The 60,948-nt window shown below is 46.4% G+C and overlaps 1 protein-coding gene across 2 annotated transcripts; it reads right to left on the bottom strand.

Annotated features, from left to right (window-relative positions):
- Nucleotides 1-5,596: 5,596 nt before the first annotated feature.
- On the bottom strand, nucleotides 5,597-28,684 carry SPARC (secreted protein acidic and cysteine rich). Of its 2 annotated transcripts, none has more exons than XM_004428629.3 (10): nucleotides 28,596-28,684; nucleotides 18,388-18,457; nucleotides 16,902-16,964; nucleotides 16,203-16,290; nucleotides 14,626-14,747; nucleotides 12,641-12,761; nucleotides 10,395-10,528; nucleotides 9,560-9,708; nucleotides 7,277-7,425; nucleotides 5,597-6,800 (listed from the first exon to the last, which is right to left on the bottom strand). In XM_004428629.3, exons 2-10 carry the CDS (start codon nucleotides 18,442-18,444, stop codon nucleotides 6,772-6,774), a joined length of 912 nt encoding a protein of 303 aa, XP_004428686.1. In that variant the 5' UTR covers nucleotides 18,445-18,457; nucleotides 28,596-28,684; the 3' UTR covers nucleotides 5,597-6,771. The 2 variants fall into 2 exon arrangements, with proteins under 2 accessions (XP_004428686.1, XP_087285652.1); XM_087429526.1 differs by having other exon boundaries at nucleotides 16,902-16,961.
- Between the last annotated feature and the right edge of the window lie 32,264 nt (nucleotides 28,685-60,948).

The raw sequence follows: 60,948 nt of genomic DNA, 5'->3' as shown, positions 1-60,948 counted from the left end.
TTCTCCCATTCTGTAGGTTGCCCTTTTATTTTGCTGTGCAGAAGCTTTTTAGTGTGATGTAGTCCTACTTGTTCATTTTTGCTTTTGTTGCTTGCACTTTTGATGTCATATCTAAAAAACCTGGGGCTGGCCCCATGGCCTAGTGGTTAAGTTTGGCGTGCTCTGCCTTGGCGGCCCAGGTTTGGTTCCCAGGCGTGGACCTACACTACTCACCAGCGGCCTGGCTGAGGCAACGACTCCCATACAAAATAGAGGAAAATTGGCACAGATGTTAGCTCAGGGCGAATCTTCCTCAGCACACAGACACACAAAAATTAATTAATTAAAAAAAAAAACTCTTTGCCAGACTAACGTCAAGGAGATTTTTCCCTATGTTTTCTCAAACCCCAATGTCCACTTGCCCTTTTCCTTCATTCCAGGTCTTTCCCTACTCTGACCTTGCCCTACTTCTCACTAATTAATTCTCTTAACAAATATTGACTGAGAACTTAATATGTTCCAAGAAATGTGCTCAGGGCTAGGGGCATAGCAGTGAGCAGAAGAGATCAGGTCCCTGTTTTCATGGTGGGAGTGGGGAGTGTCAGGCCTCAAAAGTGAATAAATAAGATAATAATTACAGATTATGATCATTGATATGAAGGAGAGAAAATGGAAGTAAGAGGGGTAGACAGCAGAGGCCTCTGAGAAGGTGACATTTGGACTGAGACCTGAGAGTGATAAAGAGGCAGGCACTAATGAAAAGCTGGGGGCAGAGTGTAGTTCCAACAGAGGGGACAGCAAGTGCAAAGGGCCTGAGGCAGGGAAGACCTTGACATGTTTCAGGGGCACAAAGGAGGCCATTGTGGCTGGACTGTAGTGACTGAGGGGGTAGTGATAGGAGATAGGGATAGAGAGGTCATTTACTGGGCACCAGCTGTGACCAAGACACAACCCCAGTCTCCTGGCACTTACTCTCCCATTTGCTCAGACTGCTTGCTGTCAGACTGTGATACTTCCCTCTACTTCTCTGAATCTTCCCCACCCTTCAAGACCAGGTCCTGCCCATCTCCGCCCAGAAACTTCCTGACTCTCCCAGCTCTTAGCCATGGGGGCACCCAGTGTGTATATGGAAGGGGGCAGTTCTGTCCACTCTCCTGCCTCCTAAGTCAGTGTTTCTCAGGGTATGGTCTTCAGACTGCCTGCATCACAGTCCCCTAAAATGCTCCTAAGGTTTACATGTATTTTTAGTGAAATAATTAAGTTATGCTAAGTTGCAGAAAGTTTAAAAACTTTACCATTCATCCACACATGCTTCAGTTCTGTTTTTGATTTTTAAGAAATAAAACAGATTACAAATACAGGAGAAGCCTGAGCGGTTGTGGGAAGTGCAGATTCCAGGGCCCTAGCTTGGATCTACTAAACCAGAACCTCTGGAAGTAGAACCTGGAATGTGCTTTTTTAACAATCCATCCTCCCTCAGCCACCCCGATTCCTCTGCATGGTGAAGATTGACAGTTACTGATATATACCAGTTAGAATCTGCCCCATCCAAGCAGTTTCCTGTTCTTCCTCCCCAAAGACTGAGGGTCTCAATCTTTGCTGTGCTGAGAATCACCTGGGGAACTTTTAGAAATGCAGATGCCCAGGCTCCTCCCCAACCCTGTACATCAGGCGGGGGCAGGGATGTCAGACAACTCTATTACCAAAAGCTCGGGCGTGGGTCTTTGATGGTATCAGGGGCTGGGGGTGGGGGGAGTGGGGAGGACCCATCTTCCGTCTTCCGTTTGAAACACTCCTGGAATCATCAAAGTCAGGATTCAGACACTCTTCCACTTGCTGTCTCCCGGAACACTGTCAACAAGCATTTCCCCTGCCCCTGCTGAGTGCTGGGCAGAGCCGCTAGCAAAAGACGTTGGTCAGGTGTGATGAGGCCCCCACCCACGCACGTCTGGGCTGCAGCCCGAGCTCAGATGTTAACTCAGTGGGTGGACTTGGAGGTGGAGTTGCCAGGTTTAGCAAAGAAAAAGACAGGACACCTGGTCAAACTTGAATTTCAGATACCTAATGAATAATTTCCCAACAGAATTATGTCCTAAACGTTGCATGGGACATCCTTATACTAAAAAAAAAAATCATTTGTTGTTTATCTGAAATTCAGATTTGACCGGGAGTCCTGTGTTTTGTCTGGCAACTCTACCTGAGGGAGTATCTTCCACTCCTGTGAAGGTCAGTTTCCCCATTTAGAAAAGGAGAGGACTGGACGGGATGACTTCCGTGGGTCCTTACGGCTAGGATGTTTCAGCAGCGGGTTCAGACACATCTCACAGCTCTGGGAGCCTTTCCCCACAGCCCCACCAGGGGGCGCCCTGACCCTCCTCAGCGGCCTCGCCAGCCTATGGCTCAGGGAGGAGGCAACTCTGGTCCCTCTGGCTCTGGGGGGCCATCTGGAAACCAGGTTGTGAATCCTCAGTGGCCCCAGGTCCTTACTCATCCCACTACAGCCTATTCAGAAGGAGAAAAGCAGAGATCTCATGGAATCTGAAAATAGGACAATCTCATCCAGCTCCCCTCTACCGTTCTTTAGAAGGGGAGACAGGACCCCTACAGCGGAAGGCACTTGTCCAGGCTCACACTGTGGGCCTGGAAACTGGACTCCTGCCTCCCTCTCCAGGGCCCCTTTACCTCCTTACCATGCCCTTGTTTCTGTGTTTCCTGCTGGACACATTTAACCCTTGCAGTCCTGTAGCCAAAACCAATGCAGACACCAGGCAGCCCGGCACAGCCTAACAGCTGAGACACGCCTGAGCGCCTTCCAAAGGCAATGTAGCCTTGAAGCAGGAAACCTTACAAATGAGAGAGGACAAGGGATAAAGGACCAGTCTAGGCAGTGGGGAAAGGGCAGGCCCCTCACAGTTAAGTTGGGAGTATTATTATTATTATTATTATTGTAATTATTATTATTTTTTTAATTAATGACTTGTGAGGCAGGGACGACTATCATCAGGATTTTACAGATGAGAAAACAAGCTCAGTGTTTGGTCATTGGACTAAGTGGGACTCAATCCAGTTCTGCAGCAGAGGGAGGGAGGCTTCTGTAACCAGGGACCTAGATAATCTCCAAAGGACTCAGACCCCCTTCATGGTAAAGAGGAATTACCCAAAGGGAGGGATACCCACCACTTCAGCACAGGAGTTGATTTTAGGAGAGTTACAGATTTGGCATGAATTGACAGTGAGTTAAGTGTAATTCGATTCTCTTTTGGACCCTCTGGTTATCAAAGAGAAAGTCTCCTAGATTTCTTCTTTTAACAAGAAACAGAGCATCCTTCAAGCGCAGGGCACGTTCATAATTGAATAACATTGCTTTTTCACTGTATTTATATTTTTTACTATATTTACTTATCTTTAAGGCTTATCTCTATTTATGGTAAATGATACTGATTTTCCACCCAACATAATGAGATAATTTTCTTTAAATGTTAAGTTGTTGGGTTTTTTTAAGTGATTTGATTTAAAGGCAAGGAAAGCACAGACAGAAGGAGGATATGGAAACACTGCCTTTAAGGACTCTGGATTCTGAGGGCCCCTGTTAGCTCAGCGGATCGGTTTTGCCGCAGCCAGCAGGGCGTGCAGCCCTTCCTTGTCCTCCAGGGCCCTGGGCTGGTTCATGCTTTGTGCCTCTTGCTGATGCTGCCTTTCCCTTGAAAACTCTGAGGAGCTCCTTATAGGGAGGCATCCAGATATGGGGGAGAAAGCTCTGGGTTCTACCTCCTTCCTTATTTCATTGCCTCATCACATGACCAGGTCACTCAACCTCTCTGAACATCAGTTTCTACATCTGTAAGTTTGTGGCAGAGCTGTTGTGATAGTGAGTTTGTGCATTACACCGATGATAGGCCCCTGGCTGACCAGGGTGCAAGGATCACATCCTACAGTCCTCGGGGCAGATGCCCCATCTCCCTCCCTCCCCGAAGGAACACCCCATCCAAGCCATGTTCCATCAGAGCTCTCTGCTCTGTTTCCCTTACAGCACGTGATTCTTCCTGAAATGGTATTAACTTGTACATTGTCTGCCCAGCCAGAATGAAGGCTCCAGGGCAGAGGGACCATGCCTGCCTTCCTCATGAGAACATGGGACATGCCTAGCATACTGTGGGCACCTGGTAAACATTGTGGATGAACGAACGAGCCAATATTGAAATTTACCCTATCAATCTCTCTGCCCAGATTCCTGGAGATAATGAGACTAGGGCCGGGCTTGCATTACTCAAATGGCCAGGACCAAACTGGCCAATCTCTCCCTCCTGTTGTGTAGAAAAGAGAACAGCAGAATACAGTTTGATTTTTTTATGAGTTTGTATTATTTTAGTAATTTGAAAACAATTTAAAATAAGAAGGGAAAAAAACCAACTCTGGGCTTGGCACCTCTGGGCTTGGCAGCACACTAGCATGATGAACATGCATGAGATTTAAAGAGTGGTCTGTGGACTTATGATGCCATTATCTTTCCAGAACCAGAATGTTCTTTTTAAAGCAAATCCAATCCTGTCTCTCTCTCTCTCTCTCTCTGGTTTAAAACCCTCCAATGACTTCCCATTGCACAAAACATAAAATCCAAACTCCTTACCATGGCCTACCAGGCTGCATGGTCTGGCCTCTGCCCACCTCTTCAGCCTCATCCAGTGTGACCTGCCCTTCATTTGGTACACCAGCCATCCTGGCTTGGAACTCATCATGCTCCCCATTTACCTCGACTTTTGCACATGCTTTTCCCTCTGTCTGAAATGCTCTTTCCCTGTCCTCTCCCCTCTCCCCAACACGCTCTTAATTCCTTCTTTTCCTTTGTGACTCAGCTCAAATTTTCTCAAGGAAGCCCTGGAACAGCCCTGTCCACTAGAATGTTCTGCAATGCTGAAAATATTCTAGATCTGCCCTGTTCAGTAGGGTAACCACTAGCCACATGTGGTTATGGAAAACTTGACAAGTGTCTAGTGTGACTGAGGAACTGAATTTTCAATTATAATTAATTTAAATTTAAATCTAAATAGCCATGCATGGGTAGCGGCTACCATATGGGACAATACGATTCTAGAATAATGTTGTGTGCTCCTACTACGCACATTTATGGTTTTTTATACTCTTCCTTCATTGCACCTATCACATCTTGTAATTTCTATTTAGTTGTGCAATTGTTTAATCTATTCCTCGCCAGACTATAAGTCCCAGAAGAACAAATGCTTTGTCTGCATTGCCACAATTGTCTCCAGCACCTGGCATGGGATCTGGTACATAGTAGGTACATCATATACATTTATTGAATAAATGGAGGAATGAATGAATGATTAGTGAAAGGAGATAGTCGTTTAGCCTGGTGCTTCTGATAATGAAGTGCAATAATGAAAAAGTGTTAGCCCGCAGGTCACAAAATTAAAAGCAAGTTAAATTTGTGCTTATAGGAACCCTACACTCCCTGTTTATAAATAAGCCTGTGTGTGTACAAAAGCATAACAGCGTGTTTGCATTTGTGCAGTCATGTGGAGACACATATGTCCACGTGTCTGTGTGTCAGGGTAATGAGGTGACTAAGGCCAAGACACATGCAAAATCACTCAGGAAGGCAGTTTCTAAGTCATTACTTTTTATTTCGAAAGATTTGTCAAACTCTTCACAACATGGCGAGAGTTTGCATGATTAATAAGAAGCAGCTTTTCCATGAAATGCTTGGAGGTGAACGAGTTCTCAGCCTGTGAGATCCGACCATCCCATTGACATTGAAGTTTCTCTTGGTTAATAGAAGAAAAAGGGGGAGAGGGAGAAAAGGAGGAACATGCTAGAAACTTTGGGAAAGACCCCTCATGACAGGCACCAAATGTGAAACAAAAAAAAACAAAAAACAAAACCAATTCACCAACTCTACTTTTTCTGTTTTACAACTTTCTACGCCTTGCTCTTGATTTTGGCCTTCCTGGCTGAAACAGCCTCCCAGTCCTGCATCTCCCACAGGCAGTTAGGAGGGGAGAAGCCCTGTAGGATGTGGTGATCCACGCCCCCATGGGCCAGGAGGAGCCTAGAGAACTGTGGTCCACAGCTCCCAAAAGTTTGAACCAACAGCCTAATGTGGAAAGAAATGGCACTGGAAGGTGGGGGGTGGAAACGGTGAGGAACTGGGTTTATGTACGAGTTTACGTATTTTCATAACACGGCCTCGGGTTCTTTCGGTCACAGCCCCAGGCAAACAGACTTGTTATCTGTGCTTCTGGTTGATGGATCTGCAGGGATTTCTCCACCACAGTCCTCTGGTCCCAGAAACATCCTTGCCAACGTCACGTGTCTATTACTTCCCTTTGCCGACCTTCAAGCCACATGAGGAAGGCCTCCCCCGGCCGCCAATACCCTAAATAAAATTAACACAAAGTCTGACTTGGTGAGTATTAGTTTCAAAAGACAAATAGAGAGAAAATCTGAAGACACACTATGTGCTGAAGGCAGACTTGAGCAGGTCAGTTTCCACCCACATGCCACTAAGACAATGGGCAGTGCTGCGAATGGCAAGAGAAAAATGGGACCGTTAGTGGGTGAGCAAGAGGCCTTGACAGCCGAGCTACAACTAAGAGTGTCATGACTTGGGTTAAAATTTCCATATTTAGCACCGTTAGTGTATTCATTTAAATCTATATTAGCACCTTGTCCCCAGGCAGAACAACAAACCATCCAAACATTTTAAACATTGGGGGAATCAGGAAGGGAAATGTCAGAGAGAGAGACTCCGGTCCTGCGGAAGGAGGCAGGAGTTTAGATCACCAGATCCTTGTCGATATCCTCTGCAAAGGAAGAAGAGAGAGCGGAGTTAGAAATGAGGCCCTGTGCCTGTGAAGACGTGCTTCCCGAGGAGTCGGTGGGTCCCATCCATCCCCAGGAGCAGGGGCCAGGTGACCAGGCCAAGGTCACCCAGGAAGTCAGTGACTGAGAACTTTGGTTCCCTGTCTGGTGTCCTTGCCACACACGCTGCCAAGTTACACTTCCTGTTTCCTCTTTAAGTGCCTGCCGGTTCCCAAAATAGTGCCAGACACAGAGTGAGTGCTAACGCTTGAGGAAGGGAAAGAGAAAGAGACAGCCGGATGGACAGAGAAAGATCAGGAAGCTGCTGGAGAGAGCAAGGACCACTCAGACAGGGAGAGCAGACAGGAGTTAACTAGGCACAGAGAGCAGAGCCAGGCAGAGAGGACAGACACACAGACGACAGAAAGAGCAGAGAGGAGGGAGGGAAAGGACACGGCCCCTTTGCTCAGACACTCACGCTCCTTGATGCCAAAGCAGCCGGCCCACTCATCCAGGGCGATGTACTTGTCGTGGTCCAGGTCACAGGTCTCGAAAAAGCGGGTGGTGCAGTGCTCCATGGGGATGAGGGGCGCACGCAGTGGGGCCAGCTCGGTGTGAGACAGGTACCTGTCGGGAGGAGGCAGGAGGGTGTGAGGCATGGAAAAGCCCGGCACCCCAGCACCAGGAGAAGTGGGGAGTGAGCCTGCCCCACAGGGCAGAAGAAAAGGACATTCAGTGCAGGACTGCAGGACAGGATCCTGGGTCTACCCCCAGCTCAGCCATTGATCTGCTGTGGGACTTAGAGCTGAGCACTCCCCCACTCTAGCTTCAGTTTCCTGCTCCATTAAAGGGGGAGGAGTTGGCCATAATGTCTAAGGGCCCTTCCAGTTCTGAGGTCCCATGGGTTCGTAACAAAGGTCTCTTGGTGCATTAAATTGTTTCCTAATAGGCTGAGACTTGGGGGCACAGAAGCTTAAAATGAAAATATTCGGCACTTCTACTATTGGTAGATCAAAATCTGGTATGAAACAACAATGCATGTCTTCTACGGACACACATTTCTGCAGTTGCAAATGTGGAGAAAAGAGTCTAAAAAGAGACACATCAAAAGGATGGCAGTGCTGACTTCTGGGGAGGAGTGTGGGAAGGGACAGGATGGACAGGGAGGGTCAAGGGAAGTCTAACCTTCAAAGAGCTTTAATTTTTCGTACACCATGTAGCATGTGAGAGGAGCCTTCTGATTTCCCTCCCACTGTCCTCCATTCCTACTCTTCAGCTGGCCTTGACTCCAGAGCTCATGGAAGATTTTTTCCCTTGTTCCCCAGAGCCCTCAACTAGTTGTTCTCAAAACGCTCTTCCCCAAGAGACTGCAATGTGACTCCAATTTTCTCTCTGACCCCCAGACCTCCCTCCCTGCCCCACCCAACTCATGGGAGGAATCACATATGTTTGAACTGGAAGGAACACCCTCCTCCCCTTTCCTTGTACACCGGTGGGAAAACTGAGGCCCACAGAGGGGCAGAGACTCAGGCAAGGTCACCACACAGCTCTGGGACAGACGAGGGGGAGGATGGATCCCCTGGCCCAGGCTGGAGAGCTTTCCCAGATGCACAGTCCTTGCAGCCCCGTCTGGGAGCCTCCCTCCTGGCCCCTTTGTGGGATCCAGCTGCTCAGCCTGCGCTCCAGATGGCCCCCTGACTTCTCCCTCCCCCCACAGTGAGCGACTCAGTTGGATCCCAGCCATGGAAGGAGCCTGGGAGAGCAGCAGCAGGGAGTTTCCCAGAGCTCAGGAGACCCCAGCCACCCAGGATCGCTGACAGGGTGGGCAGGCTCCAGGCGCATGGGCGGGACCAAGAGCGGGAGGTGAGCCTCCCAGAGAGGAGTGTCCCTGGGTGCAGCGTGCTCCCCCAGGCATGTGAGCAGGTGGCCCTCCCTTGCATGCCCCTCCAGGAACACACAGCAAGAGAAGGCCAGAAGGTGGTGGTGAGGGGAACAAGCCCTGCTCAGCTGCAGCGAGCCACTACCTGCAACTTCTGGGAGTCTTTTTCACTTTTTCCTTCAAAAAAGTAAAAGTGAGCAGCAATCATCACCTGTGAGCATGAGCTCCATGGGGACAAGGACCGCATCAGTTCTGATGACTGTTCAATCCCCTGCCTGGAATGGTGCTGGGCACTTCATAGACAGGAAGTGTCTGCTCCCTGGCCAGAGGCCTGCCTATTCTGCAGGGCACTCACACAGCACTTCGTAACTCATCTGGACAAGAGGCAGGAGCTATCAAACCAAGGGCTTGTGATGTGGATGGGAGTGGCTCTGTGAATTTTTAAAGAACTCCCAGGGCCAGTTTGCCCTGTTGGGGCTGGGTCTCAGGGTCTTGCTGAGGGACCGAGAGCATGCAAGTGCCCCACCTCGGCCCCTGCCGCCCCATGGAGTCTGACACTCTTTCCTAGCTCACTCTCGCTCAACTAATGGATACACAAGGCCCGCACTCACAGGGTTAAGGAAGGATTTTCAGTGCCCACTGACTTCCACCTCTTCTGGCATGAGAGTGTCTTCCTCCCAGTTCTGCATCCTTTCTCCGGATGCCTGCTCCTTCCTGCCCCAGCCCCTGGGCAAACTGTGGGCTCTAGGGCTTGGAGCAGCAGAGGCTGCGGAGAGGTTTTCTGGCCATATCCAGTGCACCTACCAGCCCTGATCATGGCTCTGTCCACTCCAGGGCCAAGCCAGAGCAGCCCCCCGAGATCCTGAGGGCTTGGGGTCTTACCCATCAATGGGGTGCTGGTCCAGCTGGCCAAACTGCCAGTGCACAGGGAAGATGTACATGTTGTAGTTCTTCTCGAAGTCCCGGGCCAGCAGCTCCACAGGGTGGTCTCCAGCCTCCAGGCGCTTCTCATTCTCGTGGATCTTCTTCACCTGTGGGAGCAGAGATGCTGTGTGACAAAGGGTCCAGGGAGACTGTCTGGGCCAGTCAGAGCCCCTCTCACCTCTGATGGGAGGCCAGACAGGCAGAGACCAGCCAAGACCAAGGTTCAAAGTGAAGGAAGGAAGCGGCCTAGACAGGTACCAGTATCTCATCCACACAAGTGGAGGCCTGGGGTGATCTCAAAGGGTTTTCCATAGAGCTGCCACATCAAAATGACCCAGGGAGTGTGTTAAAATGCAGCTTCCTGGGCCTTGCTTCCCAGAAGCACTAATTCAGTAGGCCTGAGGTGGGGCCCAGGAAGCTGCATTTTACCAGCACTCCAAGTTCTTAATATGTCCACTAAAGTTTAAGATCCACAGACTCAAAAGGAAAAAGGAATAGGGTTGTTTGTGTCTCTAAACAAAGTGTGCTAAACAAAGTGAGCAGGTCTCTTCATTACAGGACTTCTCAGAGCCTTTAAGATGTGAATGTGCACTATGAGCCTCCAAAGGCAGCGAGGAGAAGTCTGCGTCCTGGCGCCCAGGACAAAGGCACTCCGCAGAGCAGGCATTTAGGCTTACACTTGAGGGCCTAGTTCTGGGAACAAGACTGTGGATCCCAGCCAGCCTGGGGCCGGGAGCTACCCAGCTCAGGGCCAGGCAGGCACCCTGGGACAGGCTGGAAAGAGGCCACTTACTCGCAGCTTCTGCTTCTCGGTCAGAAGGTTGTTGTTCTCATCCCTTTCGTACAGAGTGACCAGGACGTTCTTGAGCCAGTCCCGCATGCGCAGGGGGAATTCGGTCAGCTCAGAGTCCAGGCAGGGGGGGATGTCTAGGTCCAAAACACAACGGTGGTCAGCACAGACCCCGACTCTCCCTGCCCAAGGCCGACATGCTGGCTGGGCCGCCCTCCCCACCCCATGCCCTCCTCCTACAGCCACTTCAATCAGTGACCTTGGCAGTGACCTTCAACCTCTCAGGGCCACAGTTTCTTCACACCACACGAGCAAAGGAGATTATGTGTGGGGAAGAACGCTCTGCACATGGAAAAGTGCAAAGGCGTGTCGGGTGCTCCCTTGGCCTTGATCTGGTCTGCTGAGGGAAATGATTTACTATAATGGCTCCTGCACCTTTCTGGGTGATGGGCCCCATAAGCGGAGGCCCAGGACCCATGCTGATGATGTCAACCGCTGGGAGGTGTTTGAAGCTGGGAGGCTGAGGGATAACATTTACCCACAGGCCCAGCTCAGCGGGGGTGGGGGTGGGATCAGGAACACTCAACCACCAGAACATTCTTTTTTTATTATTATTATTTTTTGTGTGTGTGAGGAAGATCAGCCCTGAGCTAACATCCATGCCAGCCCTCCTCTTTTTTCGCTGAGGAAGACTGGCCCTGAGCTAACATCTTTTGCCAATCCTCCTCCTCTTTTTCCCTTTTTCTCCCCAAGGCCCCAGTAGATAGTTGTATGTCATAGTTGCACATCCTTCTACTTGCTGTATGTGGGACGCAGCCTCAGCATGGCCGGACAAGCAGTGCGTCGGTGCGCGCCCGGGATCCGAACCTGGGCCGCCAGTAGCGGAGCAGGCACACTTCACCGCTAAACCACGGGGCCGGCCCCCCACCAGAACATTCTTAGCGATAACGATTCCATCCTAGTCTTTGGAACTTAGAATCCCAGAATGTCGGAACTGGAGATTTCATCCAAGTCCACCCTCTTATCGGACTTATTAGAGGTCAGCGTGGAGAGAAGGGGCTTGCTCAAGGCTACATTATCAGAGCTCAACCAGCATCCGGGGCATGCGGTTGCCTAGGGGCTCAGATCCTTCTCTCGTCCTTGGACCTCTGGAAAGCCCCCTCTGTGGTTAGGATGACCGCCTTCTTTACCACCAGCTGGGGAGCAGAAGAGAGCATCTGTGGTGGAAACACTAGGAGGTAGAGCGAGGGGGCAAAGTGCCCTTGAGGACAGCGGGAACCGCTTGGTAAAAGGCTCCTTGGCGCACTCCTCAGTGTCACCGCCCAAGAATTTCTACCAACATTCCTCCTCCACCCTCCTTCTCCAGGCCAGTGCCTTCTCTTCACACCCTGGGACCCATAACTGGGAGATTGGGGCTGACCGCAGGAGAACCTGGATTTCCCCCTACCTTTCTGCACTCTGCACACCTGAGGCAGGTGAGTGCCTCCCCCCAGCACCATCTGGTGCCAGAAAGTACCAGACACAGAACGTGGATGCTATCTTGGAGGGGGAGCAGATGTGGCCCTGGGTATTTCAAATGATACGGAGGCTGCAATGCTGAAGAAGGCACCTGGGCTAGCTAAATCTGCACCTGGGATCACTAACAAAAGGCCAGACAACACCCTGGCATGGTTTCCCCCAAACACCTAACTCTTAGGTTTCTAGAAGACGGTGGAAAATCGCACGTCTTAATGGGCAAATAGGAATGCAATGGAGTAAAAAAGCCAAGGATATGACAATACTGAGTAACAGGGCCTGAGGGGAGCTGACAGGATTGCTCCTATTTTAAAGCATTCAAATTCAAATATTTAGCAACACTTTATAGGCTCAGGTAGAACATCACTTTTGCTTTACAATGTTGAAGGAGGAAGGACTTGGGTTAGCCCTATAGAAGAATTTCCTTGTCATTAGAGAAAAGGAATGAGTTGTCTTGGATGCTAGTGAGAGGCTCCAAAAATCTTCCCTGATCTTGTGCGTCCACAGCTGCTCAGTACTTCCCGGAGATGTCCTCAACTCAGAGTTGAGAGGAATCTACTCATGGACAATCATCTCGTTTTATAAATGGGAACCTTGAGGCCCAGAGAGTGGAAGAGATTTGCCCAAGATCACACAGCATGGGGTGGGGCAGGGGGCCTCAGAGCCAGCATCAGTGTCGGTACAGTGCTCTCTCTCCGAGATGGAAGGCTAGAAGGGTCTAAGGAGAGACTCACATTTGCAAGGCCCGATGTAGTCCAAGTGGAGTTTGTGGCCCTTCTTGGTGCCCTCCAGGGTGCACTTGGTGGCAAAGAAGTGGCAGGAAGAGTCAAAAGTCTTGTTGTCATTGCTGCACACCTATGGGCAAAACATAAATTTTCGCACCTTCATTCCCAAAGCCCTTCGCTGGTATGACCATCCTCACCCATTTCAGAGATGGGGAGACTGAGGGTCAAGCGAGGAATATGATTAGTCCAAGGTCATACAGCGAGCTGGTGATGGGGCTGCGGCAAGAACCCACTCTTTGGGCTCCCAGGCCAATGCTCAGCCCATGCTGAGAGCCACTGTGGGCCTCTGAGCAGAAGCCTGACTGAGTCAGGGCTAAGATATGGGAAAACCAACCTGGAAGATATGGAAAGGATGAATTAAAGATACGGATGGGAAAAGGCAGAGTGTACAGAAAAGAGTTAACACAGCAGGCCTGGGATTGTTATCCTTAGCAAGACCTGCTTGTAAAGTTGGCCCTTGGCTGGCATCTGGGAACTCAGCTAGGAAACAGTTCCCTGCACTGTTATGAAACTTTCCACCAATGATAAAGGTGGCTCACTGTGCGTAGATTGCTTATATAAATAATATGGTTTATGGGGGACATCTGCTTTCCTTCTGAGAATCTGGAATTTTGGTATGTGTTAGGCAGAGGATGCCTATGTGTCAAGCCCCCACTTAAAACTTGGGGTGCTGAGTCTCTAATAGGCTTCCTTGGGCAGAAACCTCTCTCACATGTGGCTGCGTTTCTGTAGCTGGGGAAGAGTGCACTCTGTGAGGCGCCTCATGGGAGGGAGAGAGTAAGCAAGCCTGTGCATGGATTCCTTCAGATACTGCCTGTGTCTTGTTCCCTTATGATCCAGTTGTGTCTCCTTAATATGTTGCTGTAATAAATCTTAACTATGAGTAACTGTATGCTGAGTCATGCGAGTCCTTCTAGGGAATCTCTGCACATGGGGGTGACCAAGCAGATGCCGAGGGCTGAATGAGGGCAGTGGCAGTGAGTAGCTTTGTTAGGAGGAGGGGAGCCTTGTGTTGAACATCCTGCATGTGCTTACTTAGTATTACTTACACATCACTGCAGAGGGAGAATTGATGGGCATTGGTGACCAATGGGTTGGGGGTTAAGGGGTGAGGAGGAGGCAAGAGTTGACAATAACGCTAAAATTTGGAGCCCAGAGGATAATTTATATTGGGGAGAGAGTGAAGATGGAGAAGACAGATGAGAGGTTGTGGGAATATTGCTGGTACCAGATTTGCTGCCTTGAGCTAGGTCGCCACTAGCACAATGGGTGGCATGAGCGGGTGCTCAATAAATATTTACTTAGATGGATGGATGGAAGGATGGATGGTTGGATGAATGAGTCCTATTGGAAGTAGAATGAATAGGTTTGAAAGATTAAAAAAAAATAGCACATATTGGGTACTTATTAAGTACCAGGCATTATCTGACTAATCCCCACCATAGGCCTATGAGATAAAGACTATTTCTATCCCCCTCTTTATAGATGAAAAAATGGAGACATGGAAAGTTTCAGCAACTTAGCTAAGATCTCACAGCTAACATGTAGTGGAGATGGGGTTTGAAGTCAACCTTCAGTGTGACCCAGAACCCACATTTTTGGATCTGTTACTTTGTTGAGCTGCTTCCACATAGAGAACGCCCCTATCTCGGTGCCTGATGCTGTTGATGCAGTCCGTTCTGAGTCTGACATAGAGCTTGCAACCTTATGGTGCGGAATAAATTCTTGCTGGTTACTGGAGAGATCCAGTGGCAGGCTTCACCTCCTCACCTCTGACTCATCTCCACTTTCTGGCAGTGACTAGACCTAGTGAGGGGACTTCTGAGAGTGGAGCTGCCCCTTGGAACCACCAAACCAACAATTTTCTGGGCAGACACTCTGTGTTCTGGAGAGCCCAATCCCCTAGCCCCCTGCCCCTGTCCCACAGCCCTCACCTTCTCAAACTCGCCAATGGGGGCAGGACAGCTGGTAGGGTCCTGGCACACACACATGGGGCTGTTGTTCTCATCCAGCTCGCACACCTTGCCATGTTTGCAGTGGTGGTTCTGGCAGGGATCTGGTAGAGTGCAAGGGCATGTAGTTAGCACCACTTGGGCTAGCACGTCCACCCCAACCCAATTCAGACCAATCATTGGGCAGAAGTCCTTGGCTGTGGTCCCTACTCAGGGAAGCCCTGAGTCCTCTCTTCTCTTCTGCTGAGCCCAGCAATTGGCATTTAGGGGATCATTTGGCTCAGTCTGGGGATTAGAGACTCAGCCTGAGGTCAAAGTCAGGCACATTTCAGGGGGCTGTACGCTTAGTCTGGGACCCTGAAGCATTGGATGCCATACAGCTGCCTGGGCGATTGAAGCAACTGTCGTATTTTCAGCTCTCAGTGGATCAATCATAGTGAGGCATTTCTGGATTCTAGAATAGACTTTCTGGAATGACTTGGAAAGTTGGCTTTGTGATGGAGCCAGGAAGCTATGAGGCCCAACAAAACAGACTTGAATGGCAGCAGAGGAAAAGGCAGAAGGGCGCTGAGGCCCCCACCGAACAATAGAGCCCAGCTGTGTCTGGTAAACACCGGATGAGGTGGGCGTGGAGGAGGGAAGGAACGTGACTCAGTAGATGCCCCTCTGCTCTAACAAAAACTCTGTGCCCTCAGGATGAGAGCTTAATCTCGCCTTTTCCTCCAGATGCTTGATTTGGGATATTTTAGCAATCTTTTGTTGGATGCCTGCTCTGCCGGGCACTGGGCCAATTGCTTTTATGCTTTGTCTCACAATCCTCTGACAGCCCTGGGGCAAAGTTCTGCCATCTTCATCATTCCCTTGTGAGAAGTGAGGAAGCTGAGGCTCAGGAGAGCATGGGGAGTCGCCAAGTCTAGATGCAAACCTTGGTTGGTTTGCCTCCAGGGTCCATGCTCTTAACTCTTTGAAGGCGATGCCTCTGCTCTGTGGAGTGGAGATGCCAGCCCAGTGGCCCTAGGTCATTTCTCTCCCACTGGCACTAACTCCACGGGTAGCATTATATGAATTATGTCAGGTTTCCATGCCTTATTTCCTCATGGCTGTGTGAAAATCAAATAAGCTAATGAGTGTGAAAGCTTCTGAGGTGCTCTCAGGTCTGCTCCCATGTGGGGCTCAGGCTGAGACAGAGGTCATCGAGGAGTTTGGTGACCAGAAGTGACGGGTAACCTCAGCAGGAACATGAAGCCCAACTTTGGAATCAGGGCAGAGAGCTGTAAGGGGAGAAGGCCATTTCCAGCTGAGGAACTTCCCCTCCTGCCACTCACATCATGGACGGCCTGGCTATAAAGAGATGTTTCCCAGAGTCCAGGAGACTGAGTGCCAGAGAATGTTCCCAGCCTTTAAGTCAAAGCCATTTCTCCTCCACAGCCCACCCTGTACGGAGGACCCTATCCTGCATTTCCTTGGGAGGGAACTTCACGTAAGCTGTCCCCACACCCCAGGCTCAGGCAGCAGTGCGGCAAAGACTGGATGTGCCAAGTCACGGGGAAGGGACCTACTTTCAGCCACCACCTCCTCTTCGGTTTCCTCAGCACCTTCATCAAATTCTCCTACTTCCACCTGGACAGGGTTGGCTCCCACAGGTACCTGGGGTGGAAGGAGAAGAATGAGTCACTGTCCCACTCCGACGCCAGACTTGGAAGGAAGGGGTGAAGGCTGGAGGGAGACTTGCCTGGAACTTCAGGCACCCACAAGGGGATGATGAGAGTCAAGCTGAAAAGGTGTGCTGGGTCCAGGTGACAGAGGGCACAAATGCCAGGACCAGAATTTAGCCTTAATCTTATAGACCCACTGTGTCTGCAGTGTCCTGGAGCTCTATTGAGATGCCAAGGGTATTAGGGCAGGAGGGCAGCCAAGCCCTCCACCCCTGCCAGCCACACCAGAGCAGCTCCCCTCTCATCTGTTTGATGTATGGGGAGACCATGGGTGATCATCTAAGAAAAACTGTCCCATAGCTTAAAAAAGAAAAAATTTCGAAATCATGGCTCCCAAATGTAGAGTTCCACTGAAGGTTTGGGAAGCATTCAGGAGTGTGTCAGGATTGGGGAATACGCAAGATTTACATGTGTGCTGTGTGTACACGTGGAAAGGGGACGAATGCCCCACTCCAGCATGAGACCCACAGCACCTGTGTGGTTTCCCCAGGGAATGGATGTGGACAGAGAGGGGCTGGGGGTCTAGGGTCACCACCCACGTACCTCAGACACCTCAGCCACGGTTTCCTCCACCACCTCTGTCTCATCAGGCAGGGCTTCTTGCTGCTGTCAGGAAGAGAAAATGGGGTTCAGAGAGGTCAGGGCCAAGGTCAGCTTCACCTCTGAAGTGTCTCCTGCCTGGAACACTATGGCTGGGGGAGCTAGGAGAGCAGCTCATTGGAAGTTCCCAAGGCTGTGCCTCAGGAACTGCCATGGGTGGGGCGATGAGGGCAAAGGAGAAGCCAAACACGGGGTGCCGTGGAACACCTCCTTTGGTATATTTTATACCTAAGGTGTCTATCTAAGATTGAACTTGGAAAACATTTCCACTACTTTGACTCTTGCAAAGTCTGAAAATTACTGATGCAGACCAACTCCAGTCATCTCAGAGACAGGAAAAACACCGTGAATTTTAATCAGATGTCGTTATTTTTCCCACAAGTGTGATATTATTATTATTATTATTAATATCGTTGTTATTATTCGTAATTCCTTCTTGCCATGTCAACTTGGAATAGCAAGATAACATATAACTGAGGCCTCCTAGCTGGCGGGGGCTGCTTCTAAAAGTAATGCTAACCTTGCTAAATCTTTTACCCAAATCTAGCCGCCTGGTCAAGATTGCCGGAGTTGACCATCACTCACACCTCCTAGTGAAGAGACAATGAGGGAATTACAAGTCGAAAGAAACTATTCTTTTTGCCTGCCCACATTTCTTCCTCCCTCTTCTGGTAATGGCTTCCAGTCTACCTTTGGATGATCACTACTGGCCCTCTGCGTGCGATTCTTGGAGGGACCGTCTGTCAGTCAAGCTGCCCTGTACTCCCCAGGACCCAAGCTCAGCCAGAGTGGCTCTTCTTGGAACTTTTTAAAATCTTCTTGTCACATTCTCTCGAGACATGAAAACCGTTGGAGCAGACGCACTCAGATGGCAACATCTCTGAAACTGTCCATTAGTTCTTACCTCCCAGATCTTGGAGCTGCCCTTTGCTAGTTCTGCTCAAGGCCTTTGATTTTATAACCTACCCCTATATTCTTTTCCCCCCTAATTCAGTCAGATTGGAGTCTGTCGCTTGCAACCAAATAGCCCTCACTGATTCAGAAACTAACCAGCCCTCTCTCTGTGGCTGATTCTCTTCTAACATCATCCGCAGCAGCATCCCTCACTCTGCTGGAATTCCTCGTATGACACAGAGGGCACTTCCTTCTAAAGCATGCCTAGTCTATTTCTGGGAAGCTCTGACGCTAATATGTTCATCTTCACACTACTTGGAACTCTCTCTTCTCTGGAATCTCCACCCAATGGTCCTCATCTCAATTTTTCTCCTGACCTTTTCAGTTTAAGAGAAAAATCTGTTTAAAAAATAAGACAAATAACTCGAGATGGGGAAGTCCCTGTCCGCTCTGAGCATCCAGGGCTGGCAGATTTGATGCCTCTGAGCTGGTGGTGGGAGGTAAGACCAAGCAGACATGATCTTTAGGTACTCACAGGGGCTGCCAAGGCCTTCCCGGCCAGGCAAAGGAGAAAGAAGATCCAGGCCCTCATGGTGCTGGGAACCCTGTAAGGAGAAGAGAGAACGAGATTTCGGTGAGTGAGAGGCTTCTTGGTGGAGAATCGCTTCTGACATCTCTGAATTCCTGTGATACGCAAGGTAATTGTTGATGGTACACGTTAAATGATAGTGAAAGACGTGGGAGAAAGTTGCTTCTACTCAATTCTCTTTCAATCCTAGTTATATGAGGAGAAAGTCTCAGTTTGGTGCTAAGACGTCTTTAACATCTCTCTAACACTCATCTCTCTCCCTTTTTAAGAAAGAGCAGAACTCTGGCTCAGAGCCTCCACAGGAAACTACATCCAGCTGGAATTCAATACAGTTGTTTTGTCTGCTTTGTGTTTATTTTTACAGTTTCCTTCTACTTATGACAAAAGTACACAGATTTTTCCATTTATGGTAATGATATAAAGTCGCCTCTCTCAAAATGTTTATTTAAGTTTTTAAAACTGATTTGACAAAGGTGATTGGCTAACTAGTCAAGTTTGGGCAATGCTGAAGCAGATCATCTTCAAGGGCCCTTGAAGTTCTAGGATTTCTTGGATTTCTTGATGTTCTAGAATTCTTTTTTTTCCTCTCCCCCCAAACTCTCCTCCTCTTTCTCTTCCTTCCTACCCCCTCTGTAATGGGAGAAGTTAATAAGCATCAATCTCTTGCCAATTTGAGACAATGAGATCTACAACAAAGAACAATAGTCTTGGAATGTGACCAGTGGAAACTTGAGGGTGGCCACATTTTTCCCCATTCTACCCAGAAAGGGCAGCACTTCTCTGGATCCCGCAGGGAGACCATCCAAATGCGTGCATGTGTTCCATGTTACCTTCTCTCTCTCCTTCACAGCTAAAGGATGTTAGCTGAGATCTAGAAACTTCTCCTGCCCTGCTCACTGCTAAGACCTCACCCTCTAGATGCCGCGCTCTCGACCCTAATAATCTCATGACTGGAAGGGATCTTGAAGCAGAAGTTCCTCTGATGATTCAACGCCAAAATGCTATCCTTAATAGGGGATCTGTGGTGGGGATGTTTGACTTCTTGTTCTAACTAAATGCACTTCATTTCCAAATGGCTTTAGAAAGTTCTTCCTCATACTGATGTAAATTTGCCTCCCTCAAACTTCTCCTGGTCTACTCTGTTCCTCCTCCTGTGGCCACACAGCACAAGTGTGCTCCCTCAGCCCCAAGCAGCTTTTAGTCAAGGTGAGCAGTGACCGTGTCTTTCCTCTTTTGTCCCCCCAAACTTCCATATTGAGTTCATCATCCCTAATCCTTTCTAAGACCTCTCAACTGACCAGGCACCTTGGTGGGAGGCACCCTGGCATCATGGAAAAAACACGTGCTTGGAATTAATGCCAGGGATTCTTGTTCTCTCTCAATATTACCTTGGTGTATTGGTTAAATCCTTCATTTTCTCTAGACCTTGGTTCCCCCTTCCGTTAATTGAGAGGGTTAGACTAGGCAAAATTTGAGGTGGTAGACTGGGCCCTTAAAATGTCACAGGCACGTGCTGGTCTTGGCACACATCATCATCTCTGGCATCATACGTTTTCACTTTGGATTATAGTATTTGGATAGCAGAAGCAGGCAGGGGAGTAGCAGACTTCCTTCCCAACGGTCCTTTATTTGATTAAAATAGACACAAAACTTCACCTCCTATTTCATGGAGTGTGCATGAAATAAGGTTAATAGAAATTTAAAGGAATCAACCTGGGAGCTTGGCATTGCTTCACCATGGCCCTAACTCCCAGAAGAGTCCAGTTTTTCCTTTCCAGGCAGTTTTTGGAATGTTCCTCCCCTTACACAGTTGTATACTTGTTCTTCCCAGGCTTGGAGGTGGAAAAATCTCCCTTCTTGCTTCCCCATTTGGAAGACACAAACAAAACAACTCCTGCATGTGGCTTTGGATGAATGGAACAGGAGAGAAAGTATCAATGAAGGACTTGTCTGGGACTGTTTGTAATCGAAGGGTCCCAGTAAGTCTGATAGCTAGAACAAAAAAAAAGGTGTTGTCTGGGCTCCGATGACAGCGAAGTCACACCACTGTAGAAATAGCCCAGCTAGGACTGGAAATGTAATAAGCTCCAGGTTGGAGAACCAGGAAGACTGACATCTCCAGAGTGTGCGCCCTTCATCTGAGCAGAGGAACCACGCTCCCCTCTGTGACCAGGGAAAGGTTTGTTAGTCGGCTCTTGCATCTGTCCTGTCTCGCCACCTTCCTGCACTTCTTTCCCAGTGTCACACTCACCCTTTCTGCCCCTCCCCCCATCCTAGTGTTGCAGCCAGAAGAGAAAAATAGTTCTGGGGCCGGCCTCGTGGCGTAACGGTTAAGCACGTGCACTCCGCTGCTGGCCGCCCGGGGTTCGGATCCCGGGCGCGCACCGACGCACCACTTGTCAGGCCACGCTGTGGCTGCGTCCCACATAAAGTGGAGGAAGATCAGCACGGATGTTAGCTCAGGGCCAGTCTTCCTCAGCAAAAAGAGGAGGATTGGCGTGGATGTTAGCTCAGGACTGATCTTCCTCACAAAAAAAAAATAAAAAAGAAAAATAGTTCTGAATCTTGTAGCGCTTTATAATTTCTAAAGGTCTCACACATTCACTGTCCTCTTGGAGCCTCTGACACACTGGCAGGTAGGCAGACAGGCATGGGAGGGCTCTTAGTCCTACTTTCCCAAGAATCTTAAGTTGAGAGGGAGACAGTCATGCAACACTCAGGCCTCTACCAAGTCGACAAAATTCTTTCTCATGGAGTTGGGTTGGGCCCAATAGAGTTTATGTTCAGAGCCTGGCATGGGGGTGGAGGAGAAATGCAAAAAGTGAGAGTGTTAAGAAAAGGACACAAAATCTTGGAGGAGGAGTTCCTTCCCAAATTTTGGGTTCTGCCAGTATCTAGCACTACATCACCAGTCCCAGAACCCTGTCCTTCCAGATAATGGGATGGGTGGGAAGAGGAACAGCTGGATTGTTCTTGGACGCATGGCCATATGCCCTGCATACCCATGAGACCCCCTCTGAGGTTACCTAAAATACCACTGGCCTAAGAGGTCAGCCACCCATCCTGCAAAGCTGATGAGATGCAACAGTCACCTCAGCAAGGTCAGAACACAGGGTCAAATCCCAGCATTCAGAACTTATCAGCTGTGCACACATCCTTTGCCGATTAAACTAGGTCTGGCGTGACTGGTGAAAACATAAACACCCAGTATTAAATGAAAACTCCCTCCTTTGTATCTCTTTAGTTGGTGATGATGCAAATATTTATCCTTTTCAAAGTATTTTCATAATCCAGCATCCCGTTAGGGGCTCAAGGCGTGTCTTTCTGCCCCATAGTACAGGTGAGAAGACTGAGGCCCAAAGAGGAGAAGAAACGTGCGGAGAGCCCCAGGGAGTGAGTGGCTGTGCTGACGAAGACCCAGACAGTCCCGCTCCACTGCTGGCTGCTCTCCACCTCACACACTGTTGCCCTTGGCCGCCACTCCCGCCCAGGTGCCCACCTGCATGGGGCTCCGTTGGGCTGTGAACTGGCCCGAGGTGCTGGGAGGAAGTGTGTTTCCCTTGGCTTGGTGGTCATCAGATGCAGACGCCGCTCACCCCCACCCCGCTGCCGCCTCCTGTTCTGTACATGGAGTCCTTTCCTTCTACCTTTATTTGCTCTGGAGACGGCTGAGAACCTGGCCGTGGCTGCCAGCAGGACCTGAAGCTGAGGTCACTTCTGTGTCTCTGGAGAAACTCTGAGGATGGAAAAGTACATCCAGACCTCTAGTTCATCTCCCTCAAAACATAAAGCACTCCTTCGGGCTCTCTCTGAACACCAAAAAGTTACTGAAAGTCAAAACTGGGGGAAATCTCAGAATCACAGAGTTTTCGACTGTGGGTCTTGGAATCATAGACTCTCAAGAACGTGAAGCACAGAATCTGAGTTGAATCATCAAATCTGATTTGAGTGAAAAATGTATGGAGCAACGCAGTCCAACAGAACTTGCTGAGTTGATGAAAATGTGCCATAGCTGCATTGACCAATACGGTAGCTCCTGGCCACATGTGGTTGTTGAACACTTGAAATGTTGCTAGTGCAAATGAAGAACTGAATTTTTAATTGTATTTAATTTTAATTAATTTCAATCTAAATAAGCCATGTGTGGCTAGTGGCTACCATATTAGAGCAAGGGGCTATAAACTTGGATAGAGTCAGGACAACATAAAAGTAAGCTCATGTGCTCTGGAGACAGAATCTACTGGTTCAAATCCTGGCTCTGCCACTTAATAATTGTGTGACCTTCAGAAAGTCGCTTTCCCTCTCTGGGACTCAATGCATTTCTCCATCTGTAAAATGGAAATATCGTACCCACGTTGAAAGGCTCATGGGTGATTTACATGAGGGAATACAAAAGGTAAGCAATGCTGTTTGGAAGAGCATCTTAAAAATCCAAGGATCGCAGAATCTCCATCCCCCTCAAGATTCCAGGGCAAGAATCCTGGCTCTTTGTCTGTGGCCCAGGGAGAAAGGGTGTTGGGGTAGAACAAAGGAGACATTGTTCCTCTTGGCCTGGGGACACCATCCCAGCCTCCAGAGGACACAGTGACGAAGGCTTTGCCCCAGCCTCGCCTCTTAGTTGGGCTGCTGATGCAAGCCAAATATCTCACTCCCACTGTTTGGCTTAGAAACAAGGGTTCCGAAAACACATACTGTTGGTAAACAAGCCCAAAGAGAGGAAAACAAGTTGAGAGACTAATAAAGGAACCCAGAAGCCAGGCCCACTAGCAAGCTGGGACTCAGAAGGAGGGCCGAGCCAGGCCAGAGAGGTGCCACTGTGGCCAATGTGGTCACACTCCGGGGAGCAGACACAGCCACTCAGAGGTGGTCTCGTGATGTGGAAGTCAGGAGTCCTGGGATGGAGTCTCAGCAACTTGACTTCCAGCTCACGATGCAAACTGGGGGAAGGCTCCTCTGCTCCCTGGACCTCACCTACCCCTGCCTGTCAGCACAATGAGGAGGTTGTTTTAGATCAGTAGTATTCAAAATTATGTAAGCCAGGGATCCCTTTCTTTCAACGAAGCCTTCTGCAGAAGTCCAATATTTGAAACAGCTAAAGGCCTCTTGCATTTGTTGAAACATGTGAATGCGTTATTACCTATTCAATAAAGCGGCTTGAAATTAAAAAACAAAAGCAGGTGAAAATGGAGTTGAGATGGGGGCTGGAAGTCCTGCTCACTCTGACACCCCCTGAGATGCCTTGGAGCATCTCTGGGTTCCCCTATGAACACAGTTGAAAATCCTTGAACAAGGTGGTCCCTAAGGTCCCTTTCAGCCCTGAGGATCTGAGTAACTCAGCCGAAGACTTTCAGAGGATCACCTCTCCCAACTTTCACCCTTGACTCTCTGCTTCTGCTTCTAATATTTCTTGCCAGAAAGGAAGAAGCTAAGGGAAGATTTTAGGGTGTTATGGGTGCTCAAGCCTGGGATTGAAGAGGTTCTGGGGCAACTCAGAAGTAGCCCTGGAGTTTGAGACTAGAATCAGCCTGACTGAGATTCCACTACGATGCCACGTTTCACCATGGTTAGGAGAGGCCCGGGGTGGAGCCACTGGGTCTCCTCCTTAGCTCCCTCTAGGGGCCACTGCTGCATCAGGGTGACCACAAATGGAAGGGATGAGAAAGAACATCAAAGTGTCCAGGCGGTCACATCCCGAAGATAGCAAATACGTGGCATGTATGCCTTCACCTGCCTCTCCTGTGCATGTGGCAGACATTACTAATCAAACATATGGCCTTTTCCCCTAAAGTCCGGAGTGACATCTGAACCCTGAACACAGTTCTTCTGGCAGCCGCTACCAATACCTTGGTAAGTTGTATTGTCTAAGCTAAGTTAGTAAGATGTCAAGCCATGTGAAACCTCTTTGTCATGCTTCTGATTTTAGAGATAGAGCAATTGGGGATCAAAAAGGGAAAATAACTTACTCGAAGTCATCCAAGCTGGTGCCTGAGCTAAACTTTCAGATGTTTAGCTTGTTTTGTTCTGTTTCCTTTTTCATCTGATCAGTCTGGAATCCTAATACCATGACTAACACAAGATGACCCAGAAGGATCCCCAGATCAGATAGGTTAATCCCAAGTGTCTGAAAGAACCCAGCTCTGGAGAGACATGGTGTCTCCATCCATGTGTTCCCTACAGACATCAAGCTCTATGGCTGGACAAATGAAGGCAGAGTTAACTTCCTGTCTAAGACATCTCCTCTTGGATGAGGAGGAGGCTATTTTTCTAAATAATTCTGGCAAGTCACTGCCTGCTGGCCCTGGCCCTGCTCAGCCCAGCTGTTCCCGAGTTAGGGTTGTGGTTAGGATCCAGGCTCTGTGCTCTAGAGAACAGGTAACTTCATTAATCCCCAGGATTAATGAAGCTCCAGCCATCCTTTCCCTCCTCTAAAGGAGGTGAGGGAGGGAGCCAGCAGGAAGCAAAGGAGCAGACTGCCTATTAGCCTCGTCGTGCTGCCCTAACGACAAAGCCATGTGGGCTGGGATATGCCATCGCAGGCCAGCCAAGGGGACAGAGAAAGCACTGCTCATCACTTATTATCCACAGGGCTTGTTGCCTATAGAGGAAGGTGTGTAGGCGTGATACCAAACTGATCAGATGAAACAAACAAACAAGAAAAAGCAAGGTGAACATCTGGAAGTTTGGCTCAGACATCAGTTTGCTATGTGACCTTGAGTAAGTTATTCTCTCTTCCTGAGTCTCCATTTCTCTATCTGTAAAATATAACAGGTGGCCTGGTGCTGTGTGTGTGTAACGTGTTGGTCTGTCATGACCGGTAGTTATGCCTGGCTGTGCACATCTATGTGTGGCTACAAATGGCAGTTGGGTTTGCACACCTGACAGTATGTCAGTATAAGTTACCTTAAGGACTTCTGAGTGAAGCTGTGTCTGTGTGTGTCTACCTGACTCGGCATCTGTCTGTTTTGGCCTGTACAAGTAAGGATCAGAGTTTGCGTTTGCATCAAGGTATTGCCCAGGGAGAAGTGAGCGAGCGCATGACCTTCTGTGTCTGCTCAGGTATTGAGGCGATTATTTTTAACTGTGCCAGTGAGTGCCTGTTGGTGAAATGTTTTTACCCTGCCTCCTCATGGGTTTGTGTCTGTCCCTGTTTATCTTCTGCACACTTAGCTACCTATCTAATCACCTCAAAAACCAAATATTCTCCTGTTTACCTGACATCCTCAGCTGTTTCCTTTCCTCCACCATCCTTTCCTATTTATAGCTTATTTTCAGCAAGGAAATCTGCTCTTGTGACTAGCAAACCCCAGTCACGTGATTGGTTGACAAGCCTCTACAGATGGATAAAGATTTTAGCAGGAGTGTTATGCAACCCAAGAACCCCCTAGCCCCTCCTCTCTTGTTTCTTTTTCAACTAGAGGGACCGGGGTGTTAAAAATGTCAGCCAGAGATTGCTTCTAATGAAAGCAGCATCTGGATTTAGGTTCGCGGACTTCAGAGCTGGAAGGGCACCTGGAGACCATCTAGCTTAGATTCCCCATTTAACAGATCGGGAAACTGAGGCCCAGAGGAGGGAAGGGTCTTTCCCAATGTCACTTACTGTGAGTTAGGACCCACCTCTGCTCGTGCCTTAGCCAATGCTCTTTCCGCACTGGAGGGTACAATACTCTTGGGAAATACTCAAGGACGTCCCCAAATTAACTGAATCTAGATGACATTTAGTTTTTTTAGATATGCCTATCAGCACTTTTAGGAAAGGGAAGTTATATGCAAACCCCAAGATGATGAATTTGCCAGAGAAAAAAGCTGGGAATGATCTCACCAACTCTTTGGATGCCATAAATCTATCAATTCTGAAAACCCATCACATTAGGTGCGCGGGCCTCAGTTGACCAAGTGTTCCCCTGTACATTATCCCATTTTGTCCACACAGTATCCCTTTGAGGTGGCTGCTGTTATTGCTCTTTGACGAAGGAGGACACTGGGACTCAGATAGAAGAAGCAATTTGTTCAAAGTCAATGGCACTTTTGGGGCAGAGGTGGAACTAAAACTCAGGTCTTCAAACACCCTGTCCACGAAGCATGAAGCTTATCAAAGCCCCACTGCTGCCCTGGGATCCTGGGAGGTCAGAAGGGCCGGGCCTAGAGTTTGCTCTCCTGGTATCTGGGGACGGAGTGGAGTGGGGGATAGTCAGACTGAGCCTGAAGTTCTGAGTGTTCCCAGTGTCCCCTCCCAGTCAGCAGGCAGAGACCCTGAAAAAAAGGTTGCCATGGCAACTCGCATTCCTCCTAGAGTGAGTCATGGCAAAGAAGAGGCTTTCTGTGGGTGGGACTTGGAGAAAGTTTCAAAAGTTGATTCCTTCTCCAGGCACCCCCCTTCCACCCCTCCCTTCCTCCCCCTGCTCCGGGCTCTGTCGATGTGGCAGCTGATGGCTGGGAGTTAACTCGCTCTTCCCCCAACCACTCCCATTTCAAACTTTTTCATCCTCCTGCAAATATACGTTTGCCTCCAGTCCCACCCACTCCATCTCTCACTATGCTTTCTGGCTATTTTGGAGGTCATGCATCCATTTGAGAATATCTTAAGACAGAAGGCTGTGAACACCCTCTTGTATTTTCTCCCTCTCTCTCTCTCACACACACACACACACACACACACGCACTACTGTACATACAATTTTAAGGGGCTTGCAGATGCCTTGAAGCCCATTCAAAGGCCAGTCGGTGGATTCTGGTTTAAGAGACTTTCCTTTGAAAGTTTCAGAGGACATCAGGCACCTTGAAGACCATCAAGTCCAACCCTCTCACTTTATAGGCAGTGAAACTAAGTCCAGAGGAGACACTTACCTAAGCATACCTTAAGTCTGCCACCCTACTGCAGATTTGCTTCTCGCTCTACCATCAGCACTTGGGTATATAGAAATGTAACCCTAGAGAATTGCTGGTGAAAATATTTTCTCTATGTTTTCTGCATAGAATGCTGTCCTTTCTGGAGGAAAATGTGTGCCCCTCTTTTCCATTTTGGGCAGACTGGGCTTCCTAGAGGACATGCCTCATCCCAGTGCCCCCTTTTCCCTTGGTGTCCTTCAGAACTCAGGAAGTCCACTCATCAACCAACCAATGGAGCCAACAAGGGTAAAGACAGGAAGGAGTTTATCTGAAGAAGACCTAATGCCCCAAAAGGCTACACACCGGTTCTTTGTAGGGTTGGAGCTTCACAAAACAAGGAGATGTGAGAAGGTTGCCCTGGAACCCTCTGTCTTGCCTTCCCCCTGCCCCTTCTCAGCTCATCCCCCACCACACCCGACCTCCCTAGGGCCCAGTACTTTGGTTGGATGATACCAGATGCCTGGGGTCTTCAGATCTAGACACACTAGGGGCTACTGCTGGTGAGTTCCTGTGTTTACACCCCAGGGAGCCCAAGATGGAAACAATGCCTAACCCAAGACTGACTATCTGATTGTGCTATTTCAGGCCAGTGGCACCAGAGTCTGTGTGTGTGTGTGTATGTGTGTGTGTGTGTGTGTGTGTGTGCGTGTGTAGGGGCGTGGTGGATGGGGGAGAATTGGAGGGAAAAAGGAGCCTTCCTGGAGGTGTTGATTAGGGATGAAGCCTCCCCCTTTGTCTTCCAGAGATCAATTTATCATTCCTGCAAAGTCCCTCTTGGAAAACAGAGCCCCTGACCAAGAACCAAGTCTAGGAAGTTTCTTCTCTTGGAATGGAGAGCAGGGCAGACTCTGGCTGCCAGCTGGTCCCTGCTGCAGCTGTGACAGGATCAGATTCCCAGGAAAGGAAGAAGCTGCCACATTTGCAAAGGGAGCAAAGAGGACAGGCAGGCAGCCTCAGAAACCAGAGAAACAGACACGGAGAGAGACAGAGAGACAGAAAATTCTCCCTCAAAGACATAGTGATATTATTTTCTGCAAACCTAAAAGGGAGACCAAGTTATACTGTGATTCCACCCGAAAAGCAACAGGCAGTGAGTCCACGGCTCCTGCCTTTAACGGGAGTGGGGATGGAGCCCGAAGAACATGCACACCCCCATCCCTGATCCCGGTATAGCTTCCCCTCCCGTGTACACAAATTGGAGGAGTGACCTAGGGGATAGGGCTTGATGCGACCAGAGAAGGGGAAGGCAGGGCTGGGGTTGTGCTTACCTCTGGCAAGCAGGCAGCCGGCGGAGTGCGCTCTGGGCTGTCTGAAGGTCTGCAGGAATGTGGAAGGGTTTAGAGCCAGGCAACAGGAAACCACTCAGAGCTCTGGGCTGGGTCTGCCTCCCCCTCCACCCCGCGCTCCCTCCTCCTCCTCTGTCTCCTCCTTCCTCCCACCTCCTCCTTCTCCCCGCAGCCAAAGCTGTGTGTGTCTTCCATTTCTTTCTTCATCTCCTTGCTGTGGGCTGTCCTGAGCAGACTCTCAACCCTGCCTGTCTCGTGGGTTCTGGGGCTGCTGCCTAAACAGACTCACAGAGTGCCAGGGCTGGACAGGCGCACAGGAATCACCTAGAACAAGGAACGTCCTTCTTGTGTAGAGGGGAACTGAGGCCTAGAGGGAGCAAGGGATTATCCAAGGGCCCCCAGTGGCAGAGCCAGGCCCAAATGTCTTGACTTTATGACCAGCGATGTTTACAAGAGCCCTCCCCAACATTAGGCAATGCTGAGAAGGGCAAAACCACTCAAGGGGTTGTACTGTGACAAAGGCAAGGCCAGGATTCACCTCTGTACAGACAAGAGAAGCTGCCACTGGTGGCATCATCATTGGTGATTTGGGATATGGTCTAAAAATAAGCACTCTAACTCTAATTGCACCACTAGTAGACAATGAGAGATTAGCTTTCTAGCAGGGGGATCCGTGTCATCAGTACAGAACGGATAAGGAGACTGATGATATTGATAATCATCAGAGAAGTAACCATAGCCAAGGTTTACTGAGGACTTAATCTCCACAGCAAGCCCTTGACTTAGATATTGTTATTATGCCCATTTTACTAAGAAGGAAACAGAGGCTCCAAGGGGCTAAGTCACTTGCCTGGGATTACCTGGCTAAAAGTGGTATAGGCAGGCTGATTCTATAGTCAACTTGGTTCATAGTTACACTACACGAACTTCTCAGTGCAGTAGGTCTTGGTTGAATATTTATTAAATGCCTAGCAAGGGAGGTACAAGAATTAATATCTGGCCCTCAAGGAACTTTGGACAAGCTGACAGGACATGCCTTATGGATACATGCACTCACATGAGTGGTACAGACTCTGAGGTTTATCCCGGGGCTTCAGAGTGGCAGGATCTCTGGGTTGGAGCAGGCAGAGAAGGCTTCCTGGAAAAGGTGGCTCTTGAAGCATGGATTGGGTTTGAATACCATGAAGAGGGAGAAGGCAGAAAATATTCTCATAAACCTCCACATGATGTGGCCTCTGCCTCTCTTGCCTTCCTCTCCTCCTGCCACTCTCCTCCTGGCTCACTCTACTCCAGCCACACCAGCTTCCTTTCAGTTCCTCAACAACCGCAAAGCTACTCCCAAACCAGGATCTTTGCACTTGTCTTACCTTGGCCAGGGACACTCTTCCACCTCGTTTTCCTGTGACTGGAGTTTTCTCATCTTTCCGGTCTCTGTTACAATGTCATCTCCTATGAGAGACCCTCTGACCACCCAACTTAAACCAGTCTCCTTGCCTCTCTCTTTATTTCTGTCCTGGCACTTGTCACAGTCAGAAACTATTTGTCTCCCTCACTAGACAGAAGCTTCATGGGAGCAGGGGCTTCATGTGTCTTGCTCACCGCAGTGTTCCAAGTGTCTAGAACAGTGGCCAACACAAAGTTGGCTCTCAATCAAGGAAGGAGTTGTCTTTTAATAGGGTTCCAGCCTGGAATAGTGCTGAACACTGGTCTTCAAGAGATCCTCAAACCTACAAAAATTAAAGCTAAAAGTTTGGACCTGAGTGCATTTTTCTGCAGAGAAGGTTCATGGCTTCCTTCAGGTTCTCGAAAGGGCTAGTCAGGAACCCAGGAAAGGAGCTCTGCTCCAGATGATCCCCAAGGCCTCTCCCTGGTCCCAAAGCCAAGAACTGAGGCTCTGCTTTGGCTGTGCAACACAGGGTGCTGGCAGACTCCTCAGATATCTGTTTTGCCATCTAGAGATATATATATTTTTTATAGGATTGGTTGCTATAGCTCCCAGGCATCGTGAAGACTAAAATTAATTTAAACTTTGTGTTTTTCTTCATAAACTAAGATAACGATTCTCATGAGAATGAGCCAATGGAACCATTCCCAGTGTTTGGCTGGAGTTCCCATGCGGCCTTTGGTTCAGGAATTAGAAAGCAGATTGGGGCTAGGCTAAAGCTTTGGGACAGAGATCCCATCTGGAGGCCACTCCCAGGCCCCTGTGGGGAGACCCTGAGTCAGGATCCCTCACAGGAAAACTTGGTAGGTTTTGTGTCTAGGGGTAAGAACACCCTGGGGGAACAGCAGCCTCTGAAGCAAGGATGACTGTGACTTAGGAAGGGAGACCACTAGGACTAAGGTTGGTCCTCCTGCGACCACCAAGGGCTTTACAGGAAGGGAGAGAAGCACAACCGGGCCAGGTGTGGTAGACCTGGGGGCCAATCCCCACTCTGCCACTGAGTCAGTGAGTGACTTTGGGCTCATCCCTGTCCCCATCTGAGCTACACCTTTTCCATTTGTAGATAGATTAGACAGCATAATAGTAGTAATGAGCGCCAGCATTTATTAAACACCTACTATGTGCCAAGCACTGAGCTAAGTCCTTTGCATATATTGTCTGATCTAACCTTTATGAAATAGGGACTATTCTTATCCCCATTGTACAGATGTGCAAAATGAAGTTCAGATCAATAATTTGCCCAAGTTCGTGCATCAAGTACACGGCAAATCAGAGATTGAAATCCAGGTGTAACAGACACCAGAGCCCAGTTCTTGATCACTGCATACCACCCCCTCCTGAATTCCTCTCCAGCTCTGACATCTGTGGACTCTAGACTCCACAGCCATTTGGTCCTCAGCTCTTTAGTTGAGTGTGTTGCTGACTCAACATCAGATTGGATCAGCTTTTCAGCTTACAAAATGAGAAGTCAGTACCTTGGAGTCCCTGCCGCCTGCCCACCACCCTGTCCAGCCACTCTTCAGCTGTGCACCTCGAGGCACCACCACCTCAACCTTGATCCTGCCCTTCCTGACCCACCACCCAGCCAGAGCCTGAGAACTCAGGGGTGCTCTACTGCCCACTGCCTGGAGAATGCCCACAGGTGCACGGCATCCAGGCTCTCCACGCCTCCCAGAACATCAGCTACCTCCTTTGTTCATTCATTGACTCCATCACACTGGGGATTTACCAATAAGTAGGACAAAGACTGTCTTCATGCATTCTACGTTCTAATAGCTGGAGGCAGGTGATAAATTAGTTTCAGGTTGTGATCAATTCTACGAATGAAATAAACAGGATGAAATGAGTAGGTAATGGGGTGGGGGGCACTTCAGATAGGGTAGTCAGGGTAGGCTTCTTAGAGGAGGAAAATTTTGAGAAAAAAAGTTGAATGATGAGTCAGTGAGAAGGGCTGGGGGAGGAGTATTCCAGGCAAAGGGGAGAATAAGTGCCAAGACCCTAGGATGGGAGAGCTTGGCTTCTACAAGTAACTGGAGGTGGGGCTAGAAATGCCAGTTAGAGGAAAGTTCCCTTCTCTGCCTCTTCCTCCTCCTCCTTTTCTCCTTCTTCCTCCTCTTCTTCCAAAGTACTTTCCACAGTACTTTCTCATCTACCATCTCAGTGAATCACAGAGCAGTCCTGTGAGAAAGTCAGGGCAGGGCTTAAAACCTATACTGTAGATATGGGGAAACTGAAGCCCCAATCACCCAGTGGACCTGGGACTCAAAACCAGGTCTCCCGACCCCTGGATCAGAGGCAGATTCTCAACCCCATCGAGAACCTGCTTGTCCTTCTGCTCAGTAACTCCAGAGTCTCTGTCACCTGCACCACCTGGTGGACCATCTCTGGAAGCTGGACTGGGGCCAGGTGGCAACCCATGTACAGGCAGGAACACCTGGCCGGGGAGCGAGAGGTCTGAACTCTGGAAATAGATCAGGGAGGCTCTGTTGATTTGGCTTCAGGCAAGGAGGAACACAACCAAGCAGGAAGTTAAATAAATAAGAGCAGTGCCAAGAAACATCCCCTAAAGCTTACATCGGAAACAGTGTCAGAATCTCCATGTTCAGCTCTCCAGGCCATAAATCCTGAGTGGGCCTCGCAGGTAAAAAACGTGATGAATTTTGCACATGGGTACTTGAGGGCCATGGGGGACCAGGTCTGGTTGGAACAATTATGACTAAACTGGGAAGAGAGATAATAATATCCAATATTGCTGAGCAGACACTGGGCAAAACACTTTATGCTCAGTATCTCAGTTATCTTCACTTAATGTACACTCTTGGGTAGTATGTTAGTTTCCCGTTATTGCTGTAATAAATTACCACAAACTTGGTGACTTAAAACACACATTTATTACTTTACAGTTCCAGAGATCAGAAGTCCTAAAATCAAGGTGTTGGCAGGGCCGCATTCCTTCTGAGGCTTGAGGGAAGAATCTGTTTCCTTGCCTTTTTCAGTTTCTAGAGGCTGCCTGCATTCCTTGGCTTATGGCCCATCCTCCATCTTCTAAGCACATCATTCCAACCTCTGCTTCTGATATTGCATCTCCTTTTTCTTTTTTTATTTTATTTTTTATATTTTTTTGTGAGGAAAATCAGCCCTGAGCTAACATCCATGCCAATCTTCTTCTTTTTGCTGAGGAAGACTGGCCCTGGGCTAACATCAGTGCCAATCTTCTTTATATGGGACGCTGCCACAGCATGGCCTGACAAGCAGTGCATTGGTGCACGCCCAGGATCTGAACCTGGGCTGCCAGCAGCAGAGTGCGCGCACTAAACCGCTATGCCACGGGGCCGGCCCCCTGCATCTCCTTTTTCTGACTTTGACCCTCTTGCTTTCCTCTTCCAAAGATTCTTGTGATTACATTGGGCCCACCCAGATAATCTAGGATAATCTTCCCATCTCAAAATCCTTAACTTAATCTGCAAAGTCCCCTTTGCCATGCAAGGTAGGATATTTACAGTTGGAGATTAGGACCTGGACATCTTTGGTGGCCATTATTTTGTCTACCGTAGGTAGGTACAATTACCAATCCCATCTTAAAGATGAGGAAACAAAGGTTCAGAGAACTGAATGACTTGCTCAGTGTCCCACAGAGGTGAAGCCAGGAATCCACACAAGCAGCTCAACTCCAGACCCCACACTGTCCATCGCTTCCCTGTACATACCTCTGCGTGTACCATGCTCTTAGTGAGGCTGCCTCTCCTCCCCATCTTCCCCAAAGCCATGCGTCTTTCAACAGGCTGAATCTGTCCTACTCTTTCCAAGCTTAGAACTGTTAGGGTCCTTAGGCCCTATCCAATCCTACATCTTCCTTGTATGGCTGAGGAAACTGAGGATCTCAGAGCCCAAGGTCACAGTGTAGACAGCTAAGCCTAGAGCCCTGGTCTCCTAACTCCAGGCCCAGGGTGAAGCCAGCTTTGGCTGCCCCAAGTCTCTAGAGGCAGGAACCAGACCAGCTGACCCCTTTGGGCTGAAGATTATGTATCAAAACTCTGAAATGCACCCTTTGTGTGTCTGGCTCAAAGTCAAGGCTGCCAAGCTAAAAAGGCCCTGGCACACTGGAGACTGACTCAGGCTGTCTGCCTTGTTACTGTTTCTTTCCCCAGGCAGGCCCTCCCATTGGCTGAAGGGCACAAAGACCTCGTTGTCCTCTGGCCCCTGGTCCCCTGGGCTGAGTGGCTGCTGAGAGGGCAAGGCCAAACAGAGAAGAGGATGAGATTTCACTTCGGCACCTCCCCATGCGCAACACTCCCACTCAGCAGCTTCAGATTTCCCCCTCAGCTCTTTTCCAGCTCACAAAGGACTTTTATACCCATAATCTTAGTGAGTAGCATATTTAGTCTATTAGGTAGAAAAGTCAGGATTTGCTAAGCACATTTCGGGCTTGAGCAGTGTCCCTCGGGGACTTGCCCAAGGTCACCCAGCTGGCCCACGGTGGAGCTGAAACGAAAACGCCAGACTCCTAAAACTCAGTCCAAGACTCTTTCCAGTACACCAGCTGCCTGCACCCGGGGTTCCAGGGAGAGTTTGCAGAGGCATCTCCTCACACGGCCCCCTCTTCACTGAGGTGACGAATGGCCAACAATGTGTTGCTGCACTCTCTCATGTTGACACAAACCCCCCAAGAAGAAGCGTTAATTTGAGTTCTGAGGTGGGTTCCGTCCTTAGTGGGACCTGTGCCCTATCCTCTGTCCTTGAGCTGCTCCTCTCTCCTCTCCACCTCTGTTTCCTTATCTGTAAAATGAGCCTGATCAGAATACTTGACCCTCCTGGGTACAAAGTCAGTGTAAGATTCAAGTGAGCACAGGTTTTAGAGAGTTAGTAAATACAAGAGCCAAGTTGAAAAGCCCAGTTTTGGAGTCAGATCCCTGGGCTTGGGTCCTATAGCAAGTTACTTAAGGCTGAAAAACTTGGGGCATGTTATTTAACCTCCAGCCTTTGTTTCCTCAAGTGAAAAGAGTAACCCCCACTTTATGAGGGTCTCGTGAGAATTAAATGAGATCATATATGTAATGCATTTGGCTCACTGTTGCATGTTCTAAGCTATCAATCAATGTTAGCTATCTTATGATTACATCATTAAATCATTCAACATTTCCCCAAGTGTGTTCCACAAAATATTAGTCTTCAGAAAACAAGAAGGACCCTGGATTCAAGCGAGTTTGGCAAATGTGGCATTTGTCACCTTCCTCAGGAATATTCCTGAGGCACATTAGAACATTAAAGGCCCTGAAAAGTTTTGCAGAAAAGAACCTGTTTAACTCTGTTTAAACTTTACAGAGCCCTCTTTTTCATGAAATTCTGAATGCATCCCACAGAACTTGTGTTCCATGAAACACTTTTTGGGAAATTTTTTTTTTTTTTGTGAGGAAGATCAGCCCTGAGCTAACGTCTGATGCCAATCCTCCTCTTTTTTGCTGAAGAAGATTGGCCCTGGGCTAACATCCATGCCCATCTTCCTCTACTTTATATGGGACGCCGCCACAGGATGGCCTGACAAGCGGTACATCCGTGCTCACCCGGCATCCGAACCTGCAAACCCCGGGCCGCTGAAGCGGAGCGCGCCCACTTAACCGCTGCACCACCGGGCTGGCCCCAGGAAATGTTTATTTGATCCAATGCCTTTGTCTTAAGAAGAAATTAAAGTCCAGGAAGGTGAAGTGACTTGTCCTGGGTCACCTGGCTGGTAAATGGCAGAGGGACTTGACTCAAGCTAACAAATTGTCTGGCCTATTCCTCTTTCTATTAAAGCCCACTGAGAAAACGTCTTCTGACGCTGATGTGGACAAGGCACTCTCTGACTGTTAAAGAATTGTATTATAGGGGGCCGACTCCATGGCATAGCGGTTAAGTGCACGCGCTCTGCTGCTGGTGGCCTGGGTTCGGATCCCTGGCGGGCACCGGTCCACCACTTGTCAGGTCATGCTGTGGCAGCGTTCCATATAAAGTAGAGGAAGATGGGCACGGATGTTAGCCCAGGGCCAGTCTTCCTCAGCAAAAAGAGGAGGATTGGCATGGATGTTTGCTCAGGGCCGATCTTCCTCACCAAAAAAAAAAAAAAAGAATTGTATTATAGGTTTCATAGCTCTTTAGCCTTTCTCCAGGGTTCTGTATCCATGGCTGATGGTGCAGGGCTCCCTATGGCCGGAGCTGTCTCCCCGCAGCCCTGGGCGGGGTCGGAGGAGCTCGGCAGTGGATTGATTCTGTCTCCTCCCATCCCTGTCTCTGTAATGTTGCAGCTGTTGGTCCAGGTCCAGGGAACACTCACACGCAGGCACCAATTTTCTTCTGAAATTCCATACGCCTGGAAATCTTTTCTGAAAGAGGGGAAAGCCCAATAACCCAACCCTACAACGTGGCAGCTCTTACATGTCCCCTGACGTGGCCCGCAAACCAAACCTCTCTTCAGTTTTAGCAGCTGTGGAACCAGGAATAACGATGGCCTGCCAGCCCAGCAACGTGGCAGCCGGAGCTGTGACTCAGCCAAGCTGGGGGCCAGCCTGGAGGCTCTGATGGTCCCAGGGCTGGGGCAGCTGGGGAATAAGAAGGGAGATCTGGAGTAAGCAGCTGAGCCCCTACCCTCTTCTCCAGCCCAAGTCTCTTTTTCTCCCCCATTTCCTGGACAAGGCAGGCTCATTGCCCTCCTCTGAGGTTGATCCAACACTGCCCCAATATGTCATCTCTCCCCACTCTTGGCTCCTGTACCTTTCCTCAGACAGGAACTTGTAATGCATCTTCAAGATTCTCCACGTCAGTGGTTTTCAAGCTGCCTTCTGTGGAGCTCTAGGAGTTCCATGCAGGAGCCTTAAAGGGACAGAAGGAAGGCCAAGGGGGCAGGTTTCCAGGCCTCTCACCCATCCCTGCTTCAAATTAGCAGAACTTCAGGGGCAGGCAGGTGACAGATGTGAGCAGCCCCTCTAAGAGGACACACCAGGACTAGTGGGGCCTGTGCCAACCTGGAGAGCATGTGCCCCACCCAGACACTTTCGGATCCCTTATCCCCCCTTTTAAATGTTTTCTCCTCCAAACAAAACCAAGCTGGAGAAATCTCCCCTTGGGCCCTCTACCTTCACTGAGAGGGCCTGGATTCACCTTTTTTTAAGAGAACTGACCGTCCCTCTTCTGTATTCTTCTGGCAGAAAGGCCAACGTCTAACCTCCTGGTTTGGAAAACTTTATTTTTATTTATTTTTTATTTTTTTTCTTTGTGAGGAAGATCAGCCCTGAGCTAACATCCATGCTAATCCTCCTCTTTTTGCTGAGGAAGACCGGCTCTGAGCTAAAATCTATTACCAATCCTCCTCCCTTTTTTTTCCCCCAAAGCCACAGTAGATAGTTGTATGTCATAGTTGCACATCCTTCTAGTTGTTGTATGTGGGACGCGGCCTCAGCATGGCCGGAGAAGCGGTGTGTTGGTGTGCGCCCAGGATCCAAACCCGGGCCACCAGCAGCGGAGCGCCCGCACTTAACCGCTAAGTCACAGGGCCGGCCCTGGAAAACTTTAAAGAGACCCAGCCTCTCACTTCCTTCTCTCTCCTAATCTGTTCCTCTTCTCCTCCATCTTCTCATTTCTCTTCTCTCCTTCCTTTTTTCTGGACCTTTCCTCTTTCTGTCCTGATCCTTTGGAAAAGATCACTGGACAAGGAGTCAGAGACCTGGGTTCTTCACCCACTTCGTAAATGACTTGGGCAAGTTATCTTCCCTCTCTGGGCCTTAGTGTGCTCATTTGTAAAATAAGGGTGTTGGGTTAGATCATAATTTCCAAACATCCGGTGGCAAGGACAAAGATGAAGGGGCTCAGGATTCCCCCTTGGACCCCCAGAGGCAGCTGTTGCTTGGCTATTTTAGTAGTGGCCTCTCATGTAAACAAAGGATTCTACAGCTAAGAAAACACTTGAAAATCATTAAGTCATTCAACTTAAAGACTTTCCAGCCTTTAAATCCAGTGTTTCCTCTTCTCATTCTCTTCTGTCTCCTGACCCTCTCTCTCCCCTGGTTCCCTCACTCAGACCCTCGGGTTGGCTAGCAAAGCCTTGTGATTCTTCAGGGTTGAACCCTGAGTCCACCCCGCTATCTCTGTGAAGGCCGGGCTCTGCCCTTTCATTTGCAACATGGGAGAAGAAAGCATTATTTCTTTCCTGAAATCCCAGAACAGTGAGGGACTCCCAAGGGCCATGATGAATTCTAACCCCTGGTCCCAACACAGATCTCCAATTCCTCCCCTCCCCCACTAAATTGCCTGCTTGCCAGCCCCATCCCAAGTTGGGTTATTCTCCTGATTCAGACATTTTTGTGGTGTGAAATCATCTCCGCCCCAGCCAGCTGAAGCTGGGAGCTCGCTACAGCCCATTGCAGCTCCCTGGCCCTCCCTTCCCCGCCACGTCCCACACCCTCAACTCCTCTCCTCCAAACGCTCAGAATTTCCATCTGATTTCCTTCAAATTCTGAAAACAAATGCAGACATAGTGGCAAGGGCCTGTTGGATTCGGCTCTGTCCTTCCCCATAGCTCCCAGAGCAGGTCCTGGCACATGGTTGACTCCCAGGTAAAGGTGACTAAAATTAGTTTGGGAAATAAAGACAGAGAGACAGAGTCAAAAGAAGAAAGAGAAACAAACAGACGGAGGAAGAGAGAGAGAGACACTGACAGAGTCTGTCATGACCAAGAGAGACAGGAAAAGACAGGTGAGGAGACAGAGAGGAAGAGAGAGACACAGAGAAACAAATATGGAGAAAACTTACCCCAAACTTAGCAACAGGACAAAAGGGTGACTGAATGTTCTTTCACTGTTAGGCTAGAGCGTGGTCTACAAGCCCATACAAGGATCATCTTCTCTAGGGGATGGAGTGTTGTTTGACTTGCTATTTACTATTGATTAGGGCTCTGACTCTGAAGTTATGCATTAACTCGTAAGTTTCTGTCCAGTTAAAGAGAGAACCCCAAAGGTTACAGTTTTAATGCCTGATAGGACATTAACCAGTTTTGTATACCACCTACCACCCTTTTTCCAGCATTCTTTCAGTGCCTATAGATACAGGATCTCTCTTGGAACTCTCTGTGAATCAGCTTTACCATCTGCTTATGCCTTCATTAATGAGGTGAATCAATCATTGACATGCACTCATTTTTTATTTGTATGAGTTGTGTTTTTAACTTTTAAAAAATTATATTTTGACAAGAGGGGCAGAAATAGAATGAGACAGATGAAGGAAGAGTGACAGAGTGAGAGGCAGAGACAGAGAGAGAAAGGGAAAGAGAGAGAAAGACATTGAGAGAGGCAAGAGAAAGAGACAGAGAGAAACAGAAAGAGAAAGGCAGAGAGACTGAGACCCAGTCAAACCCATACACCGAGTCAGAGAGAGAGAGAGAGAGGGAGAGAGAGGGAAGAGAGTGCCAAGCAGAGACCAGTGTCAGGGTCAGCCACGCATGCACACAAAACCAGAAGTAATAGTAGCTTCTGGAGAGCGGATGGATTGGAGTGGAAAACAGAGGTGAGGGGACCTTTATACTTACTTCTGTATACATCTATATTGGATTTCTTATAAGCATGTAATCACCTGTTGTTTTATGCTTTTAAAATAGAAAATCAGACATAGAAGGCAGGAAAAAGAGACTGAGAGAAGAAACCACCAAAGAGGGACGACATCAAGAGTAGCAAAGGCAGAGAAAGAAGATTCTGACGGAAGGCCTTCAAGGGCAGGGACCAAGAATGGTTCACGTCTGCTCCTTGCGCTCACTGAGCCTGGAGCCTGGCCGGGTGTGGTGCTGTCAGAAGTCTGTGTGGGAGGCAGGGTGGGACCTGGAGGAAGCAGAGAAGAGGCAAACATGGAGGAGACAGATGGAGGCAGAAACAGAGCAGGAACAAACAGAGCCAGGGGCAGGTGGAGGGGCAAACAGGAGCTGAGGCTGGGCCTTCTCCCTCCTTCTGGAACCTTGGCGTCCAGGCCTGAAGGCTGCTGCCTTTCAGAGATGTGGGGTCAAGCAGATAGAGGACAGGAGAGCCACCTAGAAGAAATCTGGGAACTGGAGATGCTGGCTTCCCTCAGAGACATGTTGATGTCTGAAATCCTCCCTGCACACTCTGGGCACCAAGGGGGGTGGGTCCATGCCTTGGAAGGGCTTCTCCAGGGCCTGGACCAGCTCTGAGAACTGCCAGGCCCACAGGCAACCACCTCTGGTATGTTAGCCTCATAATGGGAAGGAAACTGAGTGTTTGTCACATCCAACCCAGTTTAAGAAATGAGGTAACTCAGGCCCAGGCTGGGGGAGAGACTTGTTCAGGGTCACATGGTTTACTTGTAAAGCCTCAGGACAAGGAACCAAAGAAAGAAAGAAAGGCGTTCACCTGGAGCAGAGGCACAGCCTGCTGGAGGATTCGGGAGGGAGAATTAAATTGCAGGGGTCCAGGGAATGACAGTGAGGATAGAAATGTGGAGACAAATTTGAGAGCTACCTCTGGGGTAGTATGAAGGGTCTCTTGAACATAATCTGATTATGTCACTCCCCTGCATAAACAAGTTCATTCCCTGCAGAATACCCTTCAAGCTCCTTAAGGTAACTTAGAAGTCCCTGCACAGCCTGGCCCCTGCCCACCCCTCCAGCCCATCTCACCATCCCCCATCCCTTACCCCTGCAACACATTCTAATAAACTGACCCACTTGTAATTGCTCTATCAGACCATGATCTCTTGAACGTCCAGCTGCCTTTGTATACACTGTTCTCCCCCCTGCCTGGGAAGCTTCCCTGTGGACATAAACTGCTCACTCCCAGGATTCCTCAGTCCTCAGCCTAGACGTCACTTCCTTCGGAAAGCCTCTCTGACTCCCAAGATCTGGGTTGGGCACGTCCCCTGTAGGCTCCATAACTGTTTACTCATCTGTCTTCCTCTCTGTACTGTGAGTTTCAGGAGGGGAGAAGCAATACCTTGTCTCCATTGCATCCCAGTACGTGCACAGTGCCCAGCCCAGAGAAGGGACTCAATCACTTATCCTGGTGAGTGACATTATATCTAGAGATGGAGGCAGGGAAAAGGCAGGAGAGATGCTTCCTTTGAGAACTGTCTGTTGTTGCCCCGCCCCCAGCCAATCACACAGCTTTCTGCCTCCCTGGGTCCTTGGAGAGAAATCAAAGCTTCTCTGAGGTCATTACTTAGCCCTCAGGCCATGTACGGCTGGTTTGTGAGCCAGAGCCAGGTGGAGCTCCGCCTGATTACAGGCAGGGGCCCTTCCCTCCCTTAAGGTCCTTCAGTTTCCAATGCAGAGTTTTAGCCCCAAGAGCAGGCAGCGTCAAGCTTCCTTCAGCTGCTCAGCTGGCCAAGGAATAAGAAAGAGGGTCCTGTGCTCCCTGGGAGGACGGCCAAGGGAGTGGGTTTGGGGGTGGGGGAGCAGTGCAGTAGAATGCCCAGGAGAGCATGGATCCATGTCAGGGGCTCTCAAACCCCTTCACCCAGTGACCTCTCAGGGCCTCTCCTGCTCTTTCCAATTAAGAAGATCGTTTCTCAGCAACTCTCAAAGGTCCAGAGGAAAGGCAGCCAGGGAGGGGCCAGGAGCGAGAGAAGGCCGTTACCTAAAATACCAGGGGGCAGCGTGGTCCTGAGCAGGGCTTCCCAGACTTCACTCATCTGGCACCACCTCCACCATTTTTGCCATATGCTCATAACATCTATAGAATTATTTGCTTTATTTCATCTGATATAAGAAATTTTATGTTTTCAGGTATACGGGGAAGCATTCTGGTTTGAACCTAATTTGGCCTGAATTTTATATTAACCAGAGCAGCCTGACTTACAGACTGTCAAACATACATTGCACATCTGCTTTAATCGTTACCCTAAAGTAAACAACGTACTCTTTGAAGATAAAAAATTTATGCCTCCCTTCCTTCGACGCCACCACTCTTTAAAGATAAGACTGAGGGGCCGGCACGGTGGCATGGTGGTTAAGTTCACGTGTTCCGCTTTGGCAGCCCAGAGTTCGCAGGTTCAGATCCCAGGCGTGAACCAACGCACCGCTTGTCAAGCCATGCTGTGGTGGCGTCCCTTATAAAAAGTAGAGGAAGATGGGCACAGATGTTAGCCAAGGGCCAATCTTCCTCAGCAAAAAGAAGAGGATTGGCAACAGATGTTAGCTAAGGGCTAATCTTCCTCAGAAAAAATAAAAAATAAAAACATAAAGATAAGATGGAATGCCTCCTTTCCCACAATGCCAAGGCCATGTTGATTTGCTGCGTATATGCTAATCTGTAACAAAACATCTCCATGAACCCTTGAAAGAATGTACCCCCATCATGCTTGGTGTATGTCTCTTTGTTTCGAAATGGTGCCTAATTATGCTGAAAACCACTCTTCTCCGGAGCGCTTTGCACTCCTAGGCTATAGTCCTCAGTTTGGCTTGAATAAAACTCTCTACAATAGAACGATTATTGATTATTTGCATCAACACATCTTATTTTTTAAAACCGAAATATAGTTAATTTAAAGGAAAGCTTATATCACTAGTACATAAGTGAAAAAAGAGTACACCTTTGTTCTGCCAGGTGTGTCCTGTTTGCGCCTTGGGTCCTTCTGTCCACCCCTCCCCATCTGCTCTGGGGCACAGAGGCTCAGCTTAAGCCCACATCAATGGGCTCCCACGGCCTGTTTCGATTTGGGATTGGCCAGTGGGGAGCATCAGTAGGATCCTGGTAAGAGGGAGAAAAGAGAGTGTGGCTGGCGTATTTATTCCCCCAGCTCTTTTCCTGGGCGATCACAACAGGCTGACTGTATTCCTCAGCCCAAGGTCCCAGCTCCTGTCCGGTGGCCCCTCTCTGGTTCCGGTAACCGCTATTCCTCTTGACCCTCAGGCCCCTTGCAGTTGCTGGCCCCGGGGGGAACTGCATCATCCCTGTGGTTTACCTCCATGGGGCCCTATCTGTAGAAAGAGTCCCTTGATTAATTTCTCAGATTACCCATTTTGAAAGTGCCATCTGTTTCCTGCCAGCAACCCAAGTGATAAACTTGTCATAAATAGAAAGTAATTGACACAGTGCTAATATAATTATGCTATTAAATTCTAACTCAGTGTAAAAAGGAAGAATTTCTATATAATGCTATAAAATGATCTCCAGGACATATTAGGTGAAAAACACACACAGAAAAACAACAAAACAAGATGCAGAACAATGTTTAGAGTGCAAGGGAGAGAGAAATAAAAATATACAAATATGTAAATGTATTTGCTTACATTTTCAAAGAGAAACAATCAACAGATAAGCCAAAAATTAATAGAAATGGTTACCTTAGGGAGAGAGAGGGAGAAGGTTGTTGATAAAAGCTAGTTCTCTGAATATACTTTGTTATATAGTTCTAACTTTGGAACTATTAAATGTTGAACATAATTAAAAATACTAAATTACATCCAAGTGATAAAGTAAATTCTAAAAATAAAAAAGTACAGAAGCAAATGCCTAATTGTATATCAAGTTGTGAAACGGAGGAGGAAGGAGTTCAAGTTTCCCTGATTAGGATGAAACTGTGCCTGTACCCACAAGGTTAACGTGGGAAACGAAGTAACCAAAGTTTCTGAGCTTGCCTTGCAGAACAGCAGGAGGAAGGCTGATAAGAGAGTAGCTTGCTGACAGCCCTCTGCCTAACTAAGCATCATGCAGGAGCATTGAGAAGCTAAAATGACGGATTGTAAGCTTCACACTGCACAGACTAAAAATCCACCGCATGCAACACATAGAACCTCCCCCCAGTTTGCACATGCGACCCAGGAAGAAACATGCAAGACAGTTGCCCCTGCCCAAAAGACTCAGAATTTCAGCTCCCAAGGCCACATTCTCCCCTTCCCCATCTTATTCTCACAGTGTGCTTTGGGAAAATGCTTAGGGCTACCTGTAGGCAAGCTAATCTGTAACCTGTAGAAAGAATAACTTGTTAGCAGAAAATTTATGTCCTCTGCCCAAACTGTTCCTTCTGTCCCAGATAAGGAAGTAACCGAGGTTTTCTTAGAGTCCTCAGGAATGTTGCATTCAGCAGATCTGCTATAGAGAGGCGCCCCATGTTCTGTGGTCATCCATCAGCTGACATTTCTGGGCCCCCTCCCCAACCCCGTTTGCCTTATATGTCATTTCCAAATCAGTTCCCTTTAAGACAGGTTTTTTTAGGATGCTAGTCCACTATCTTCTGATTTGTTAGCTTATCACTTAAACTTCTTTCTCTACCACTGCCTGCTTGGCCTTTTATCTTGTGGCGAGCAGATCAAGCCCTTGCTGGGCATAACCATCTTGAGAATCATTATTTCAAGTAAATTTAGCAGTATTGTGGCTGTTCATTGTTAGTGAGATATACACTAAGGGAAAAATACATTCAATAACTTATTCTCAGCATTAATATTCATATCTTGAAACAACAGGATAAAGAAATATATTATAGGGGCCGGCCCCATGGCGTAGCAGTTAAGTGCGCACGCTCTGCTGCTGGCTGCCCAGGTTCGGATCCTGGGTGCGCACTGATGCACCACTTGCCAGGCCACGCTGTGGCGGCATCCCTTATAAAGTGGAGGAAGATGGGCATGGATGTTAGCCCAGGGCCAGTCCTCCTCAGCAAAAAGAGGAGGATTGGCAGATTTTAGCTCAGGGCTGATCGTCTTAACACAAAAAAAAGAAATATATTATATATATGATAAAGCAAATAAATTATGTAATATGATTAGCAGCTAACATTTACAGCCTGAGAGAGAAAATTTTAAAATAAAAAATTAAATGAAAAGCCTGTAATCATTTGAGCTGGGAATTTAAAGCCCTGAGCTCATCATTTCCTTTCCCTGCCATCTCCAGCACACTTAGAAGCAGCCAACCAGCTGCACCACATTCCTTATTTTCACTAAGATGCTCTGTGACAGCGAATACTCCGTCACTCAGAGCCTTGCCTTCTCTAGCTACTTGATTACAGGAAGCTATGGCTAACAGTTTGAGTAACTGTTTTGCCCCTACATGCCCAGGACCACAGGTGTCCCCTTTAGCACTGGAAACAAGATCATTAGTGTCTTTAAATCTAATCAGACCAGAGAACCAATTCAGTAAACTCATCTTTAAGATTCTGTTCCTCAGGAACTACTTTCAGTACCAATCTGAATCTAACCACCAGTTTACAGGAAATACAAAGGGATAGAGGAACATACTTAAAAACACCACAAGAAATCAATCACCAGAAGAATCCAACCAGCCAAATCCAGAATGTGGGAAATTCTGGAGGACAAATAACATGGTTTCTGCAATAAATAAATGGCATGAAAAAAAAAAAAGGTGGGTGGGGGAGGAGCTCCAGTAGCTTAAATGAGACATAAGAATAAAGTGGAGAGTGTGGATTTCGTTGTATCTTGATTCAAATGAACCAAATATAATTAACGTTTTTGGGATAATCTGAAAAATGTGAACACAGACTGGATATTGGGTGATATTAAGGAATTACTTTTTTTTTTATTGATGTTTTAATAGTTTTTAACATTGTGAAATTTTGGGTTGTACATTTTTGTTTGTCCATCACCATGTATATGTCTCCCTTCACCCCTTGTGCCCACCCCCCACCCCCCTTACCCCTGGTAACCACAATACAGTTTTCTCTGTCCATGTGTTGGTTTATATTCCACATATGAGTGAGATCATACAGTGTTTGTCTTTCTCTTTCTGGCTTATTTCACTTAACATAATACGCTCCAGGCCCATCCATGTTGTTGCAAATGGGACGATTTTGTCTTTTTTATGGCTGAGTGGTATTCTATTGTATATATATACCACATCTTCTTGATCCAATCATCAGTCAAGGGACATTTAGGTTGCTTCCACATCTTGGCTATAGTGAATAATGCTGCAATGAACATAGGGGTGCATAAGCCTCTTTGGATTGTTGATTTCACGTTCGTTGGATAGATTCCCAGTAGTGGGATAGCTGGATCATAGAGTATCTCTATTTTTAATTCTTTGAGGAATCTCCATACCTTTTTCCATAGAGGCTGCACCAGTTTGCATTCCCACCAGCTGTGTATGAGGGTTCCTGTTTCTCCACATCCTCCCCAACACTTGTTATTTTTTGTCTTGGTGATTATAGCCATTCTAATGGGAGTGAGGTGATATCTTAGTGTTGTTTTGATTTGCATTTCCCTGATGATTAGTGATGTTAAACATCTTTTGATGTGCCTATTGGCCATCTGTATATCTTCTTTGGAGAAGTGTCTGTTCATTTCCTCTGCCCATTTTTTGATCGGGTTGTTTGTTTATTTGTTGTTCAGTTGTGTGAGTTCTTTATATATTACGGAGAGCAACCCCTTGTCAGATGTATGTTTTGCAAATATTCTCTCCCAGCTGGTGGGTTGTCTGTTCATCTTGATTCTGGTTTCGTTTGTCTTATAGAAGCTCTTTAATCTGATAAAGTCCCACTTGTTTATTTTTTCTTTAGTTTGCCTAGTCTGGGTAGGCATGTCATCCAAAAAGATTCCTTTATGACCAGTGTCAAATAGTGTGTTGCCTATATTTTCTTCTATGAGTTTTATTGTTTCAGGTCTCACCTTCAGGTCTTTGATCCATTTTGAGTTAATTTTTGTGGATGGCGATAGCAGATGGTCCACTTTCACTCTTTTGCATGTGGCTGTCCAGTTTTCCCAGCACCATTTATTGAAGAGACTTTCCTTTCTCCATTGTATGTTCTTAGCACCTTTGTCGAAAATTAGCTGTCCGTATATGTGTGGTTTTATTTCTGGGCTTTCAATTCTGTTCCGTTGATCTGTGTGTCTGTTTTTGTACCAGTACCATGATGTTTTGATTACTATTGCTTTGTAGTATGGTTTGAAGTCAGGGATTGTGATGCCTCCTGCTTTGTTCTTTTTTCTTAGGATTGCTTTAGCTATTCAGGGTCTTTTCTTGCCCCATCTAAATTTTAGTTTCTTTTTTCTATTTCTGTGAAGAATGTCATTGGGATTCTGGTTGGGATTGCATTGAATCTGTAGATTGCTTTAGGTAATATAGACATTTTAACTATGTTTATTCTTCCAATCCACATGCATGGAATATCTTTCCATTTCTTTATGTCATCATCGATTTCTTTCAATAATGTCTTGTAGTTCTCATTGTATATGTCATTCACCTCCTTGGTAAGATTTATTCCTAGGTATTTTATTCTTTTTGATGCAATGGTAAATGGTATTATCTTTTTGAGCTCTCTTTCTGTTAGTTCATTATTAGCATACAGAAATGCAACTGATTTTTGTAGACTGATTTTGTACCCAGCAACTTTGCTGTAGTTGTTGATTATTTCTAATAGTTTTCCAATGGATTCTTTAGGGTTTTCTATATATAAAATCATGTCATCTGCAAATAGTGAGAGTTTCACTTCTTCGTTACCTATGTGGATTCCTTTTATTCCTTTTTCTTGCCTAATTGCTCTAGCCAAAACTTCCAGTACTATGTTGAACAGGAGTGGTGAGAGTGGGCAGCCCTGCCTCATTCCTGTTCTCAGAGGAATGGCTTTTAGTCTTTCCCTGTTGAGTATGATGTTGGCTGTGGGTTTGTCATAAATAGCCTTTATTATGTTGAGGTACTTTCCTTCTATTCCCATTTTGTTGAGAGTTTTTATCATAAATGGATGTTGTATCTTGTCAAATGCCTTCTCTGCGTCTATTGAGATGACCATGTGGTTTTTATTCTTTGTTTTGTTGATGTGATGTATCACGTTGATTGATTTGCGGATGTTCAACCATCCCTGCGTCCCTGGTATAAATCCCACTTGCTCATGGTGTATGATCTTTTTAATGTATTGCTGTATTTGGTTTGCCAATATTTTGTTGAGGATTTTTGCATCTATGTTCATCAGCGATATTGGCCTGTAATTTTCTTTCTTTGTATTGTCTTTGTCTGGTTTTGGTATCAGGGTGATGTTGGCCTCGTAGAATGATTTAGGAAGTGTTCCATCTTCCTCTATTTTTTGGAATAGTTTGAGAAGGATGGGTATTAAATCTTCTTTGAATGTTTGGTAAAATTCACCAAAGAAGCCATCTGGTCCTGGACTTTTATTTTTTGGGAGGTTTTTGATTACTATTTCAATCTCTTTACTTGTGATTGATCTATTCAGATTCTCCATTTCTTCTTGGTTCAGTTTTCGGAGATTGTATGAGTCTAAGAATTTATCCATTTCTTCTAGATTGTCCAATTTGTTGGCATATAATTTCTCATAGTATTCTCTTATAATCCTCTGTATTTCCGTGGTGTCCATTGTAATTTCTCCTCTTTCACTTCTAATTTTATTTACTTGAGCCTTTTCTCTTTTTTTCTTAGTAAGCCTGGCTAAGGGTTTGTCAATTTTGTTTATCTTCTCAAAGAACCAACTCTTTGTTTCATTAATCCTTTCTACTGTTTTTTTGGTCTCAATTTCATTTATTTCTGCTCTGATTTTTATTATTTCTCTCCTTCTGCTGACTATGGGCTTTGTTTGTTCTTCTTTTTCTAGTTCTGTTAGGTGTAATTTGAGGATGCTTATTTGGGCTTTTTCTTGTTTGTTAAGGTGGGCCTGTATTGCTATGAGTTTCCCTCTCAGGACCGCTTTTGCTGCATCCCTTATGGTTTGATATGGCATATTTTCATTTTCGTTTGTTTCCAGATAGTTTTTGATTTCTCCTTTAATTTCATCAATGATCCATTGGTTGTTCAGTAGCATGTTGTTTAATCTCCACATTTTTGTCACTTGCCCAGTTTTTTTTTCATGGTTCATTTCCAATTTCATAACATTATGGTCTGAAAAGATGCTTGTTATGATTTCAATCTTCTTAAATTTGTTGAGGCTTGCTTTGTTTCCCAACATATGGTCTATCCTTGAGAGTGTTCCATGCATGCTTGAGAAGCTGTTTATGGATGGAGTGCTCTGTATATGTCTACTAGGTCCATCTCATCCAGTTTTTCATTTAAGTCTACTATTTCTTTATTGACTTTTTGTCTGGATGATCTACCCATTGATGTAAGTGGGGTATTAAGATCCCCTACTATTATTGTGTTGTTGTTAATGTCTCCTTTTAGGTTTGTTAATAGTTGCTTTATGTACATTGGTGCTCTTATGTTGGGTGCATATATATTTATAAGTGATATGTCTTCTTGGTGGAGTGTCCCTTTTATCATTATATATTTCCCTTCTTTGTCTTTCTTAACCTGTTTTATCTCGAAGTCTGCTTTGTCTGATATGAGTATGGCAACACCTGCTTTCTTTTGTTTGCCATTAGCTTGGAGTATTGCCTTCCATCCTTTCACTCTGGGCCTGTGCTTGGCTTTAGTGCTGAGATGTGTTTCCTGGAGGCAGCATATTGTTGGGTCTTGCTTTTTAATCCACCTTGCCACTCTGTATCTTTTGATTGGAGAGTTCAATCCCTTTACATTTAGGGTAATTATTGATATATGAGGGCTTAATGTTGCTGTTTTTTCACTTATTTTCTGGTTCTTTTGCGTTTCCTTTGTTTCTTGTCCCAATTGTTTCGGACTGCCAATTCAGTTTGGTTGTTCTGTCTTATGACTCTTCTAGTTTTCTCTTTGTTTATCATATGTGGTTTTGTTTTGATTATTTGTTTAGTGGTTACCTTGAGGTTTGTGTAAAAAATCTTGTGTATGCGATATTCCATTATCTGATGGCCTCCTATTTTAAGGAATTACTTTTAATTGTATTAGGCGAGATGATGGAATTGTGGCTAGATTGAAAAGAAAGTCCTTATCTGTTAGCTATACATACTGAAATATATATGGGTATAATGATATAATGGATGAGATTTGTTTTGAAATACTGCTGAAAAAACATCTGTGATGGAGGTGGGTATGTAAAACAAAACTGATAAAATGTTGTTAGTAATTGAAGCTGGGTGATGGGTACATGATAGGTTCATATAGTCGTGCACAAAATAATGATATTTTGGGGCCAGCCCCATGGCTTAGCGGTTAAGTGCGCGTGCTCCGCTGCTGGTGGCCCAGGTTCGGATCCCGGGCGTGCACTGAGGTACCGCTTCTCTGGCCATGCTGAGGCCATGTCCCACATACAGCAACTAGAAGGATGTGCAACTATGACATACAACTATCTACTGGGGCTTTGGGGGAAAAGTAAATAAATAAATAAATAATTTACAAAATAATGACATTTTGGTCAACAACGGACCACATATATGACAGTAAGATTAGTACTAATATCGCATAAGATTAGTACCATATAGCCTTGACATAGTAGTAGGCTGTACCATCTAAGTTTGTGTAAGTGCACTCTATGATGTTCGCACAACGACAAAATCACTACACACATTTCTCAGAACATATCCCTGTCGTTAGGTGACACATGACTATAGTATTCATTCTCTTTGCTTTGAAGTAAGCTTGAAATTTTCCATGAAACAATTAAGATAACAACATCAAATTAGATTAAATTAATTCTGTTACTCATGAAAGCTCTGAGCCTAAAGTCAGCCCCCTTGTTAAAAGAAAGATTACCAAGTGCTAGAAAGGTGTTAACAATTTAATAGCTCTAAACTAAGACTTTCTCCTCTATGTGATCAGAGGCTTGGGAAAGACTTAAAGGGAATAATTTATTTACTCTGTGGATTTAGTGTAATTTCATGCTAAAATCATCATCAGAACAAAACGTGGTAATCATCCCATCTTGAGAAGCTCTGGTATTATAAGGTGAGCCAGGCCTGGAATCTAATTCTCACCCAGTTCTGGTCTCACTAGAAGTCCCCGGGCCCTAGTGTCTTCCTCTGTGAGATGGAAGAAATCAGACTAAAAGATCTCTAGGGTCCCTCCAATTATGTTAAGCTGTGATTCAGTAAATGATCAATATGTCTAACAACTCGTTCAGTCATTCGATGATCATTTATTAAGCATCCACTGTTGACTGTGCTTGGCACTGGGATGCACCTGGCATAGTCCCTGCCTTCACAGAGCCTATGGTCTAGCATAATCTGCCATTTTCTTTTTTTTTTTTTTTTGTGAGGAAGATCAGCCCTGAGCTAACATCCATGCCAATCCTCCTCTTTTTGCTGAGGAAGCCTGACCCTGAGCTAACATCTACTGCCAATCCTCCTCCTTTTTCTCCCCAAAGCCCCAGTAGATAGTTGCATGTCATAGTTGTACATCCTTCTAGTTGCTGTATGTGGAACGCCGCCTCAGCATGGCCAGACAAGCAGTGCGTCGGTGCGCGCCCGGGATCCGAACCCGGGCCACCAGTAGCGGAACACGCGCACTTAACCGCTAACCCACAGGGCCGGCCCCTAATCTGCCATTTTCAAGAGAATGTTAGCTATTCTGAAAAACAGACACTGGCCTAGTAGTGCATTTTGGAAGAAACTGAAGCAGTTTTCTCCCAGGCCTCCCGCCTACTCAAATGTCCTGACTTCCTCCCCAGACCAACTGCGTTTCAGAACAGCTGAGGGAACAGCTGTTCCCTCTCCATGACCAGGGGACACAATGCTCTGATTGGCCAGACTGAGGGGCATTCTTATCCTGAAGCAGGGTGTAGAGTCTCCCCACCCAACACAGGTGGTGGGGTTGGGGGGGTCCTCCAGGGGAAAACTCAGGAGCTGTAACTGGAGAAAGGGTCAGTAGATGCTGAGGGACAAAATGCACCAGCCCACTGCCTTTCTTAACTCACTCCAAGTACTAAAATAAACATACCAAACTCTCCCATTTCCTTTGAAGAGAGATAACATAAAGAAATCCATTATACTTTTCAACCAACCACATCAATAGGAATCAGTCCAAAGAATTGTTTTCACCTTTCTCTCTCAATTTTCTCCTCTGTAGAACAGAGATAATCATATCTATCCCCACAGGGCAGTTAAGAAGATTCAGGGAGATACTTCAGCTAAAATGCTTAGCATAATGCCTGGCACATAAAAAAGACTCAATAAATGACAGTTATTTCACTACCTCTTGTTCACTCAATCCAGTTCATCAGACACAGGAAGCACCTCCCTGGCTTGCCCAGGCTTCCTGGAATGTGATCTTCTTGTTAATTATCTGTGACCCCTGTTCTCGTCCTGGCCATAGGGCCCAGCAAACCAGCCTTGGCCCTGGTCATTCAATTTATGGCCCCTGAGTCATTCTCTGGGTTGAATGTCCTAGCAGCTTTGCTTGGAATTCTCAAGAAACCAAGCAAATTCTTGTCTGAGTGTTCATTGTAATACTAATGACCATAAAAGACAGCTGAGATGCTGGGATGGATCTGAGCCATTATTTTTCTTGAAGACTTTCCCAAATTCCCTTGGCCGACACACCCAGCCCTTCTCTCCATTAATACTAACCCCAGGCCATTCCCATCTGCCTTGTTTTAACCTGCGCTCATCTCCAGAACAGATTATTTTAACCTTGGTTTTAAAGAGGCACTCCCTAGGACCTCCCTAACAATCCTAAATCCTTTAAAATTCAACATCCAGTGGTTTCCCATCTCCCACATGGTCAAGGCTCACCTCCCACATGGTCAATTCTCAGCTCACCTCCAAGATTCAACATCTGACCTCACCCTCCACCACAATCTTTTACGCAACCTGTGCTTGAGTCATACTTTAGTGATTATTCTCTATAAGAGCACTTACCCACCTTCTTGGTTTTTCCCAAGTTCAACAAATACTTGTCAGATGTTAGGCAAGTCCCTTCCCTCTCTGTACAGTCTGACAGAAATTTCAGGTGCCTCCAAGAATCAGGCAGATGTTAAGATTTGGTAAAGTTGGGGCCGGCCCGGTGGCGCAAGCGGTTAAGTGAGCGCGCTCCACTGCGGTGGCCCGGGGTTCGCCGGTTCGGATCCCAGGCGCGCACCTGACGCACCGCTTGTCAAGCCATGCTGTGGCGGCGTCCCATATAATGTGGAGGAAGATGGGCACGGATGTTAGCCCAGGGCCAGTCTTCCTCAGCAAACAGAAGAGGATTGGCAGATGTTAGCTCAGGGCCTATCTTCCTCACGAAAAAAAAAAAAAGACTTGGTGAAGTAGTCCAGTTTAACTCAAGAGAGTGGGGTGGAGCCTGTGGTGAACATGGGAGTACCTGGCCTGTCTAAAGACATTCAAATTCAAAATGCTTAAGAACAAAATGATAGCCAGACAGAACACTTCTTTTGGCCTGGGACCTTCAGAAGATCATCGCTATCAAACTCTTTAATAGTACAACCCCAATCCCAAATAAAATTATACAGAGTACCGCATTATATAAATAAATAAAAGTAGCGTTTTATCAATGTGTTTATTTTCTGATTTTGAGCATATTCTTTTACATGTGTTTTAAAGCCAGGCAATGAGGGCTGGCCCCATGGCTTAGTGGTTAAGTGCCCGCGATCTGCTGCTGGCAGCCCGGGTTCGGATCCCAGGCGCGCACCGACGCACTGCTTCTCTGGCCATGCTGAGGCCGCATCCCACATATAGCAACTGGAAGGATGTGCAGCTGTGACATACAACTATCTACTGGGGCTTTGGAGGAAAAATAAATAAATAATTATAAGAAAAAAAAATAAAACCAGTCAATGAGAAGAATAGGCATTGACGACCACAAAAACTTGAAACTGAAATTGGGGTTTGGATGACAATTGCAAATTTGAATCAGCCTCTGCAGCCAGTTCATTGAACAATAATTTTTTTATGCCATACAATTGAGAAAATACCCCCTTACAGATATGTACTTGTAAATGGTCACAATTTTTAAACAGCTTATTTTGAAACACAGGATATTTTGCAATTAAACATAGAATAAAGGAGAAGTTTTACTCTAAGGTCTGCATAAATAAAGTTAACCCGATAGTTGACCCTTGATATTTTATTTTATACTCTGTTCTTTCTCTGGAATAGAAACTCTGATCTTTAACTGGGTGCATGACAAAGAGAACTTTTTTCTGTGTGTGTGAGGAAGATCGGCCCTGAGCTAACATCTGCCAATCCTCCTCTTTTTGCTGAGGAAGACTGGCCCTGGGCTAACATCCAAGCCCATCTTCCTCCACCCTATATGGGACGCTGCCACAGCATGGCCTGACAAGTGTGGTGCATCGGTGCGCACCCAGGATCCCAACCGGCGAACCCCGCGCCACAGCAGTGGAGCGTGCGCACCCAACTGCCTGCGCCACCAGGCCAGCCCACAAAGAGAACTTTTAAAACTGAATTTTCCAAACTCCTTTGAGGGTAGGTGTGGCCATACAACTCAGTTCTGGCCAAAAGAATATAAGTAGTAGTGTCATATGCGATTTCTGGGAAATGTCATGCTGACAGAAGGCAATTGGGGTGGGTGGAGTTTAAGCAGCCATTTTGGAACATGAGGTTTAAACGCCATGTTGAGTGTAGCAGAGCAAGCAAATAGAACGAATCTGGGTCTCGTATGATCATGGAGCCACAATCCCAGCCCTTGATAACTTGCCTCCAAGTTTTGTTTACACAAGAGTAAAACAAATTTCTGTAAGGTTTAAGTCACTGCTACTTTTGGTTTTCTGTCACTTCCTGCTGAACCTGACTGACGTAAAAAGCTAAACTGCTGATGGCCTCAAATGTGTGAAAATTTGCTATGTAACACTTCTGTGTGTCTGTTGTTCCTTGTTTAAGATTTTAAAGTAAAACTAATGTCTAAACAGCTGAAGGGTAACAGAATATGCAGCTCCAAAATATGTTAAAGTGGCATGGGGTGACACATTCTGCTACCTTTCACACTGGTTCTCAAACTTTTGGTCTCAGGATTCTTTCATTTTCTTAAAAATTATTGTGATCTCAAAAAACTTTTACTTAGTGGGTTATATCTATCAATATTTACTGTATTAGAAATTAAAACTAAGACCTTTTTAAAACGTAAGAATGCACAAACACATCCCATTAATTGTCAGAGCAATGACGACATCACATATCGTGTAGCCACGTCACATAACCTCTGAAAAACTCCACTGTGCACTTGTGAGATAATGAGAGTGAAAAAGGCAAATAACATCTTAGTAGTATTATGAAAATAATTTGGACCTTGTGGACCCTTAAAGGGACCCTTAGGGACCCCAGACCACACTTTGAGAACCACCGATCTAAAACACGAAATTTTGGGGGCTGACCCGGTGATATAGTGGTTAAGTTCTCGTGCTCTGCTTGTGCAGCCCAGCATTCAAAAGTTCGAATCCCGGGTGTGAACCTACACACCACTCATTAAGCCATGCTGTGGAGGCATCCCACGTACAAAATAGAGGAGGATTGGCACAGACATTAGCTCAGGGCCAGTCTTCCTCAAGCAAAAAGAGGAAGATTGGCAATGGATGTTAGCTCAGGACCAATCTTCCTCACCAAAAAATTAAAACAAAACAAAAATAAATAAATAAATAAAACATGAAATTTTAATCAAATATTTAGGGAAGCTCTGACACACCATCAGTGATTTAAGAATCTCTGAATATGATGCCTGAGATTCAGCAGTAGATATTTGTTTATGATTTGTTGGGTTTGTTTGGGGCCACCAGCATCCATTTCCCCTTCTTTGGGAACGATGCCTTCACTTCCCTCCCAGGCAATACCCTCTCCTGAACTGTTAGCCCAGCTTAGAAAAAGAGCCTGTGACTAGGCTGAGCCATCCCATTCTCCATTGCCACAGTAACTCTTTCAGGGAGGAACAGGAGATGGAATGCAAGTCTGCAACAAAGAATCTGGTCTTTTCCTCCTGGGCGGGACTAGGAGTGGATGTCAGATCCAGAGTAACAGCAGCCTTTCTGAGATCACAAGGGGAGGCAAGCATGAGCATGAAGCCAATATGAAAGAGAGCAAACTGGAGAGAGACAGAAGAGAGACAGAGACTGGTCCTGGGACATTTGTCTTGTTATCAAACCAGGTCCGTTTTTGCCCATTGCCCAGAAAGCCAAACACTGGGATGACGAGATTGCAGCAGAGAGAGGGTTTAATCACAAGGCAGCCAAGTGAGGAAAATGGGAGAACAAATCACAAATCTGCCTCCTTGATAATGGGGACCCAGGGATATTTATGGGGTAGGAGGCAAGGTGATCTGAAATGTGGAGATAGATGATTGGAGGTGAGGAGAGGTAAGGTAATTGATGATCTGGGCAAGCGTAGTCAGACTTCACGGCTCTTCATAGGACACATGTTCACAAAATGGCAGTGTTAGCATACCCTGAGGGTGGAGTTTTTAGCCTCTTGACATCAAAATGTCACTTATCGGACATCTATGTGGGCCCGTTGATGGGTTGGTGGTCTCAACAGGCCTGAAGTGGATAAGGGGTTCTAATTCCTGAAAAACAGCTCAAACACCCATTACCGTGGTGACCCAGGCTCCAGGGAGATGTTATCTATAGGAACCTAGTGGGAGCCAGATAGCATATTGCCTAAACAGCAGTTAACAATGGGTGGGTAAACAGCTAAAAGCTAGAACCAGTAATTGCAAAAATGGAAAAAAAAACTTTAGATCCTAGCTATTTAATCATCAATGGCTAACTGTTTGCTGGTTTCAATCCCCCCTATTCTTTGGTCATTCCTTATTATTGAGGGATTCAGTGTGACAAATGATCTAGCTACTTCCTGCTGAATCAGGTCATAGATCCAGGATAGAGGAATAAAACTGTTTAGCACTCATCTGGAGCTATTCTCTTGTTCCCCAGCTTCAGGTTGACATTTTGCATTATTAGAATTTTTGTACCTTGCTCAATAGTTTTGGAACAGCATCTAAAGGCACATTTTATAATCAAGTATCTGATCAGAAGGATAAGAAGTATAGACAACCCAAATGTTAACAGTCTCTGAAAATAGACCTAACCCTTGGGGAATCCAAGAAAATAGTCCTGAAAACCATTCTGGACCTGGTACCTCTGGGGATATCTGTTGATGAGGGGCGTAGGTCATTCCATCTCATTGAACCAGTCTCTTAGTAAGATGGTGATGCAGATGGGCTCCCAAAGTTAGGCCTATATTGTGTAAGCAAGAAACCAGGTATTCAACAAGAAGCATTTCTAGAGAAACAAAACGAAAAACAAGGCTAATGGTTGGAGCAAATTATAAACCAGTTCCTGAGCCCAGGGGGCACACAGTCAAGAAGATTTCTAGACGTCAGGGTCAAAGCACCTTTTGCAGTCTGAAATGTCTCTGATGATGTCATCGGGTGTTCAGGTATCTTTCTGAGTGGCTTATACAGCAACAGACATGAATCTTTCTTAAGTTTATATCAAGTTGTCCAGCTTCAGTTTGCAAGGCTTCAGGAAAAATGGCAGGTTCCATCCTCAATGATTCTGAATGAAAATAATGGGAAAAAACTGAAAACGTTAGTTTGGAGATTTGTAGCCAGATATTTCAGGAGACTAGAAGAATTCAGGATCCAGTCCAGTTAACAGACATAAAACAGAACCCTCAAAAGATAATTATCAGAACTAGAACCTAGGTGCTGGTTCTGCGGCATAGCAGTTAAGTACACATGCTCTGCTGCTGGCAGCCTGGCTTTGGTTCCCGGGCATGCACTGATGCACTGCTTGTCAGGCCATGTTGTGGTGGCGTCCCATATAAAGTAGAGGAAGATGGGCACAGATGTTAGCCCAGGGCCAGTCTTCCTCAGCAAAAAGAAGAGGATTGGCATGGATGTTAGCTCAGGGCTAATCTTCCTCACAAAAAAAAAAAAAAAAAAAGAACTGCAACCTAATATCCATGAATGTGCACTATAGTTTCTATTGAAACATATATTTTTCTCTCTAAAATCATCCTCATTTTATAAAAGATAGCTAAATTAAAACTAATTGGTTTGCAAAATAAGTTTAGTTTCAACAAACTTGGCCCAATTATTTACATAAGTACGGCAAAAATAGCCATTGATCTTATAGGCTCTTTTGAATCTGTTTTGCTGGAACTTTTCATAAAGAATCTCAGATTGAACTTTAAAGGCCTCTCAAGGCCAAAAGAGTCAAGCCAAGGACTCATCATCAGGCTTCGCCTGTAATACCTTAGATTTGGGTGAATTCCTCTCTTCTTTTGAGGTTCCCCAAAATATTAAGGTTTCTTGCACCTGCCAGATAAGTGACTTTCCTTACTTACCCAGTAAGGTTGCTGTTCGGAACACTGTAAACAAAGTACCAGGCCAATATTTCCAAGTGGCTTTATTCCATAAAGTCCAATATTTGTCTCTCAAAAGCTATCTTGTCATATCTGAGTCTATGCATGTTTCTCTCAAAAATGACAGTCCAGTCAAAGCTTTGGTAATAAAACCAATGTTTCCAATTGTGTCCTTTTTTTAAATTTTTATTTATTTATTTTACTTTTTGGTGAGGAAGATTGGCTCTGAGCTAACGTCTGTGTCCTTCTTCCTCTACTTTGTATGTGTGATGCCACCACAGTATGGCTTGACGAGCAGTGCATCAGTCTGTGCCCAGGATTCAAACCTGTGAATCCTGGGCTGCCAAAGTGGAGCACACGAACTTAACCACTATGCCACTGGGCTGGCCCCCAACTGTGTCCTTTTATAAGGAAAACATATTCTTTTTTTTTTTGGTGAGGAAGATCAGCCCTGAGCTAACATCCATTCCAATCTTCCCCCCCCTTTTTCTTTTCATGGAGGAAGACTGGCCCTGAGCTAACATCCGTGCCCATCTTCCTCTACTTTATGTGGGACGCCGCCACAGCATGGCCTGACAAGCGGTGCGTCGGTGCGCCCCTGGGATCCAAACCCAGGCTGCCAGCAGTGGAACGCACGCACTTAGCCGCTATGCCATGGGGCTGGCCCCTAGGAAAACATATTCTGATTGAACTTATGCAAATAACTATATTGCCATGAAATAAGAACATTCACTTACTAAGAGTTTCCAAATTCTGGAGGCATCAGGTAGAGAGAAAAAGATAAACGTTTCAATTCTGTTTACAGAAGTATAATTTACCAAATTGCTATAAGTCATAGTTAGCTTAAGAGAAAAAGTTTTCCTTAAATCTGAAAACACAAAACATTTTTTAAAAATCAGCAATATTTCAAACAAAAGTCATAAAAATTAGAATCGCCCTCATCACTTCATTTAGTCCTGTGTAATTGATTCTCAATCTTAATCTTCTGTTAGCAGTTTCATGAAGTCATTAGTTTCTCCGTTAGGGTTTTGTAATTTCTTACCCAGTTCAGTTTTATAATCTGAAAGTTTATCAGAAATCTGTATCCGTGAACTTCTCTGAAGATGAAACATATTTTGCAAAAGCATCTGAGTAAACAATAACTGTCTGTAAACAACAAGACCCCAAAATGGCAATTGACAAAGAAATTTGGTTAATTTTGTGACATACAACACTTTAAAATAATAACTAGAATTATGGTTGACAGCCAGGACAGATCAGAATTTTAGGAATGTTATATAATTTTTAAAACATTTATGTTTAGTAATTAGTGTTTAATGTTTTATCTTGTTTGAAAATGATCTAAGTACTCAATGATTTTTTATCATTTAAATTAACCTAGCAGGACTTTAAAGTTTCAAGCTACCAAAGAGATTTTGGTAGTTATCAAATACATGTCATAAAATATAATTATTGCTAAAAGTTTAAACTCATCACATTTACATCTAAATTATTTGTTCCCAACAATTATGTTTAGATTACCCAAGAAAACTTCATGAGACATTAGACAAAATCAGCTATTATTTTGTCATTATTTTTGTTAACCAGTTTTGTAATAGAGATAACATCAGCTCATTTGACCAATAAATGTAGAATAAAGCCCGCATGTCTGCATCATATCCGATGCTGATAGCTCTGAGGACACATTCATTTTAATCAAACCAACAAACTTAAATAAGCTTTTATTTACCAAAGATTATTTCATATCATTCTAATGTGAAAAACATTAGAATGTTTCTTAGTTTCTTATTATATTAGTTTCTTTAATTAGTTTCTTATTATATTTAGAAATAATTTATATAAATGCTGACTTTTAGCCAATTGAATAGAGCTTTTTAGAAACTATACCATCCAGAGGTAAAATATCACACATATGCAACATACATATAGACACACATACACAGTATAGACACACATACACAGAGCCTCCACACTTATTCTTTTAAAATTCCTGCCATGAATCAGGTACAGTAATACACTAGGTATGAATCCAAATTTTGTTTTAAGCCTTTTTTTTACTAATATTTGTGGAGAAGACACTCAAGATGCTAGATTTTTGGGAAGGGTGATTTTATGACTGTTTTTCTGGCCTTTTTACTTTTTTTTTATTTCAGTCCTAGGAATTAGTGATGGGCCAGATAACAGTCCCCAGAGAGGAAAGATGATAATCCTTTTTGAGGTAAAGGAACTGGGTGGAGTCTGAACTGCTCCAGAGCTGCATTTCCAGTCCTGCAAGGATTTTTTTAAGGACAATTCCTCTTGATTTCTCAGAAATTGGGTTGTAACTCAAATGACACTATAGGTTGATCTATCTGTCCAACTACATCATAAAGGCACAGAGAAACCACTCAAGTTTTCCCCAAGATGGAGTTTCTGGGGCATAACCTATCCAATTGAAAGAGTTTCCAATCAGTTAAAATGCACCAGAGTGGTGAGTCTCTGGAGATGCTTGATGTGTTCCCCGTGGTGGTAAAACCGGTGTCCAACTGACAGTGGACTGGAGAAAGGTGCAAAGCCCAACCGCAGGCATCAATGTAGCTATAAGATTTAGTCAAGTCCCACTCAGCCCGGGCTCTTAGTCCCAAAAGGCAAGCCAGGGAGGCAAGAGGCAAAGGCCTGGAGAGAGCTGGGGGCCGGGGCTCCCAACACCGGGGTTGAGAGTTAAGTCCCTGGCAAAAGGTTTTCAAGTTTCCAATTTTTACAGAATGTCCAGGTTCTGCTCAGGTCCAGCCTGAACTTAACCTTGACTTAGTGACAACAGAGGAGGTGACGAA

The sequence above is a fragment of the Ceratotherium simum genome, chromosome 4 (assembly GCF_057802395.1).
Source record: "Ceratotherium simum simum isolate JZ-2026a chromosome 4, ASM5780239v1, whole genome shotgun sequence".
NCBI classification, from domain to species: domain Eukaryota; kingdom Metazoa; phylum Chordata; class Mammalia; order Perissodactyla; family Rhinocerotidae; genus Ceratotherium; species Ceratotherium simum.
Note: the sequence above shows the minus strand (reverse complement) of the source record. Positions and strands in the feature narration are given on the sequence as shown.

Excerpts from the sequence above, each read along its gene's own strand:
- SPARC (XM_004428629.3), bottom strand. The coding sequence starts at position 18,444 with ATGAGGGCCTGGATCTTCTTTCTCCTTTGCCTGGCCGGGAAGGCCTTG. Across the intron at positions 10,529-12,640 it reads CTACATCGGGCCTTGCAAAT|ACATCCCCCCCTGCCTGGAC; the intron begins GTGAGTCTCTCC and ends TTTTGGACCTAG. Across the intron at positions 6,801-7,276 it reads CTGCTTTGGCATCAAGGAGC|AGGATATCGACAAGGATCTG; the intron begins GTGAGTGTCTGA and ends CTTCCTTTGCAG.